This window comes from Ambystoma mexicanum, chromosome 3p, assembly GCF_040938575.1.
Source record: "Ambystoma mexicanum isolate Mex_15411 chromosome 3p, UKY_AmexF1_1, whole genome shotgun sequence".
In the NCBI taxonomy this organism is placed as follows: Eukaryota; Metazoa; Chordata; class Amphibia; order Caudata; family Ambystomatidae; genus Ambystoma; species Ambystoma mexicanum.
In genome coordinates this window covers 392,090,473-392,162,561 of record NC_090925.1, presented here as the reverse complement: position 1 = coordinate 392,162,561, position 72,089 = coordinate 392,090,473, and the positions used below count along the sequence as shown (strand labels likewise).

Here is a 72,089-nt window from a genome sequence, read left to right as displayed (position 1 = left end):
GACACTTTTTAGTGCGAAGGGCCCTCAAATCTATCCGTATTAAGGTTCCGCCACAACCGAAATATTCGGTTCTTTGGGATGTTAATGTGGTGCTGCAGCTCTTCAGGTCCTGGCCTCTTAATGAGGAACTGTCCCTGCAGCAGTTATTTGCCAAACTTGCTATGTTACTATGTCTGGTGTCTATTAAAAGGGTCTCTGATATCAGAGCTCTTGATGTGGATAATAAGATGTTCACCCCTCAAGGGGTTACTTTCTTTATCTCACGAAGGACTAAATGCATGACTTCTTCGATATCCTATCCAGCTTTTCCTGAAGATTGTAAACTATGTGTGGTCAACTGTTTGAAATGTTTTGAGATTATAACTGAAGGTTTTAGACCTCCCAATACCTCTCAGCTGCTGATTTCCTACAGGAAACCCCATAAGCCGGTCTCCCCTTCTACTTTGGCCAGATGGATCAAATGGGTTATGCGGGAGGCGGGGGTTGACACTTCCTCTTTTGGTCCCCACTCAGTCCGAGGCGCTATGGCCTCTAAAGCAGCCTTTCTGGGGGGTAGTTTGGAACAGATCCTAAAAGCAGCTGACTGGTCAAGGGAATCAACTTTGAAGACATTTTACCATAAGCGTATTGCCCATGTAGCGGTGAATGTAATGCAAGGGCTTTGAACTTGCATAATATGAGCCTCCTGTCTTGCCATAGAATGTCTAATCCCCCACACTAGCGTGAGATGGGGGTTTAGATTCTATAAAAGACAAGGAGGCGAGTATTATCCCACCCACCCACCCTTACTGGTGTCGGTTGTTGTTTCAGAGGGCAGTTGATGACTTCGATGCAGGAGGAAGTGGGAGATTGAGCTCCAGGTTGCAGAAGGTTTCAACCCCGGCGTCTCCATGGGAGTTTGTTCTTCGTTCCACGTGGAGAAGGTGTTCGGTGGTCGTGTGAGACAGATCAGCGTCAGAAAGAGGGGGAGTTACTAAAGGAATGGACCTATATTGGGACTGGCTCGCTCCCTATTGGCTACCCCCAGGGCATGACCTGCCCACCATATTGGACTGGGATGTTTCCCATTGCATTGTTATAACGTTGTGTTTTTTGAAAAAATTTCGTTTATAAAGTTTTTTATTCTTTGCTGCTGTGGTTCAGAGTAAAGATTGAAATGCATAATACTCGCCTCCTTGTCTTTTATAGAATCTAAACCCCCATCTCACGCTAGTGTGGGGGATTAGACATTGGTGCTGCATTAGATGCACGCTACTCCTTGAGCAGTTAAAATATACACAAGTTGTAATTTTATTCAGCACTCCAACAGACAGACATTGCTGGCTGACGCAAAACGTATGGACACAACAATCTACTCCCTAGGAAGGGATTGGAGCTGGAATGGAGTTAGCTTTAAGCGCAGACGTGCAGCCGCGAAGGAAGCGGGCTCGCAGGAAGACAAATGTTTTTAGAAAAGGAACATGAAATGAAATGGCAGTCGCGCAGCAATTAATCCCAGCAAGTAAAAAACACGTGCGTGGTGCGAGACTCTCAGCCAACAGCCCGTCCATTAATTGATACGCTAACAGCCTGGGAGCAGGCTGATGGATGCACTAATGCTCTGTTGACAGCTGCATATGCGCGTGCATTTGTCAAAGGGGAGTTTCTCCGACACTGCTCGTCTGCGGGGATTGCTGAGCTGTTGGTAAATGCAGCCTGAGCTGTACATAAGTAGGCATCAGACAGCGGGAGCGGCCTAGCCCGGTGTCAGACCTCTTCCCACAAATGTGCCTGGGATTCTCGACTGTAAAGCAGATGCAGCATGGATCCTAGGCCGGGTGTGCGGCGAGAGCAAGTTGTGATAATCCCAAACAGGGTTGCACCCTTGCTTGTAAATGCAGAGTAGTCAGGGCAATCTTTAAGCATGGAACAAGTCCCTGGTAAGGGCTCGTGCAGGTGTCACATATGTCTGTGAACATGTGACTAAATAGATAAAAGAGCCGAGCGGTTTTCCGCTCGTCAGTCAGATCCATCAGACTCCTGCCTCTGGTGGTTACTGCAGCGCTAAAACAGTGCCCCTGTGAGGCAACTCTTTCCCCTTGCTCCTGTGTGGAATGCAGAGCCCCTGTGAGGCAACTCTGCTCTCTATATTGATGTCTACTGCAGAGCCCCTGCGACGCAAATTAGCGCTGTGGCTTAGATCTCACCACTGACACCCGAGGGTAGTACTGACATATGGGGCTCACACCTTGGAGCACTGGATCACTCTTGAGACCAGGGGTGGCAACTTTCAAATGTACTGGTGAAGAGGTGGTAGGGCAAACATATGGAATAACCTTTGACCCAAGTGATATCACAGGAAGGGAGGAAGTGACAACACAAGGCGTCACATCACAGGAAGTGGCATCACAGGTGCCTGTGGACTCTGAAATATTTAGGCCTTTGGTATTTAATGATGCTCTGCTTCCAGCAAAGCTACAAGTGATGAATAGATGTTTTTAAACGAAGCACGTGCCTTACGCAACCTTACATACCGCGCATTGATTGCAGGACCAGTGGTCGAAGTGGGTGGGAACTAAAGGGTAGAAGATTCCTAAACTGTTCTGAGCAATCGCGTATTGTTCCCTTACTTTTTCCATGTGGAGCACCATCCTGGGAAAGGGGCCGAATGTTTGCTTTTCAACAGCCACCTGAGATTTGAACCTGTGTGCTGCAGGCAATGCACTGGTGTCACAGCTTGCTGAGCGATCGTGTGGCCAAACTTTTAAGCTAATTTCTGAGGTACACAAAACTCCACGCGTTTGTCATCTGTATTTAAACTTGATTAACGTTAGATAGCTGCTGGCACAACTGTGTGTGGGTGATGGGGGTGGCTATGGTGTTTGGGAGGTCCCCAAGAGGTGTGAAGGGTGGGAGATTAGGAAAGGGTGGTGTGCATAAAGCTTGGCGGTGGGGAATGTGTCTGTCAACCTTGATAGTAGAGTTGTAAAACACAGTGTTGGAGGGTGGAGTGGAGACAGTCAGGATGTCAGGCAGGAGCTTAATATTGACGGAGAGTGAGCAGGGGAATGGGATATGTGTGGAAAGGAAGTCCAGGCAGGAGGAGTGGTTGAAGGGGGCGGATAGTTTTGCTACTTAATTTTGTACACTTAGACCACAGGCCAGTACCAAGGCCTGGTTTCCATTTAGCAGGTTCCCTTCTACAGCTGGACAGACAGGCTCAAAAAGGTTGCTCTTGAACATTGCACGGAGAAATGTTAGCGGTTATGATTAATTCAAAGCCAGCCATCCATCAATTTTGTAGTGCCAAAAGGCTACCTACAGCAGAAGTCGTGCTATACAAAACCCATTCTCAATACATTGAATTATTACTCTTTAATTTTAACTTTCCCCCTTTTTGGTTCCACTTCCCTCCCAGAATGACATTTCTATTATACCTAACAACAAAACGCCCCAAGTCGTCCTGAGGAGTCCATATGTTCTCGTTTTGCTCTTCTGAGCTGCAATGTCTATTTCGTAATTACTGTCCCTATTGGCTTGTCCTGTCCTTATTGGCTTGTATGCATGCATTAATCCATACACATATTAGTTGTCAAGATCCACCGAGAGCGTGGTGATGTCACGCGTTGCCATTGTAAAACAGCATGGCTCAGCAGAGCTCGTGTAATGTGTTTTGTTTCAAAGTGTGAGACTTTGGTTGCAGTGAAAATGTTTATTATAAAAAGAAAGTACTTGTGATAATGGTTGTTGGTGAGTTCCATATAGTGCATCGCAATTACATATGCACATAATAATGTGTCAGTTATCTAATGGAAATAGGAAAGGGTCCCAATATCACGGACATGTGCATTCCTGGGCAATATCTATATACTTCTGCAGAATATGTACTAGTTATTAATCCTACTTCATGGCTTGAGATATTATCATTCTTGTTCACATAAGATGTTAATATGAGTTTCCAATTCACACAAAAGATAGGTAATTAATCCTTAACTGGTGGAGCCATCTCCTTGTTTTCACTGTAATGCTAAGTGCAAAGCATATATCAGCTTCTTAGATCATACCTCCTCTCCTAATATTCCTTGCAGTGCTGAATGTAAAGCATACATCATCTCCTTTCGTTACAATATATTATATACTGCTCATTTTGATGTATTTATATAAAACATAATACCATTCGCATCATAGTTAAGTTTGATACAAATAGCATTGATAGTTGATTTCCTCATTTATCCCATTTGGCGCTCAGGAGTTCAAACGTTCGATCCAAAAGGTTTCTCTCTGTTCCAATCTTAATGTTAAGTTATCATGGAGTCCTCTTTGTGTCCACTTTCAACACCTGAAAGCGGATCTGGGAAATGTCATGTCTTTGATCAATCCAGTGCCTTGTCACCGCTGAGTTCATATTGAGTGTTCGAATGCATGATCAGTGTTTGTTCCACGTCAGTTTACATGGTTTTCTGCATTGTCCCACGTAGTATATGCTGCCAGGGCATTTTATTGTGTAAATTATATTTGTAGTGTCACATGTGGCAAAACATTGTATTTAAATTTTTTCACCAGTCCTGGGATGGTGTTTCACATTTCCTTTTGTTACAAACCCGCAAACCCTATTCTTTGAGTCAGTAATGATTTTTTTAATGTTCTTGTTTTCACTAATTGGTCTTTAATATTAGTGCTTGGCTTGCAAGCGAAGACTGATAAAGTTTGTTTTCTCCAGTTTCTTTGGATTACCGATTTAATCGTTTTGCTCTGGGTGGAATATTTGGAAACAAATACTAGCCCTGTAGATCTTGTTATCCAACAGGGGTAGAGGAGACAGAGCTAGGGACTGTACGGAATGGATTAATAAAGGGTTGATTTTGGCAATGAAACAAATCCTACGGGTCTGGAAGTCAAGGAAGAAACCGGGTGTGGATGGGTGGTTATCAGACATGCAGGTCTTGTCGAACTTTGATAAAGGTCTGCTCCTTGGACAAAGTAGAGAAGGTCGTTACTCTCGACTTTGGGGACCCTTTAATGACCTATTTGGCTGAAGGTTGGGTTCCAAACCTGGGGGGATAATCCCTTACTTGGGTTGGGGATACTTTGATACTTCTGGTGATGGGGGGCTGTTTCGTTGTGTGTTTGTTGTGTGTTTTTGTTTCTTGTTGTTTTGTCTTATTGGTTGAGTGTCAGGGATTTTTGTTCAAATTGTATTTGTTTTTTACAAATATTATTGATGTCCATGTATTCAGTATTATTTTGTTTATTTCTAAGGTTCTTTTAGATTTTACAATCTGAACACGATGCGATGTACTGGAGATTGTTTTTCTTTGTTTGTTGTTAAAATTTTTAAATAAAGTGATTAAAAAAAAAAAAAAAAAAGAAAAGGTATTGGCTAGTGCAACTCTCTAGAGTCATTCCCCTAATGCTATGACATCCTTCGGTTTATAACCTCGGGACAAAAATGTGTTTTCCATTATAGAGATGTGTTCCTCTCACTATCCTTTTAACACGTAACATTTGGCTATATGGTAGATTTCTGATCAGGCTTGGTTGGTCGAAGCTCAAGCGATGAAGTAGATTGTTCCTGTCAGTCTCTTTTCTGAAAATATTAGTATGATACTGGTCTGATGCGGCTGTAATTTCTACATTTAGAAACTGTATTTTGTGTGGGACATTACACTAGTAAATTGAATTCTTTCATCTATAGTATTTAGGTATTTGAAAAATCCCTCAAGATTCTCTTTCGCACATACCCATAGTCCAAAGATATCATCAGTGTATCATTCTCAAAAGTTTAGATAATTATGCCAAATTGGATGGTCAAATACGTAATCTTTTTCGAATTTATACATAAAACAATTAGCATGGTTGCCCCCGTGGAGGTGCCAGAAATGTGGAGAACAAATTGGTACTTATATTGAAAATATGAATTTTCAGCAATAAATTGTAATCAGATCGTAATAAATTCCTTAGATGCCTTCAAATCTTCTTCATTGAGAAGAACCACTCTTTTGCCTCTGTTCCCAAATCGTGTGGGATTGATGTGTATGGGATTTTCACATCTATAGTAAACATTAGGTTATCAGGCAAGCATTCAATCCGTCTGAATCATTGTAGAAAATGCGTAGTCTCTCTGATGTAGGTATCAGTATTTATATAAGTGGTTGTAGGAAATAATCAATGTATTTGCCCAATTGTTGTAATATACTGTCCATATCGTCACTATGGGTCGACCAGGCGTACTTACTTTATATAATATACATACTCCTACGTCCTGTCCCCTTTCCTCCATACTTTTGGGACATTCCATCCTACGGGACCGGAGCACTTTGAAGCATCAAAAGAATTACTTTTATTCCTGCTTTATTTTTACGCGGGCCACCACACGTGGCTGTAGCCCCGCCTTCCTGAGCTCAGCCCAGGGCATCGCCCTTCTGTCCTTTTCTCTGCCTGGTCAGCGTTGGATGCATTGCCTCATGGAGATTTTGTTGTCTTTTTTCCACTTGTCCTTCATCTTCCTGCTCCGGTTCCACGGTCATCTTTACCTCTGTCTATGCCGCAGCATCAGGGATTAGTATTCTGTTCTTCTTGCAAACGTCGCTTCGCAGGGCGGATCCCCATTCTCTCTGTCTGGAATGTTTGGGCCCAGAACATCGGTGGGACTCTTGTCTCTACTGCGACTCACTCTCCATTTGTGCATTTCAGCGTAGGCTTGACAGGTGGGAGGAGGTGCTCCAATGGCTACCTCTTCCCCATTTTCAACAGTTCTTCGACGAGAAAAGGAAACATACAGTAAGCCCCTTCCCTTTTATGGCATCCCAGCCAGGGAACTCCTTCCTGGGGTCTTTTAGGTCTGGCAGGGGTCCAAATGGATCTTGTATCAGGGATCTCCCTGAGGTATCCTAGAAGGGATTTAACCTGGATACCAGAGTTTCTTCTGAGGTTCCCCTTCAGGGGGCTAAAACTGCCCACGTCTCCTCCGAGGTTCCCCTCAGGGGGCTAAAGTTAAGCCCAGAATTTCCAGAGTGGCTTCGACCGGGGGTATTCCCGAGGCTTCCAAGTCTGGGATTAAACATACCGAGGCTAGTCTCGAGGTTTCCCGTAAAGTGACTAGAAATACCGGGATCACGCCCGAGGACCCCCAAAAGGGGCTATAAACAAAACCAGCATGATCGAGGGGTCCCATTCTGGGAGTTGCTACAAGGTGTTAACCTGCGCTTTATCACAAGGGGTCTTGTGGTCATACCAGTCTCTGCTTTGGCCGGTGATTCTGACACCAATGTCCAAAGTCTCTGAGGTACCGTGTGTCACAGATCAACCTTCTGTTCCCGCCAAAACAGACGAGGAGCACACAGACCAGGATAGTGAAGACCTGCCCCACTCCATCAGAGCTTTTCATGACAGGGTTTTGCATATGATGGCATTGCTAGAAATACCAATCCCAGAGCCTGCGCCTCCGCAAGAGGGAGTTCTGTCAGGAGTGATAACCCTTACATCACAGGAGTGCACAGGTCTTTTGATGTGCTTGCTGAGGCCTGTATGGTCTGGTAAAAACCTCATAAAGGGCAGCATATAAATAAAAGAACAGACCCTCGCTATAAGCTCCACTCTTTGGAGTACATACCCTTAGCTACCTGCCAGCTTCCTTTATCAACGGCAGTCGGAGCGGCTACTCTTTGGGCTAAGCCTTTTTCAACCTCCTCCACAGCCGCCTCACAGGTCTTATCCAAGGAGGACAAAATTCTTGATGTTTTTGCTTTGCCAGCGCAGGTCTTCACCTGTGTCAGGCAAATACTGAAGTATTCTGGCGGCAGCCAATCTCAAGCTGTGGAGAGAGCTGTCGGAGTTCCAAGTTTGCATTCCACAGGACAGGCTAGAAGATTTTAAGGAGGGCCTATCTGCTGCCAGGGTTCTGGCTCAAGATCTGCTTCGGGTTTCATAGGTTTTGAGGAGCGCTGAGCACCGAGCAGACACAGGGCGGCAGGTTTTTCTCTCAGTCCTCAGCATCCTCTTCTGTGGTAGGAGCTCTCGCCCCGATAAATCATCAAAATTATACTTTCCATTGGTCCCATGAGACTCTGGTGGGAGGACGTATATTGTCTCATCGGGAGGCATGGAAGACCATCACCATGTCCAGTCGCTTTGATGTTGTGTCTTTCCTTGTGAATGCGTTTGTGCGCCCTGATGCGCGCGGGGTAATGGCACAATCCAAATAAACAAATAAATAAATAAACAGAAGTGTCACGATCCATGCCCCTAACCCCCTCAGGTATAACAGCCCCCTGGCAGCAGTGGGGCTAAAGCCCTTCACACTGGCCTCAAGGGCCTTAAAACTCCATCAGAAACATACATGGAGCCAGTCCTGGCGCCTTTGGCACCAGGCTCATTATCAGGAATAAAGCAATACTAGTTTTGGACCTTAATCCAACATGGAAGCCTATTACACAGCTCAGTTCTTTAGAACCAAGCCATGCGGTCTAGTGTTTTGGGTGTGGCTGAGCCTGGAACTACTTGGCCTGGAACTACTTTAGCTCGGCTATTTAAACCACACCCAAACAGCAGAACACGGTTTGTGTTATTATGCACTCCTGCAGCATAACGCTCACTGTGTCCAGCTCCTGCTCATCTGCTTCTCCGGCGGCCCGATCCTGAAGCCCTAGATCCGGATTCCATTAATAACCTGGAAGAACAAAAACAGCATTAGCGAGCAAGAACACTTACCTGTCAAGTAACCAGTCTTGAATCCATCCTGCGCTTCGCTTACCTCGCCCATCTCCGGAGTTCGCCGCAACCTGCAAAGGTAAAGAAACAAGGACAGCATTAATAACAATTCTTACCTGGGCAAGCAGTGAGTCCTGGCAGCACCCTGTGCTTCTCTTACCTCGCCCATCTCAGGGTTTCACCGCAACCTGCAAGAGAGAAGGAACAAGGTCAACATTAACAAATAACTTACCTGGGCAAGCAGCGCTTCGATCGCTCATCACTCCGGAACATCACTGCAACCTGTACAAAGAAGGGAAGAGAACACAGGTTAGCAATTAACACCAATAAACAGCACAGCGTTCCGCACGTCAGTAACTCACCATGGTCTTCGCTATCGGCGTGGCAACTCCGAGATCTCAACCATCCCTGTAAAAACAAAAAGAGACATTGTTAGGGAACAGAGTAGTGGAGCAAGACGAAGAGAAGACAGAGAAAACAGAGGGAAAGAAAGAGACAGAATAAAGACGGAAAAGACATAACTCACCTGGAAGACAGCGAGCAGAGTCAGAGTCACAGCCGGTCTGGACCCGACATAAGGGCACACGGACCAGTGAAGCAACTAGGTCCATGGAACGCCTGCAGCAACCATGAGCTCCTGCACAGAGACGCAGGACAGAGAGTTCAACGCACAAAAACCTAAGGTGAGCAATAACCCCAAGGGAGGGGATTTGGACCAGAGGGAGGTGGGAGTCCACCCATCACAGAACCAGTATCTTAACCCTCCATTCTCCTGTTGTAGGCGCTACCCAACGTCTGGCACATAACCAAGCAGAGTGGGGGGTCCGGAATCGCGCTTAGACCTCCATGCAGTATCTTGTGGCACCCCCGTGGATACCAGGTGAGCGTAACAGAATGCGAAGCCTCAATTAAAACATCCACCTGGGTGTCTTGGAAACATCAGAGACTGACCAACTAGCCCTGTTACTAGGAGAATTACAGGCAGGTGCACTCTGCCCGGCAAGAAACCAACGTCCTTAGGAGGGAGTTGATTGTCACCAAGGACTGCACCGATGAATTAGCCAGACAATTGCTCAAAACACAGGCTGGGCAGGCTCTGTTGCTAGGAAGTATTCTGTCGGTTCCAGCCACATCCGTCAATCCAGTGCAGGTGGTCCTCCATGGGGCAGTTCCTTTGGCCCCACCGGAACATTTTATGGGGGACCCAAGAAAATATGTAGTATTCATGAACCAGTGCCACCTTCATTTTCTTTGTAGACCCGGAGCCTTTCGTAACAATCAGTCGCGGGTTGCCTTTGTTCTGTCATATCTGAGTGGCAGTGCTGCAGATTGGTCCATACCGTTAGTAAGCCAGGATAACCCACTCCTGCGGGATTTCAGGGGGTTTCAACAGGAGATGGAGAAGCTGTTCGCCCGACATACCCAGGGCCAAGCTCTGGATAATGAACCCTGTCCCTCCCCCAAGGCAGCCAAGATTTGTTAACATATATCGCCACTTTTAACAGACTTGTCATCGAAACTGGGTGGCCTGAGGAGAAACGAACAACGTTATTCCATTGAGGAATACAGGGGGAATTGAAAGACATCCTAGCTCAGGTGGTAAAGCCGCCAAAAGACTTTGCAGAGTTCATCAACCTAGTGGTGCAGCTAGACCACAGGCTGCAAAATCGAAGGACAGATCGAGCCAGAACAGAGAATCGGACTGACTATGTACACTCAAAGGAGAACATTCACGTTCATCAGAAAACCCTTTGGAACCCATGCAAATTGGGGGGATACGGAGCCCATTAACCAAGGCCGAAAAAGACAAAAGGAGACAACAGCACTTATGCCTGTACTTTGTGAAATCAGGTCACTTTCTCTGAGAATGTCCCGTAAAACCCCCTAGGAGAACAGTTGGAGCTACAGAGAAAGAAGGAGGAGAACAAGAGTCGGAAAACTTCCAGGCCCGGCAAGCGTCGAGGTCCGTTTGTCGAGCAAAGGAAATGAGCCACAGACCTAACACCTTGCCCTGCCTGTGATTTTGATCAGTCACCAACAACTGTCTTGGATGCATGCTGTGGAGGCATACATAGACTGCAGAGCCGTTGGTAACTACATAGACCAAGGCCTGGCAACAAGGATGGGGCTTCCCCTCTGTCAGAAAACGACAACTGAGAAGGTCACCACTGTTGACAGCACAGAGATAGCTTCTGGTCCTGTAACTCAACGCACAGCAGAATTGACCCTTCTGTGCCAAGACGGATATCGGGAAGCCATTGCCTTCGACCTTATCAAGGCCCCTCAGTTCCGGGTGATTCTAGGGATGCCATGGTTGGTGGCTCACAATCTTAACATCGACTGGCGAGCCAAAAAATTACCCTTCTCCAATGAGTGTGCTCATGCGTGCTACCAAGTGGAAATGCCATCGTCTGACCCAGTGACACCTGTCCAAGATAAAGAGGCATTGGTACTAGGTGTAACAAGTACACTACCAAGCGAATGCCACGATTTCCAAGATGTTTTCCAAAAAGAACAGGCTAATACCTTACCCCCTCACAGGCCATATGACTGTCAGATGAACCTCGTACCTGGGGAACAAATCACGTGTAGTTGAATTTATGCACTCACTGAACCTGAAAATCTCCACTTGAAATCATATCTGGACCAAATCCCCAGCAGCCTCGCCCCTATTCTTCGTACCCAAGAAGGAGGGGGACTTGAGAACGTGCATCGACTACCGCGCACTAAAGCAGGTAACAGTTAAAAAACATTATCCTCTACACCTTATCCCAGAACTGCTGGACCAAGTCAAGGATGCCCACATTTACACCAAATTGGACCTCAGGGGGGCATACCATCTTAGTGTAAAGAGAGGAGACGAATGGAAGACCGCCTTTTGTACTAAGTATGGGCTGTACGAATATCAGGTGATGCCCTTTGGGCTTTGCAACGCTCCCGCCGCATTCCAGTACTTCATGAACAATGTACTACGGGAATTGATCGGCGTATGTGCCCTAGTTTACATCAACGGCATCTTGGTGCACTCCTCTTCTAAACAGGACCATGTCAGGCACGTTCGCTCCATCCTTGCAAAACTCTGACAGCACCAGCTATACACCAAACTTGAAAAATGCTCCTTCCATGTCACCGAAGTCGAGTTCCTTGGTTTTGTCCTCACTCCCAGAGGCGTCCGGATGGATATGCACAAAGTAGACGCCATCCTTAGCTGGCCATAACCGGCTTCAGTCAAAGGTGTCCAAAGTATGCTCGGCTTTGCAAACGTTTATCGCTGATTCATCCCGGGATTCTCCCAGATTGAGCACCTGATCACTTCTTTATTATGAAAAAACAACAAACTGTTCCAATGGACAGAAGAGACGGAAAAGGCCTTCCAGGAACTCAAGAAAAGATTTACCTCAGCCCCGGTGCTACAACAGCCCCGCCCAGATCTCCCATATGTAGTGGAAACAGGTGCCTCCAGCATGGCAATGGGGGCTGTTCTTTCCCAAAGGGATCCCGAAACAGGCAAGTTACACTTCCCGTGGCCTTTTGGTTGCGAAAGTTTACTACACCTGAACTTAACTATGTAATAACAGACAAGGAACTCCTAGCGATCAAGGCAGCCTTTAAGGCTTTGCGGCATTACCTCTAGGCGCCAGACATACCATCACAGAAATCACCGACCATCGCAACCTACAATACCTCAAGACGGCAAAGGCTCAATCATCCCGTCAACTCCGATGTGCTTTATTCTTCGCAGAATATGATTACATAATCACGTACCGACCTGGAGTCCAGAAAGGAAAAGCCAATGCCCTATCCCGCATGGGTATTGATGAGAACGCATATTCAACCCCAGACCAGGTGGCCATTATTCCAGGTGACAAACCTAGGACTTACAAAAACGTTATCTCTGGACAAACTCCAAAATGAAATTCGGCTCCTAATGAACACTGAGGCTCTACAAGACTGGACCACTCAAGGTGAACATTACACAACAAAGAACCAACTCCCATATTTCAGAGGGTGTTTATATCTACCGAATAAAGCACTACAAGAACAAGTCATTTCTGGTTATCACGACCCCCTGATAGAAGGACATCAGGAATTGCCAAGACCTTAGCCAAGGTGAAAAGAAATTATTGGTGGCCGACCTGGCGAAAGGACATTACGCAGTTTATCCTGTCATGTGGCATTTGTGCACAGAATAAATCCCAGAAACAAAGACCTGCGGGCCTTCTTCAACCCCTGGAAATTCCACCTGCACCTTGGCACACACTCTCCCTTGATTTCATCACAGATCTGCTTCCCTGTCAAGCGTTCAACACTATCCTAGAGGTTGTTGACCTATTCTCTAAAATGGCCCATTTCATTCCGCTTAAGGGTCTACCAAACGCATCCAGTCTGGCAAAGGTGTTTTTAGAGCAAATCGTACGATTACATGGTTTCCCCTCTGTCCTGATTTCTGACAGAGGGAGTCAGTTTGTATCTAACTTCTGGAGGAAGAGTTGTGCAATTGCCCAAATCGATATTCGTCTGTCCCCTAGTCACCATCCCCAAACTGATGGCCAAACGAAGTGGACGAATCAGACACTAGAGCAATACCTACGGTGCATGTTACATCAAGTGGAATTTGGCTGGAAGGATGTGCTGTGGATAGCCGAATATGCCTACAACAACTCGCTACACACCAGTACCGGACAGAGTCCATTCTATACCGTATATGGAAGGCACCCATGTACTTCCGAATTAGATACCCTCATGGCCTTGGAAATGCCTGTGGTGAAGACTTTACATACGACCATCACTCAAGCCTCCAAAAAGGTAGCAGAACACTTGATCCGAGCCAAAGAAAGACAGAAACGATTCTCTGATCAACACCGAAGAAAAGCCCCAGACTACCAAGTCGGAGATGAAGTCTGTTTGGCGTCTCGGCACGTGCCCATAAGGGGAACTCGAATATTTCGTCCCAGATATCTAGGGCCCTATACCATTAAGGCTATCATAAATCCTGTGTCAGTAAAACTAGCTTTACCACCAAATGTGCAGATCCATCCCGTATTCAACGTGTCACTCTTAAAACCTGTTCAGCCTGGAACTCAGGTCCAAACACCACCAAATCCGGTACTAGTTAACGGAGAACCCGAATTTGAAGTCAAGGACATCCTAGATTCTAAACTCACCAGGTCCAAGTTATATTACTTAGTGGACTGGAAGGGATACGGCCCTCAGGACAGGACATGGGAGCCTAGCGAGCACGTCCATGCGCCACGCCTGGTAAGACGATTTCATCAGAACCATCTGACCAAACCAGGGCCAGACGGAGGAAATACCTTGAGAGGGGCCTTAGGGGGGGGTGCTGTCACGATCCATGCCCCTGACCCCCTCAGGTATAACAGCCGCCTGGCAGCAGCGGGGCTAAAGCCCTTCACACTGGCCCCAAGGGCCTTAAAACTCCATCAGGACCATACATGGAGTCATTCCTGGTGCCTTTGGCGCCAGGCTCATTATCAGGAATAAAGCAGTACCAGTTTTGAACCTTAATCCAACATGGAGGCCTATTACACAGCTCAGTTATTTAGAGCCAAGCCATGCGGTCTAGTGTTTTGGGTGTGGCTGGGTCTGGAACTACTTGGCCTGGAACTACTTTACCTGAGCTATTTAAACCACACTCAAACAGCAGAACACGCTTTGTGTTATTCTGCACTCCTGCAGCGTAACGCTCACCGTGTCCAGCTCCTGCTCATCTGCTTCAACGGCGGCCCGATCCTGAAGCCCTAGATCCGTATTCCATTAATAACCTGGAAGAACAAGAACAGCATTAGCGAGCAAGAACACTAACCTGTGAAGTAACTGGTCTGGAATCCATCCTGCGCTTCGCTTACCTCGCCCATCTCCGGTGTTCGCCGCAACCTGCAAAGGTAAAGAAACAAGGACAGCATTAATAACAATTCTTACCTGGGCAAGCAGTGAATCCTGGCAGCACCCTGCGCTTCTCTTACCTCGCCCATCTCCAGGTTTCACCGCAACCTGCAAGGGCGAAGGAACAAGGTCAGCATTAACAAAGCAATAACCTGGGCAAGCAACGCTACGATCGCTCATCACTCCAGAACATCACTGCAACCTGTACAAAGAAGGGAAGAGAACAAAGGTTAGCAATTAACACCAATAAACAGCGCAGCACTCCACGCATCAATAACTCACTGTGGTCTTCTCTATCAGTGCAGCAACTCCGAAATCGCAACCATCCCTGTGAAAACAAAAAGAGACATTGTTAGGGAACAGCGTAGTGGAGCAAGACGCCGAGAAGACAGAGAAAATGGAGGGAAAGCAAGAGACAGACTAAAGACAGAAAAGACATTATAACTCACCTGGAAGACAGCAAGCAGAGTCGGAGTCACAGCCGGTCTCGACCCGACATAGGGGCACATGGACCAGTGAAGCAACTAGGTCCATGGAACGCCCGCACCAACCATGCGCCCCTGCACAGAGACGCAGGACGGAGAGTTCAACGCACAAAAACCTAAGGTGATCAATAACCCCAAGGGAGAGGATTTCGACCAGAGGGAGGTGGGAGTCCACCCATCACAGAACCAGTATCTTAACCCTCCATTCTCCTGTTATAGGTACTATCCAACGTCAGGCACATAACCAAGCAGAGAGGGGTCCGGGATAGTGCTTAGACCTCCATCCAGTATCGTGTGGCACCCCCGTGGATACCAGGTGAGCGCAACCGAAAGACCAATGGGTTTTGTCTGTACCCCGAATGGGCTTTCAGCTACCCCTTCCTCATACCCCACCTTCTCACCCTTCTCTTGAGCAGACTAAGTCTCCTTCCCTCAGAGCCGAGGTACAAAATCTCTTGAACCTCAGGGCAGTGGAGCGTGTTCCCTTGAGGTAGCAAGGAAGGGCTATTACTCCTGTCTATTTACAGTGCCCAAACCCAACCAGGCTGGCCTGTTCACTATCCTAGACCTCTCCAGCTTCAACCTTTTCCTTCGCCAAGTGAAATTCAAGATGATCACGCCCAGCCAGATAAGGTCCTCTCTCCGGAAGGGCGACTGGCTCAGTGTGGTATATATATCTCCAGGATGCTTATTTGGGCCGCATATTGGAAATACCTTTCGGTTTTCCATGGAAATGGAACATTTCAAATATCAAGTGCTGCCGTTTGGTCTCAGCTCAGCACTGCAAGCCTTTCCGAAGATAATGGTGGTAATTGCTGCGTTTGTCAGGCTTCAGGGAGTTCATGTCTATTCATATTTAGTTGATTGCCTTCTGCAAAGTCCTTGACCCTAGACTGCAGCAGTCACTGTTCCGTCTCTTCTCCAGCTCCTGTTCTGACAGGGACTGTCACTAAACTGGCAGAAATCGTCTTTGACAGTGGCCCAGGACCTGATATTCCTAGGTTCCCGTTAGGATACTATCAGTGCCAGGGTTTTCCTAACAGAGGACAGGATTGTGGATTTGTAAACCACGTGCCATCTTTTTCGAAGCTCCTCCCACTAGTCAGCCTGGTTGTTCCAAAGACTTCTCTGCCTCATGGCTTCATGTTTTCTAGCTATGCCTCTGGCAGTACTCAAAATGAGGCACACACAACTAGCGCTTCAGAACTGTTGGTCTCAAGTTTTACACCCGACTCCAAAATTATACCAATCCCATCTTCCATGGAGCCAACTCTTCAGTGGTGGGTAAACTCCAACAACCTGTCAGTGGGAACCTCCTTCCAGGAGCCTTCACAGCAGGTCACAAACACAACAGACTCCTCCCTTCTGGGTCGGGGGGCTATGTGTATTCATCTCAAAGTCTACGATCTGTGGACACCCCAAGACAGGATATCTCATATCAACTACCTGGAACTCTTGGCAGTTTTCCTGGCATTGAAAGCTTTCCGGCCTTCCATCTTCAACAAGGTAATGCAAATTTGCACAGACAATTTAGTGACTATGTTCTACGTGAACAAAAAGGGGGTACCAGGGCTCCTCCTCAGGTGGATCTAGCCGTCCAAATTGGAATTGGGCAGTCCAGCACAATGTCTGGCTACCAGCCGTACACATTCTGGGATGGAACAATGTTGCGGCGGATTCCCTGAGCTGCCATTCTATGACAAACCACGAGTGGGAAATGAACAGTAAGGTTCTTGCCAAACTTTGACAGCTATGGGGCATGCCAACGGTGGATCTCTTTGCGACTGTAACCAACAAGAAACTGCCATACTATGCCCCCAGAGACGGCATCGGAACATCTTCCTTGGGAGATGCGCTCGAGATTCGGAAGGGACAAAATGAAGGCTTGTGCCTTCTCTCCTCTTCCATTGATTCATCAATCACTCTGGAAGCCTTCCATTTAATCTTGTTTGAGTCAGTGGTGAATTTTACCCATGTTAGTTCCTTACTCCTTTTCTGTTTCTTTAGAGCAGAGAGCTCTGAAGTGTACCATTTATTATGATTACAGTTCTCCCTAACCAGTTTCCTTCTGATGGGCGCTACCTTGTCCCGATTGTATGCCTCAATGATGCATTCAGCTGAGTCTGTGTCTGCTGTCCTAGACATGATATCTTGAATGCAAATCTGTAAATGCAGGGGTTTGATGTTTTTAAAGTTATGGTTGTAAAGCGCCTTGGTAGGGTTTAGTGTTTTTTCCAGAAATACCTTCTAGTAGAATGGTGAAATTTAAAACACAATGGTCTGACCATATGCATGGTGAAGTGTCCTTCATTATTACACTATGGTTTATGGAAAGTATGTTGCCTGAAATTGCTGTAGGTTCATTATTTTCTATTTTAAAGTTATTTTCCTGTAATGGCTCTTCTAGAGCAACTACTAAAGTCTCCTACCAGTAACGTGGCACAATTGGGACCATTTGATAAATTGACAATCTGTATTAAGTCTTCATTGAAATTCATTAGCCATTTCCCCAGGTGGATGTTAAATAATGACCAAGTTAAGACAGGTACATTACATTGGAGCAAGCTTTATGTGAAGCACCTCGCAGTTTTCACACACGCTCTGTTTTTCAAAGAACCGAAAGCGGTCTTGATAATAGCAGCCACACCTCCTCCAAGACATGAACTCGGTTCTTGTTAATCATGAAATATCCCTCTGCTACAGCCATAGTAATCATGGGACCACTAGATTCTGAGAGCCATGTCTCTGTAAGACATACAATATCAAGATCATGTGTAAGCACGTAATTGTGGCTGTCAAGACCATGTTTATTTAGTGATCTCATGTTCAGCAGGGAAATTCTCAAAATTCAGACTCTGAATCCAATTATTGGTATGAGCTTGACTATGCGTAGTGACTAGTGGTAATTGAGAATCTATGTTAATCACAATAGATTGGTGAACCTGCATCCTGTGGGTCTGGGAGGGAGAAAAGCTGACCTCCTTGTTGATAGGATCAATTATTTTACTTAGTATGTCCGTTGCTAGCTGGTTCAAGTTTTGGGAGCGGTACTGAGGTACAGAAGCAAGCTCTGGGCCTGTATTAGGACCCAGCAGTGTTGGCGCATTCGGGGATTGCTCTGTTTTTATGGATACATATTTGTCGACTATTGCATTCAGGCTGCTTTTTTGAGCAGCTACCAGAAGTTGTTGTTCTTCAAGGTAGCCCATGGTCAAGCTTGGCGTCAGCTAGAAGCTAAACCAGAGTCTGAGCAGGTACCATCAAAGATCCCAATACAGCCATCCACAACATGCGGACCACTTGTACATGAGAGTAAATAGTACGAGGGACATAATTCATCTCCGCGATTACCTAGCCATCATCCAGACCTGGATGTTGACCACCTATCTCAAACTAAACCCATCCAAAACTCATGCAGTAAATTTACCAACTGGTCCGCAAGGAGAGGACCCGCAAACAATCCTTCTCTTGTCATGCACCCACCCTCTGGAACTCGATCCCGGTGTCTGCTTGGAATGCCCCCACAATTCACCAGTTTCACAAATCTCTCAAAACATGGCTCTTTCATCAGCACCTGGCACAGGACTAATTCTAACGCACACACCGACACACAGGCCTCACAGTACTGCGCTACTGTTAAAAGATGCCAGTCCAAATGCTGGCTACCCACACTCTGTACAGCGTTCCGCTACTCTCGAGCTAGATCTGTGCTTTAAACAAATAAAATTAAATAAAAATGTGCATAGTGCGTATTGCCAATAATTATAGCCTCATGCGCTATGGGTTAATTGGCCCTTTGAAAGGATATTGTCTAAACAAGCATGAAACCTAAAGAGCATTATATTGCAGTCAAATAACACGTAGAATGTAGGCAGCTGTTTGATTACGAGAAAGAAAACTAGTTTAGAGATATTATACTAGACATAAAATATAAAGTGTTCAACCACAGAGAGCATTACTGCGTTAATCACTAGGTGACAGCTGGACCACATTTTTCAGGTGTCCAGCGATAAAGGTGCCTGGTAAATGGCCGTCAGGGGGCGCCCTTTCCAAAAAAATGCACCCTCATTAAAATAAAACACTTTCCCCAAATATTCTACAGTGGTAGTTTATCATTTAAAATTATGCCCCTCCTAGAATATTTGGGGAAAGTATTTTAGGGGTCAGGTAAAAAAGTCACCTATCTGGCATTTTTTCCAGGTAGCATTATCACATGGAACCATTTTTCACGGGACTCTGTTGAATTCTTTGTACTGCAGCAGTAATGGTGGATCAGGCTGGTATAAATGACTCTTTCAACCCCAAGAACAATTGTCTACTGTTGAGGGCTCTGCTATACTTTGCATGCAGAACACATGCACACTGAAGAACAAGCAGACACATGCAAATTACTTCAACATTGATCAGATATGTTGAAGATACGGTCAATGCATGTCTACCTGTCTTTAACATTGATTTAATGCAGCAGAAATGTTATATATTGCATAGCGTATTGTACTGATATGATATGGTATGATATGGCATTTATAACGCACCTATACACAAGTGTTTCAAGGCGCGAAATCAACTGCATTACCTTGTTGATAAAGGTTTACATAAGCCTGTAAAGCTTCTTTGGTGAAGCTGTTAGTAAGTGTCTTTCTGGTGACTGAACATCAGATCCTATTATGTGTATCGCAATAAAAGCAGCCACAATTAACAAAAACTGCCAAAAGAAAACTGCCAACTACATGGCCAGGAGTTTCGCCTACCTGGGCTTTTTCAAGGCAAACAACATAGTCGTGCTGCCTCAAAACAATGATAACAATGCTGTCATTTGACACAATCGTGAGTAGGAGAAAGATGGGAAAGAGGCAGTACTCCAATGAAGAGAACCGGGAGAAAAAATGATAAAACTAAATCAGGACATAGTCAACGCTCATTCTGTTCACAAGTAACAGAAAGTGTAAGTAAGTGGTGTCAAGACATATTTCTTGTCCATTGACAGAGAGATTGAAAAACATAGGGCCTCATTACAAGTGAGGCGGAACGGGTTAACGGGACCCGCTAAAGGAGGCGGAGCCGTTAAACCCGTTCCGCCTCATTACAAGCTCCCCTCGCGGGACCCGGTAAGTAACGCCTGGTCAAACCAGGCGTGCTTACCGGGTCCTGCGAGGGGAAGAGGGAGCAAACAACAGGCCGCTCGTAATCGGCCCGTTGTTTGCTCCCTCCCCCATTCCCATTCAATGGGAATAGGGAAGGTCCGGGCCCGGGTTCCTGGAGGGAGGAATTACCGGGCCCTCCGAACTCAGAATGGCATGGTAATTCCCCATTCTGGGAACCCAGACCCGGACCCGATTTTGGTGGCAGCCATGCCGCCAATAGCGGCATGGCTACTGCCAAAATCGTAATGAGGCCCATACTATTTTAGAAGTCCTAGTGGTGTCAGTCTGAATGCGGCCAATGTTGTCAATGTGAGGGAAAGTCCTGCATGGGCGACAGGAAAGGTATTATGCTACTGTGGGTGCCCATAATGTCCTTGCTACTGCTATGGCATTCAATGAAAAACAGTTTCTGACTATCATTGAATCCATTGGGCGGCGGAAAGTTTCTAAAACAGATCACCATCAATTTTTCCAAACTCCCTCAAGTAGAATTTTAATACAGATACCTTGTGTCACAAGTTATAAAGCTGTTCTCTTCAATGGGTCTGGTTGCCATGAGCAATGGTATGTAATGGTTAAAGTTAGTCAAATTCATGACCTCTGAGCAAAGAGAAAAAAATTTGTACTTAGTGGTAAAAGTCTCCTGTTAATTGACTGTAGCGTCTACCTAATGCTGAGACCATTGGGCTGCGAGACATTTCCAGAAATAGTAGATCACCATCCGATACAACTTAACACTTGCCACTTGTGTCCCAAGTTATAAAGCTACTTACTTCAACAGGGCTGGTCCTCGTGGGCAATGGTATGTGGTAGTTAAAGTTGGTCCATTTCTCGACCTCTAAGTAAAGAAAAAATGATTTGTAATTGAGGATAAAGGGGCCCTGTTAGCCGAGTGTGGCATGTAAATAGTACTTGCACTGTATAAGTATAGGGTCTCTATAATACTTACAATGGGCAAGAGTTTCCTCAACCATGCAGCTGCACTCGGCTCCTGCTCGACATGAAATTCGCCATCTTTGTTTTAAGTTCGTTCATAAACGCGTGGTGACATCATCACGCACGCATGTGTGACGTCTCCGTGTTGTAATCTGCATGAAATCCAATGGCCATCTGAATGGATAGCACGCCCAGCAGGTATTGCATGTACGTTTCAGATAGAAACACTGATAGTAATGGTCAATATACTGCACTAGTGAAAGAATACAGTTATACAAGGGACCGTTCTCAAATTAGTGTATCCATCACATACTTCTACACCAGTGGTCTTCAAACTTTTTTGGCCAGGGCCCCCCTGAGCAAAATTTGGGCAGGTCGGGACCCCCCAGAAATGCCAAATGGACAGTATATATTGCGCGCCGTCACCTGCTCCCATCAAAGTCGCTGGGCTCCCTCATCCCACTCCTACCCAGTCGCTGGTCTCTCCCCACCCCATCACACACCCAGGGCTCTCCCCACTCTGCTCCCATCACTATCCCATGGTTCCCGCCCATTGTGCTCCCACCATAGTCCCTCGGTTCCCCCATCCCGTTCCCAACACAGTCTGAGGGCCAGTGGCGGCTGGTGAATCTTTTTTAAGTGGAGGGGCATTAAGGGGAGGTTCGGGGGGGTTTCCCCCTGTGAATTTTTTTTTAAATAATAGGTTAAAATGTTGCATTGTAGAGCATACTTTTAACAAAAAATGGGTAAATAGCCAAACAGTTTGCAATTGTTGCTGGGAGTCCAGGGGGCAGGCATTGATATTTTATTTCTATCGCGCTCGTACACAAGTGTTTCAGAGCGTGACAAGGCAAGGGAGGGGAACAGAGGAGAATAAAACAGCGATCTTACTAGGCCCAGTGACATTGAGAACGCGCAAGTGTGAGGGGAAAAGTGCATGGAAGGGGGGAGAAGTGGAAAGTGCGAAGCAGAGGAGAAACAGATAAATAACAATAAATAAATAATAAAGGCAACAAACAGTGGTAGTGCAGCCAGCAATTTGCAAGTGCTACGTTTAAGGCAGCAGACAGGGTAGGTCTGATAAGTGCAGGAAGAAAGATGGTTCTCCTCAAGTTTTAGAGTGGCAGGGCGCTGTTCCAGAGGGAGGCCCCAGCCGAAGACGGAGATCTACCCCCAGCTCGTTTCTTTGATAAACGACTGACCCTGAGGGAGTTGGAGGTAGAGGAGTGAAGAGCTCGAGAGGGGAGGTATTTGCGGAGGAATAGCTGAAGGTATTTTGGACCGAGGCCCCAGAAAGCCTTGTGGACAAGGCAGAGGGTTTTGAATGATAGATGTCCGGTAAAAAGATACCATCCCTGTCCCCTGGGCCCCACTGGTCCTAACACAATGAACATGATTATGTGTATATGCAAGGCGCTGCACATTCATACAGCAATCACTCTATCATTCACATGAGCATCCATCACCATACACTCACTCATAACGCATCCATACACATGTTTAAGTAAAAACAATGAACATAAACGTACCTTCTGCATTGGCCTGTGTGTGGGTGCTGCTCCAGCTGCTCTGTCCGTATGTGCGAGGAGGCGCAGGAGCTCCCCCTCGGACATACAGACATGCAGTGCCCCAGCCAGCATTTCCAATGAGCTATGCAATGCTGGCGAAGCAAAACGCCCAGCACTTGCATGGCTCAGTGAGCATGTGCGGCTGGGGAACTAAACTGAACTGTCAAAGGGAAACAGTGTTTCCCTTTGACAGTTCAGCCAGCCCAGGAGCACTCCATTAGCTGGATAAAGCAGCTGAGGGAGTGCTCACTGTTTCACTGGGCTGGCTCCTTAGCTCCTCCATAATGGGTGAGGGGCCACTATGCAGTTAGTAATGTTGACCATTGTTGCTGAATATATCACAATTTACTTACATTTTAACACAAAGCACCCCTTTGGGTACTATTGGAACAGTGGGCTTCATAACTACTCTGGCGGTAGCTGTGCCGGTAAAACCGGCACGGCTGCCACTGGAGTTGCATCCGGGTCTGGCACCCGCGAATGGGCAATTACTAGGTCATGCCGAGTTAGGCGGACATGATAATTGCCCTTTCGAAGGTGCCGGTAGATCCCCATTCCCATTTGAGCCCCATATGGCTCAAATGGGAAGGGGGAGCTCGGATGCACCGGCACCGTTAATAACGGTGCTGGTGCATCCGACGACCTGAGGTCAGACCTGGCGGGGGCTGTCAAGCAGCCACGAGCACAACTCTTACTATGGCGGAACGGTAGCAACGGTGCCGGTAGCTTACCAGCACCGTTGTTACTGGTCCGCCATAGTAGTAATGAGGCCCAGTCTGTGACTAAAGGAATGAATATCGATTTACAACTGTGGGCCACTTTTTCATTGTTGCCTGAGACAGTTTCATGCTTCAGCCCGCCCATGTGGGCCACCCCTGCCCATTTCTTCCAATCTAAAAAAAAAAAAAAAAAAAAAAATCTTTTTTCATGCTGAGCTCTCAGGGCCCCCCTGGGATGCACCCGCGGACCCCTAGGGGGTCGCGACCCACAGTTTGAATACCACTGTTCTACACTGATACTATGAAACAATAATTAAGCAATAAGCCCCAAGCTGCAGGGCCATTACCGAGTCAGGTAATGCCCCGGGGCACATAGTTACAGCAACGAAGGCACCGGGGCATTACCTGACAGTAATGCCCCAGCTGCAAGGGGCTCATTGCAATTTATTCCCTGGCCCATGAGACTAAAAGTATTTTTTTTCTGTTCCCGAAATACTCTGGCATTTCTGAACAGAAAAAAAATGTAAAAAAATTGGCCGCCGGGGCGGCCATTGAAATAAATAGAAAAAAAGTTAACAAAGAAAATGTGCGCCATGGAAATGGGAGAAGGGACTACATGGCGTCAATTTAAAAAGTAAACAAAAAAAATGGACGCCATGTAAAGGAAGAAGGGACTACGTGTCAATTGACGGAGAGATTGACTACTACTACGTGTAGTCCCTTCTTCCTTTCCATGATAGCCTGTCACAGATTGGGAGCGGACACGCTGGGGAAAGAAGTGTTCCCAGTGCATCCGCTCCCGAAATGGATTTTAACGAGGGTAAGTGGGGATGGGGGGGCGGGGAGGGAATTCTGTGGTTGGGGATAGCGGGGAGGAAGGAGGGGAGAGGTGAAGAGGAACACCACTTATCTCATTCCCTGGCAGGGGAAGATGGTGGCCACCAACATGAGGCTGCTCATAGCGGGTGGATTACCGCTGGTAAGGCCCCCATTCTGAGCCTCCTCATTGGCTGAGAGGCTGCCACGGCCTCCTACCCCCTCGTTGTGTACTAATAGTCATTGAAAAGATATGATGAGCAGGTGTACTCAGCCGGCCAAATTGTATTCCATCTTTAAAAGAAAGTGGGTAGCAAAGGCTGGTGATAGGTGTGTGAACGTTAGTGTAAAAAATGCACATCCAAAAAGGGCCACGCAAATGTCAGGCGATTGTGTTGCCATAATGTTATATCATGCAGTTTAGTTTAGTTTAGTTTGTGTATTTGAATCGTGCAGCCAAACCCTGGGGTAACTGGGCGCATTCAACTTATAGATCAACATGTTACAGAAAGTTACACAGTTACAATGTTACACAGCAGCAAGATGCAGACACCGAGAAGTACAATAAATAGCATGTGGGACCAGGTTACTGAATGGTCCGAGTCAACAGAAAGCAGTTGTTATTTTTACGATGGACCAGGTTACAGTGTAGTCCGAGTCTAGGATAGCACAGGTGATGCATGAAGACGGATTTAGGGTAAACATACCTCCAACTGCCAAATGCCAGTACATGAGAATAGTATTACTGAGTCGCAAGCAGGGTTTTCACCTTGGCTCTGAATGACCAGAACGAGGAGTCAACTCTGGTGTCCATGGTGAGTGAATTCCAACATTTTGCTGCTAGCACAGGGAAGCTTGCTCCCCCTGCTGTTTTCAGGTTGAATTTAGAATGTTTAGTTGGTACAGATAGGGGGATCTGGTTGGTCTGGCAGAGCTTTGCCTGGTAAATTTGTCTGATAGGTAGTCTGGTTCTGTCATTGCGAGGCATTTATGTGTAATGAGCGTGATTTCATTCTGTCGCGAATGGGGAGCCAGTAGACTTCCTTTCTGAAGGTGGAGCTATGTACCTTGCGAGGGATATTGAGGGCACATCTGTGAGCGTTGTTCTGGAGAATCTGTAGTCTGTTCAGATTGTTATTAGTGGTACCAAGAAAGGGTTCCATGTCATCTCATCACGGGTTGTTTTTTTGTGGTTTTTTTTACCGCAAATTATTTTTTTTAAAACCCATTGAATTTTTTTTGGGGGGTTTCTCACAACCCCCCTCGCCCTTTCAGTTTGTATCTATTACCAAAAACACACATCCCATATATCTAATTTTTTAACCCCCCTAAAACAAATGTGATGAGTTTTTTTAATAAAATATTTGCAGTAAAAAACCCATTGAAAAAACATCCCGCGATGAAAGGACATTGTACCCCAAGAAAGAGTGTGATGCAGTAATCCAATCTGGACAGAATCAGGGCCCTGGCCAAGGTGAAGCAACTATTGGAGGATAAAAATGGTTTACATGCATTGATCAATTTATTGATGTATGCCGTAGATGAGATAGTGGCGCTTATTTGTTTTTTGAGGGAGAGTGTAGAATCTAGATATACACCCAATGTTTTGACTTCTTTTGAAACTTTTATAATGTTACCGTCAATGGTGAAGGACTGGTACCTGGGCTCGAGTTTGTTCAGACGAGCCTGAGAGCCCATTATCAACAGTTCCGTCTTGTCGTCATTTAAACAAAGGCTATGGGTAACCATCCAAGCTTGGATTTCAAGGTAAACTTCATTAAGTTTTACAACATCTTTCTCATAGCTGCCGGTGAGGGTGATGAGGGTCTGGGTGTCGTCAGTATAATTTGTGTATGTGACACCCAAATCATCAAGACGGTCGAAAAGGAGCTTAGTAAAGATATTGTAAAGCGTGGGTGAGATACAGGACGCTTGAGGGACTCCGCATTGGATGGGGACAGAGATGACCGCAGCCGAGGGGGCGAAGGCCCTAGTGGTTCTGTCGGAAAGGAAGGATTGAACACAATTAGTGGCATTCTGGGATAATGCAGCAGCCGAAGAGAGATGTTTGGTCAGAAATTGATGATCAACCATTATTAATTATTACAAATATGCTGTTTACAACGGAAGTTGCTATAGATCGGTTGTATGCAAATTTGCTGATTCTTGCCATAGCACTATGGGCGCGCTTTCATACCTGAGCCGAGGAAATATTTTCTAGATGATAATAATGCATGTTATATATTAAGACCCTCTAATATCGATAGTGTCTCGAACCACAATATATGGGAAATACTAACCAGTGTGCCAGTTTTGAAAGTGCAACAGGAAAGGATGTTACCTGTTGCTGGCTTATTGAAGTGTACAATCTAAAATAAAAGATAAAAAATGAAAGGTCCTATATGTGTGGTAATCCCAATTGTGAATCGATGACTACCACTTAGTTACACTCACTGAGAGACACTGTATTGATTATCTATATTGGTTGTAAAGAATCTGCTTTTCAAATGGTCTTATTCATTGTGATCAAGGCTGCCACTTATAACGTTGCGATGCACCTGTACATGACTACATACAAGCTTATATGGTAAAGAGATCAGGCAGAGAAATTCCATTATTAAAGAAACACTTTCAGCTCGCTGTCAGTGTTAAGACCCCAGGTTGCACTTCTCAGTTGGCATATGTATCGCCCTTCCTTCCTTCTCAGTGATTTTTCTCTGTCATCTCCTCTGATAGACGCTTTCACATGTGTAGAGGAGGTCCCAGATATGGCTTGCACTGCAGCCACCCATTTTGAAATACCAGGAACATACTTGCCGAGATATGTGATGTATGTGGAGCAAATAAACCAACAGAGAGCCACACTGGGGCTCTGCGTAGTGCCCATCAGAAGAGAAATACCTGTTGAAGTGTCAATAACCAGACAACCATGGGCAGCATGGTACCCATTGAGACAACCATACCAACAGCTGACACGACATGAAGACTACTTTCAGACTGTCCCCGAAGAGACCCAAACAGTCTTAATGGAAGGCGAATGGTGACGTCACGAGAGCCTGGACAGACGTACAGATGAACGAACAACAACCAAAAGATGACACACTAAAATGAAACACTATGGATAAAGATATCACAGACATAGAAGAAGAGATGATGTTGAAATATAAAGAAACCTAACCATAAAAAAGGGTGAAAGCCTGCAACCAGTAAACGCCTGTACATAGGCCTGTAAAAGCTCAGAAAATAGTACGGCTTGCTATGCTTAGTAGAAGAATAGAGCGGCAAGCGCCAACTATATACATATATATATCGACCTCAATGAAGCACTTTATATAAGTGCAGTCCACTTCACATGAAAGCAGAATTAAGCCCAGGATGGTAGGGGCCTAAGAGGCCAGGATTCATATACCAGCAAAAAGCCAGACGAAAGAGCGGAATCGAAACTTAGCAAAAAGCAGCTCATGCCTAGGAATTCGAGGTCCACTCCAGGAAGGGAGGAGAGCGGCAACTTCGAAGAATTGAAAGTTAAGAACATAGCAGCCTGCCCCATGAAGGTCGAGATAAGGAGGCCCAGGCAGGTGGCAAGGCCGAAGGGGAATCAAATACACAAAAAGAAGGAAAATGAAGCAGATTCACGGTGAACTAACACATGACCAGCCAAGCGCGAAGAGGTAGCAACGTTTGATGTCACCCAGAACCCAAGGATGCTATAACATTTCCTGATAAGAAGCTACAGTTTTGAGGCCATTCTCAGCCAACTAATTGACACATAGCCCTAAAGTACTGATTGATGGAAGGGAGGCAGGGTGAATCTTGGGGCATGCCGCATCTGGGTAACCATTCTGCAAGCTGCTAATTAAAGTGGGAGATTTATGCCTAGGGGTGTAACCTACCCAATCACAATGGACCAAATAATCTAGGGTCCTATAGCTAGTAGAACCAATGAGACGTCGTACTTGTAGTGACGTCTATCACAAGTGATGTAGATGGATGGGCGTAGACGCCCACCCGATAAGAGTTATCCAATCCTCACACCCCGTTACCATATACAGTTATAGTACCTATACTTAAGTTACCTTTTCCAACCATTAGAATTGCATGACAAACTTTTGAATGTTACACGTCAATGATGACGAATATTGCCTATACAATTTGCTGTCTGAATGAAGATTGTGGAAGTTGAAGCGAGACGAGTGATCGCATCACTGATGATTTCCTAATGTTTCTCCATTTTTTGTACTTGTCATTAAACGGACTTCCCTTTGCCAAACCATTTGAGTTGTCCTTATTGATTGGTGTTGGAGTAAGAGAATCCTGCACCCCATCCTCCTCAAGGTGCAGTTATCTTGTATTAAAGTACTTGAGGGTGAGCTCTGATCCCATGGGCCCATCAGAGGTTGCTCCACCCTCCTGTACACATGGTCAATGGCAAGGAACCTCGCGTCTTCCTTGTTGGATGTATGATGGTGCTCATTCCAGTGTTGGACCAATGGGAATCTCATGTCTGTGCTGCTCAAGGTATGGAGATGCTCTCTAATGCATGTTCTCAGCTCTCATTTCAGACATGCTAAGCAAATATGCACAGAAAGATATACAATTCATATATTGGTTATGTGTGGACTACAAAGTGAGGCTGATCGTTTCATGGTCTTGTCCAGAACACTCCTATGTGAACAAAAAAAGAAACACATAAAAATCAGCAGCGTGTACCGATACACAGCTGCATGTACATACATCTATTTCCTTTAGACAAATACTTTACACAGTCACAAATACAAACAACACAGCACATGCTGAAGCAGACGCACACACACCACCTCCCTCTGTGAACACAAAGAAATATAATAGTCCACCCTTACTCCCTCTCTATCAGTGGCTCCCAGGTGGACTCCCTGCGCAGTCTCCTCTGCCTCCATGAATTGAAGAAAGGGCAACTTGGGAGCACAATAAAAGCCAAGTCCCCTAAGCATCTTTAGATCTGCATTGTCCAACCTCAGACCCCAGTGAAAAAATGACCAGCAAGACCCTGACTCCAGCTCCTTGCCATGTCTTCCAGAGAGTGATTGGCAAACCAAGTTTATCTACCATCTACATGTGAGCCAGGGCAATGAAAGGTGGTGAATGACAAGGAGTGGGCATGGTGTGATGGACAATTAGAGGGAGTGAGTGGCAAGGAATTGGTGACTGAGCAGCATGGACATGGTAATGTGCTCTAGCACCTTGAAGCATCTTTTGTGCTTGATGGAATTACAATAATAGATTTTAGACCAAATAATCGCACTGACTCAAAGAGTATGTCAAAGTACTACTTTATTCTCAGTTTAATAAAGCAACAAGACCTGACAAACATTGGACTGATGCTTGCACACTCACACAGTGGCTTTATTACATGAAGGTCTTATACCTCAATATGTGTCATCTATGATGTCATTCTACGTGTCAAAATACAAAAATTATCATGGGAAGGGATTGGTGAGGGGAACATATCTACTTCTAAAATATAAGAGAATCAGTGCTTCATTGGCTACCCCTTGAACTACTTCTAAACACATATAGTACTGTTTATAGCGAACAAAACATCAGTGGATTGGCTCCTGCAACTTTATATGTTAGGTTGTGCCCCAACCCCACTGATTGGTTGGCATTCTATCCCTACTTTGGACTTTTAGCTCCTTAGCAGCATGTACCTGAAACAAAACCAAGGTGTTTCAATCCCATCAGACTATTCCAGATTTTCCCAATTAGTTGATCATCTGTCATCGGTAGGCCATCAGCCAAAATCTTTTGTTTGTAGTTCGCCTTGTTGCTGCTCACTGTTCTGGAACATAAAAGGGAGTGTGAGCACACCACTATCTTAGCTTAAGGCTCCAATGAATAGCCTTTGTTTTTGACTTCCGATTCATGTTTGAAAAGACCATGAATTTGTCAATTTCAGCCTTCTATTCACTGCTATTTGATTTAAGTATGCAATGTGCTGTTGCTCCTCTTGGCCTCTAAAGACTTGCTCACATATGAACTTTATCCACTTTTAATTGACCAGTAATTTGGCTCTCCCATATGTTTTCGTCTTCTTCCATCGATAAAGAATATCCCACCTTCAGAGCTTAACCATGTACTCCCTTTGTGCTTTCCAATCCCTCAAAATAGCATCTTTGCTCTGGACCAACCTTGACTTGTCATCGGGTCTGTTCACAGGGCTGTAATTCTGCGTCTCCTGATTACTCCAGCCATGGCCTGTCTCTGAGGTAGTTTGGTTAAATTCAACGTGAGCTGTCATCCACTTTCCTATTATGGCTGTCCTTGCTACGTTATATATTACTCTATAGCAAGCATTGATACGTTGTCTTTCTACCTTGAAATACTGCATATTTACAGTTATTGGTCAGTAAGTTACTTCATCTTCCTTAGATCCATGTTTACTTTAGCTTTAGGTTCCTGTTACTCGTAATGCTTCATTTACAATGTTACTTAATATTTTCACTTTTCAACATAGCTTCATATATCTTCTTCATGACATCACTTCATCCACGTCAGATTTTATTGAACGTCTATCAATGATATTCACTGATGCATTCTGACATCTTGGCAGGCAGCGTCCTTCCATGTAGCTTTCTTCCATGCAACATCCTTCCACAATCTCAGTGCAAGGGTACATTCTGTATGGCTGTCTGAGTGCATAACGTCTCTCATACACTCAATGCAGTATAGGAACGATATAGGGGGTCCCATCTATGGTTTTTCTTTGACTGTTCCAATATGATGGTTGCAAGGGGGTGGGAACTGGCAAGAAAATGTTTACCTGCTCCTCTACAGTAAGGTGGTGTGTGCGGAGTAAGGGTGTGGGGTTGAGTAAGGGATGAAGCAAATGGAGAATGAAGGCCTGAAAGCTAATTGTAAACGAATTGGGTTGAAGGGCATTGAGGAGGAGATGCAAGGGAAGGACACTAGAGGGTGAAGGGAAAATAAAAGAGGATACATGAGACAGAGGTACAAATCTGGAAAGGTAGAGCAGCAGATGGAGTAACTATTGATGAGATCTTTGAATGTGTGGTTTATTTAGATTTCTCTTATATGTGATCAGGTTGCTTTATCATGTGAATTGGTGCTTTGAAAGCTAGATTTATTGAACAATCTACTAGTTTAGCCCTTGAATACAAAATGGTCAATTTTAGAACCAGGAAATCATGGCCTAAATCCCACCTTCTGCACTTCACACAATATGTGATCCTGAGCAAATCACATTATCCCACTGTGTTCTTATTTTCCTTCATTATCAAAATTAGGATCACACACGAGCAATTTTGTTCAGTGTGGTGTAGGGAAAGTCTTACTCATATGGGCTTATAATCTATAATGTTACCCCATGAATAATTATAATATTAGCCATTTATGTAATGTGTACTGGTAAGGGGCAGGATGCCAGGCATGGGTCTTGTGTTGTGAGTGCTGGGTGCCGGATGCCGAGCAGTCTTTTAGTGTGGTGGGTGGGTAGACAGGGTGTGGGTTTTGTCTTTTGTGGTGGGGAAGCAGGAGGCAAGGTATGCTGTGCTAGCTCGTGTTTTACTCCTAGAGGGAAGCCAGACACCCTGCCCTGGCTCTGGCTCTACTAATGAATTCTCTCGCATCCCACCCTCTCAACAAAGCCGGCTGTCAAATTACAACCTGTAGAAATCTGACCTCAAATCAGCTTTCCCACTTCACCAAATTATATGATCGCAATCAACTCATTTTACTACATCTGCTATGTGGGAGAGGTTGCTTGCAGGCCAGCTCTGTAAAAAAAAACACAAAAGTCACTGAAAGGTATGCTGCAAAAAAGGAAAGTAATATCAATAAATATGTACCTCTCCCATGCACGCACAATCTCAAATAAATACAAATATAATAAATATATTATTTAATAAATATATATATATAGATATAGATATATACACATATAATATTTTTATTTATTTGAAAATGGGGGGGGTGGCAGAGAGGAAGTTGGTGCTGCTTTATTATGGGGTTGTGCCACTCCACCACAGGCCACTAAATTGTACTTACCCCCCCCCCCACCCCCAAGCTGAAGGTTTCCAGTCCTCCTCAGTGCAGGTCACAAGTACATATCTTGGATGAACCAGAATGTAATCCTTCTGAGGATGATAAAATACGTAACTTTGACATGGCTCATCCCTTATTCTCCGGGGAGAGATGGGGAAGCAGAAAGCAGGCCCGCGGGCTCTTACGCCCTAATGGAGCTTTCCTCAGTCCCCCAGAAGACGCGAGGAGGAGGAGGAGCAGCAGGCTGCAGCTATGTGTCCTTGAATGTGGGGAGCTACACTAAAGCCACGTGTAGTAGGTAGCGAGCCTCAAGATTAAGCAAGACCAGTGTGAACCCCCCCCTCCGCCGTCTCCCCCCACTTCCACTGTCACATTTACAAGCCAGGTACTAGGTTGAGACACGATGGCCATAGCCATTGTAGTTTATTAGACAATGTATTCAATGATTTTATGTAGGGCTTTAGTTAGGTTCTATGCGATCTTGTCGAATCATTTTCGTTGAAGTAGATTTTGTGGATTTTTTTTTTTACTGGAATATTTTGCAGGATATGTGCGGGGGAGACTGCCTGCAGTCCCCCCTTAACCCCTCTACATTAATTGTTCTCCGAAAACCACCCCCCATATCACATATATTTGCAGAAAAATCCGATTAAAAATATTCTACAAAATCTACTTTAACAAATTTTACTCTAGCAAAAACTCCCTATGCCCTTTAGTTATCATGGGCGTAGGGTTGAGATGTTTGGCAGCTTCTGGCTTTTAAGCTTACTTCGTTCTGTTTTCATGTACGATATTTGTCGTTTTAGTTGGCCAGTATAAAACACTCTATTAATAGTACTCGAATGAATGTGACACAGTCTAACACTCTGGACTTGCTAAGTATCTCACAGTTATCAACTTGAGATGTTGTCAATATGCATGTGATGAAACCAACCACTCTTAGTCATTGTTTGAAACTGCCATCAGTCTTATTTAAGGGCATGTTGTAAGAACAAGTTGCATCCCCGCAAAAAAAGTTATTTCAACTGGTGGTTTTCAGTTTCACAAAATAGATTGACCTGACAAGCACAGCCGGGCTGCGCCTTTGCACTCCGCAGTCGCGCTAAAGTTAAGCCCATCAGTGCCCGTTATGTTGGCGGTGCCTTGGACAGGACCATCTCGTACCAATCCGATGTTATTTGTGCCACAAAGTACTTTATCACGCTGGCTCCAGTGAATACAGTCCTCCCTAATGGTGCCAAGGCTCTCTTGAAGGTAAGTTCTGGCCTCGGGGCCTGGCCTGTCGACATTTTAAAATGTTTCTTGGTTAATGCCCATTCCTTTGCATCTCATACCGCTGAGTGCTACAACCTTTTGGCTGAACATCTACTGGATTTGGCATGCGCCACTGAAACTTGGTTACAGTCTCGTCCGCCCCTCAGTGGTGCAAGCTCTACCAGTTCATAATATCATTCTCCGCCTTGACAGAGTATCTGCCCATCCTGGAGGTGCCCTGGCACTTATTTTTGAACCTCTATTGTTTGCACAATGGTACTGCTTGTCCACAATATTACAATGGAAGCTTTATTGGTATAATGATCTATCGCCCTCCTACTGCAAACTGCGCACTTGATGCAGCTTTTCTGGAATTGACAGCCAATTTACAGGTTTGCTTTGTCTATTTGGTGATAATCAGTGATTTTAATGTTAGGCCAAATGACCCCTTGGATTGCCATGCTGCCCGTTTAATTTCAGCCATGGGCGATCTAGACCTTCAACAACTGGTTATTGGACCTACTTATCTGCTGGGCAATACGCTTGACTTCGTTTTTCCCTCTGCCGGGCTGGTAAAAACGTATCCTGCTATACAAGTGCTTTGGACAGACCATTTTAACATTCCATTCTCTATTGGGGTTTTGCCATCTACTAATGTGCCCCGTTACTCGAGGCCCTCCACAGCAAAGATGGTGCTCTGTGGAGACTACTAAGGTCTCGGCTCATATCATCAAGTGTTGTGCTGCTGCGCAAGCTCCTGATCTGACCACTCTTACGCAAGCTTTTACTACCACGGCTAATCTTTTTTCTCCGCCTTTACCTTCTTGGTCACACGCATGCCCTTGAGAGCCTTGGTTTAACGGAAAATGGAGGTTTCATCGCAGGAGATTTGGTTGAAGCCAAATCCATCTAATTTATCCAACCGAATTTGGCTACAAATATATGGCGGGGTGGGTAAGGGTAATAATTATGGTGGGGGTAAGGGGGATGCAGGGGTATCTCCCCAGCATATATTTGTGGCCAAATGGCTTAAAAGAAAAAACAATTTGATGGATTTGGATTCAACCAAATCATCTCGATGAAATCACATAGAACCGGTTTAACACGCATCTTGGTGAGTTTGCATGTGATGAAAGTCATTTTCGAGGCTAAGTGTGTTTTTTATACCAATCGCTTCAAATATGCCCTCAAACAACCCAAGGAGTTATTCAGTCTGGTGCAATCGCTTTCTGGTACTGCTGCCGCAACTGGCGTAGTCTCTCCTTCATAGGCTCTTTGTTATTTAATGTCGACGTATTTCACTGAGAAAATCTCTATTATTCGTGAGAAAATGTCATCCTCTAGTCGTAGGACTGCCGATCTTGAGTCTGTCTCTGGATGCTGACTCTGTACATTCATGGTCTAGCTTCCCTTCATTTGCCCCAGATGACATTGTTGCTGGCACTAATCGCATGAAATCTTCTTCCCCGTTGGATTCTATTCCACTTGTTATTTTGAAAGAAATTATGCCTTCTATTGCATCCCTGATTACCCAGGTACTTAACCATTCTTTCGCCTCTGGATGCATTGGTGACCCCACTCTTAAAAAACCCTCTTTGGATCTGAGTCTTCTGGCACATTTTTAACCTATTTCCCTGCATCCATTTTGATGAAAATGTTGGAATCCTTGGACACTTAGTGCCTTTCTCGAGAAATCCTCCTTTTTTGATCCTTTTCAATCTGGTTTCCACCCAGGTCGCTGCACAGAAACCATGCTTTTCTTGGTAGTTGACGATCTTGCATGTCTTTGTGATCAGGGTAGTGTTGGGGCGCTGATTTTACTTGTTCTGTCAGCTGCTTTTAACACCATTGAGCATTCTACCTTGCTTGATCAGAATAGGACAAAATGACTGAGGGCAAAAAGTCTGAGGCCCAAAAGTCCGACCCCTATTTCTTCGCAGATATATATGTGGGGGGGTAAAGTTAATAAAAATGTATAGGGGTAAGGTGGGGAGGGTGTGGGGGGTCTCCCCCACATATATATTTGCGAACCAATGGGAAAAAAAGCCAGACTTTTGGTAGTCAGACTTTTGCATTCGGTCATTTCACACAGATCCGCTTGATCGCCTGGCAGTGGAAGGCATTTCTGGCCCTGTGCTGTCCTGGTTTATATCATTTTTTTAGCAGTCAGGGCTCATTCGCTTTCTCTTTCTCCTTATCGATCTGCAGCGGCCCCTCTGGCTTTTGGGGTCCCTCAGGGTTCAGCTCTTTCCCCTATTCTGTTCAATGTCCATATCAAGCCTCTTGTGAAACTCATTCAGTCTAACGGCTTCCTTTGTTATTTGTATGCGGGCGATACTCAGGTTGTCATTCGGTTAGATCTCACGCAGCCTCACACTACCTTACGACTTAGACCCTGTCTACAATCCATGGGGAACTGGATGAGTGGCAATTGGATGAAGTTGAATGGAGATAAGACTGAGGTACTGGTCATTGGTTCCCGCACATGGCCACTTCTTTCTGCCCCTCTTTGCTTGGGCTTTTCCTGACTCCTGTTTCCGTGGTTAAAGATTTTGGCTATAAGATCTCAGCCTCCCGGTCCGTCGAACCTCTGGATCAGTGCTGTATGCCAATCGGGCTACTAAAAATTCAATATCCTTCAGCAGGTTCTCTCGCATTTGCCAGCTCTGATACGGGCTCCTGTAGTAGCTTCCTTGCTCTTTTGAACTATGGACTACTGCAACTCTCTCTTCTTAGCACAGCCAGCATATCTAATTCAGCGCTTGAAAGTTTTGCAAAACTTGGATGCTGGAGTTGGCACCCAATCTCCCTAGCGGGTTCATGCTTCTCCTGCTTTGTGCTCGCTTCACTGGCTCCCGATTCAGAGTCACATTCATTTAAAGTCTTCATGTATTGTTCATCGCGCCTTTAATGGCACAGGCGTCCTTATACTCCTTCCCGTGCTCTTCACTATCAAGATGCTCTTCTTGTGCAGGTTCCCTGTTTCAGTCGATCCGGAATGTGAGGACGTGCTTTTTCAGTTTCTGCAGCCACTTTATGGAATCAGCTTCGGGGCCCGCTCCGGGCTATTGAAGATCATTTTTGGTTAGCTGTCTCTGCTGGGTTTATTTAGCTCCAAGGTGCCTTTTTGGTGTAAATTGAGATTTAGAAGAAAATCTAACATAACAAGATGGCTTTGCTTTGTTACTTAATCTATTTTAGATCATTTGGAGTATTGTGTTATCAAGCCGAACAGGACAGAGTTACAAAAATCAACGCAGGGATTTTAATGATTTCTCTAAACACTTGTAAGAAGTCTACTTAACCTCTTAAGTGCCAGGCTATTATTGAAGTCTATGTAAAAAGGACGAGCATACTCCTGCATGTTAATGGCCTCATCACACAGTTGATGACCCTGTTTTGTCTGCTGTGGTCATAGTTTATCACTGACGGCTGCGACCAGAGAAGACAAAGGAAATATGTAGGGATATTTCCGGCTGCTCCTCAACCTGCGGCCTCTGCACTGCATGGCTGGTAGGTTGCCATCCGGTGGGGAAGGGGACTCAGCCCCGCTGCCCAGATTTACTCAGGTAGGGCTGAAAACCTCCCGGCCACGTACCCCGGTAGTCAGTGCTAGTGCTCTTTTCCAGACACTGTGGTACAATAGTTTGAATTGAGTCTTACTCCTGGAATTCTCATTATTCGATCAAAATGTCTTCTTTTCATTCCAAGCTTTCAACTATGATACTCATAGGCACCGTTATGTTTGTCACTCTACTACAGCATCTCCAAGTTGGCTTCGCAAGAAACAAAACCACTCCATGTTTTGGGGATACCCCACAAGTTGCAGCAGAATATGCTAAATCTAAATGGCAGTCATGGATTATCTTGAAAACCTGGTGTGGTTGGGGCTCTCGAGACGAGGCTTGGACTTGGAGACCCTGTTCTGCCACCTGTGATAAAAGGGGACACCTGTCGTGGATGACCTGCGTTGCCAGAATTAGAATGATTGTTTCTCCGTCCCAACGTCCTTCTCATGCCTGATGGCCAGCTTATCCATTTGCTGTCTCTCTCTTGTGTGCTTGCATGTGTGTCAACTCCAAATGCCTGTCGGACATCTGAGGACACAGGAAGTCTAGTTTGCCACAATGGCCATGTGGTTGCTCCTGGCGGGAGGAGGAAAGGGCTTGTCTCACAGTTTGGCCGGGGAGACTTGCAATCATAAAGTGGGGTGTTGCATGTCGGGGGCCGACTCAAGCATACAAATCATGGAGCATGGACAAGTGACTGTGTGAGACATGTTGGCGAGACCATCATTTTCTGTCCTGACCTGATCCAAATGTTTGTTAACTTATATTTATTACAGGAAAACATTTTGCCAGTGGAAGTCTCCAACCCATCCTAAGTGACGGGTAGCCAAGAGAGACAACAGGCCAGAAGAATCTAGACCAAGGACGTCTTGTCCTGCTCTGCCTCTTGTGAAGGCATTCAACCCTGGTGTCTTCTGGTTGGTTGGACATGTTAAGGCAAGACCAGCAGTGGACAGGCGACTGCCCTGTACCTTGACACATAGCTCTGCCCACAGAGGAACGGGCCACCTGAGGCTGAGGTCCTGATGACCTGGTAGAGAGAAGGTTGTACTGTTTTGAGTTTGTTTTCTCCTGCATATTTAGGTTCTTTAGAACTGGTACTATAGCTCACGTGATAAGCTCTCAACTCTGACATGAGGCATGCCTACAGTTTACAAGTTCGAATCCTGTTCGGACCAACTCAGCCTTCCATTCTTCCTAGGATGATAATTGAGTTGCAAATAGTGCTATATGAGCAAAAGAGAGACCACATTTTTGTTAGGGGCTTGTGGGATGTGGTCTGTAATATATGAGCAATACAGGAGTGTCCCAAAACAAGCTACCTATTAATGTCACAAGTATAGGCTGGAAATTTAGACTAACATGAGGCACTACGTAAGGTAGTTGTTTGATATGGATGTCATATATCACTGTTCCATGTTGGGTGTGACACTAACACATATGTCAACCACACAATATATGGGCCGATTTGGCCAACGACCAGTCGCACTAATGAACCTTGCGGCTTGACGTATATAAGGCTGGAAACAGAGTCACTTCTGTCGACACTTTCCCCATGGGGGCTTTTTGCGAAATTATAAACAAATGCCTGCTATTGGGAGTCACTTTGCTTTGCTTTACTAACATCACTTGAAATTAGCAATGGGCGTGATTTAACAATTGCTAATATTTGAATGTTTTTTTAATACAGTGTTCAACTTACTGTCGTTGTATGTTGTGATATATTGTCTTTTTAAATAACTGGACTCTTTGGTGGTCCTTGCTTTTTAGCATACATCAAAATAATAAAACTAAATATATCTTTGCAAATACCTGCCCTTGCGCATATCTTGTTATATTTGTTGCCACCCAAGATTTTGACTTACAGGTGCCTCATGTTAGTCTAAATTTTCAGCCTGTACTTGTGACATTAATAGGTAGCTGGTTTAGGGACACTCCTGTATTGCTGATAATTGAGTTGGCATACTTAGAAGAGGGTGGAATTCAGCATAAAGTGCTTTTTAAAACCTAATATAACAGGGAGACAAAGGGTGTCCCCCCAGCCCCATTAAACTGGTCTTCTGTCAGCTGGAAACCGGTCTTGAAATGCAGTTCGATCCAGCCCTGTGTGCGTCTTACGGATCCCTGATTGTATTTGTTGTTGTCACGTCCTTGGTAGCCTAAAAATCACATTTTGCAATATATACCATTGGTATTGCCTGTTGTTTTAAGCTTTAGGTTGAATATCCTGAGTGTTAAATGCTAGGTATATTTCTCTGCAAAGCCTGCCGCTATGTTTCTTATTTGGTGAGTCATATAAGTTCTGTTTTTAAGGAACTCCCTTTGAGGTCTGCATGAAGGGTGGTTGACTAGCACAGATCCATTGCTCATCGTTTTACATAAGCTTGGGGAATGTGTAAGTGTGTTTTAAGCCTCACATTTATGAAAACGTTGTCAATATAAGCGGCCAGCTCCCAGAGTCAGCATAATAATGATAATAACAATCTCTCACTGCCTGTGCTTTAGTGTGAGTGCCTCGCGGTGTTTTAGTAATTGTTTCTGGTGTAGGGTGCGAGTTAAGAAGCCTTGCTGACTTTTGGATAGGAGGAGCTCAGAGAGTGAACCGGATCTGCATATGCTGGATCAGCAGAATTCAAAATCAAAAACTGGAACAAACCACCGACAGAAAAGAAGGACTACAAATTGACAATGCCTGTCAAACACAAAAGTAGGACTAGGCTTCAGTAGCATAGAGGGACGAGTTGGACATGGGATGTTCTCAATGTATAAGGTCGGAACGTTGGCAGAGAATGCATAACTTGCAATGTTTAATGCGGTCACCTGAATTTGAAAAAAGATTCAATCCAATGGCAATTTTTGCCATTGAAGTGTTATTGCATTGAGATGCATTCAAGTGAGCAGGGCACATTGCCCTGTCATACAGGGAGACATGTAGGCAGAGTGAAACTCTGACCAGTAATTCCAAGTGATATGCATACATGCCAACCCTCCCGATTTTTCTGTGAAAAATGTTGCTATTTTTCACGTTCTGCCGCCTAAAATAATCCCAGCACCAATTCATTCCAATGGGAAACTTTATGCCTCCCGATTTTGCGGACGAAATATCCCTCCCAGGTGCCTCGGGATGTTGGCATGTATGGATATGATGTATGATATGATTCGGCATTTATAACGCATCTGTACACAAGTGCTTCTAGTGGCAGCTCTTCTCAGGGTTCCATGTGTGGGATGTGTGTTTTCTCCAGGCCCCCTGTAACTCGTCCTCCCCATTACCTGCCCCTAAAATATTTCTTGCTTCCCACTTGCTAGAACTACCGCATCCGTGTCTAGAGGAAAGATATTTTGAAGACGGGCTGCTGTGCTTATTTATGGGATAAAGGAATAAAGGAATATTGGGTACCAACTTGGTATTTGGAGACATATATTGACATCTTGTGTGTCCTGAAGGACTTTCGCCATTACACTGATGGTACATTGCCAGAATGGAGGTGAAAGTTGGCATGGATAGGCTCTGTGGACGAAATGGTGTTCTGAAATACCATAAAGTGGCTGCAAGATCTGCACATGAGTTTGTTATCTTCTATTTTTGTTCATTACTATTATTTGTGCATATGGCATCACATGTGTCGGTCGAGCAGCACTACCAACTAATCAGTGGCCAGCACAGAAAATTAAACATTGGCTTGTTGGTCACAGAAGAAATGGAGCATTGGTTTCGATTTGAGCGCACCCTAAGATGGAAGGACATTTTGAGAGGCAAAATAGGGTCTACCCAGCCACAGCTCCATGATGACTCCCAGGAAGGCAGAACCACATGTCTGGGATTGCTGGTGGTACTCTCTTTCAGGGAAGCATTGCCTAGCATTTCTTTGTGGTCTTTCAGATTAATGCAGAGGTGGGCTCCTGCCTCTCTGTACCTAGAGGGATAAAGCACCAAAGCCACGCCTCACTGATGATGCCCAGCAAGACAGAAATAAATCTGGGTTGCTGGTGGTACTCTTGTGCAGAGGAGATTTGCCTACGATTTTGATGATGCCAGACAGTCCTTGTCAGCCGGACGAGACTAGTATGCAAATGGTTATTTCATGTCTGTGAAAAGTACAGTGAAAGGTACAGTGACCTAAAAAGTTGGTTCAGACTCTCCTCAGTGAACTATCTCAAAGAGCAGGTCATTTGGCTGTGTTCGTTGTCCGTAGAGTTGCTCCCAAATTTGTGCCATAATAAGAACGTTACCTCTGTTTTAGTGATCAAAGCACCTAATAAAAACCTAGAATAACCATTTACATTATTTCAAACTCCTATGAGAAAGGGGAAGGGGAGAAATAGCTCCACCAAGGGGTGCTGGTTGCTTCACATGAAATCAAAGTTCATTTTGGGAAACAAAGAATGACCACTTGTTTAATTCTCCCTTCCCAATTGTGATCTTGTAACTACATTTAAATGTCTCGGTTGTTAAGGTAGTTTTGCTAATTCATCACTTTCATTTCTTATGTATTTATTCACCCCCTTCTTTTAATTTTTTGAGACATGATTCCAGTTCTGTTATGCTACCTGGTTAGATCATATTATGACAGGTTATAATATATGGTCATGTTTCACAATACTATCTATTGTTAAGGGCTTTGAAGCAGCCACACACCCACATAAATAGATGTGCTGAGGTGGAACTCTGTTTATGAAGAGGGCCATAATGGGTAAATGAGACCTGCAAAAATAATGCTACAGTCTTGTGTGGTCCTAAACATTCAGTATGCTGCTCTCTCTTAACAGGACAAGGTAACAGCAGTCCAGGTATAGAAGGACAAACAAGGATACATTATGTTATTGTTAAAGGATATTTATACCACACACTGTCACCCCCGGAGTGGTCCCCTGGCGCTCCGGCAGCTCTGAAAGGAAAGAGGGTAGGGTAAGTTAGTAGGACAGAGCAGGAGAAAGAGCAAGGGAGCTGTGATGTGCTGTTGGCATGGTGATTAACTCCCAGCAAAGCCCAGCCTCATTCCAAGAGGAGTCCCGCCTCACATACTGCTATAACTATCCCTACATAATCATTATTATTATTATTATTATTATTTGTATTAGTAGCAGTAGAAGTAGGAGTAGTAGTAGGGTATTTATTGAGCGCAGACCTAGAAGCAACAGAGCGCTTTACAATCATATGGGGAAAAACATGCTGAGGCGAGTAGGTAAACAAGGGAGGAAACAGCGGGGATCAGATCACCCGGTCTCAGGTAGGGTCTCCGGTAGGGTGGGAAGTGGAGGGTGTGTGAACATGGATGTTAGGGAGGAGCCACTCCCTGAGAAGGAAGGTTTTGAGCTCCTTCCTGAGCTATAGAAGCGAGGGGGCGAGTCTGCTGTTGATGGGGAGGAGCTTCCAAAGTCATGGGGTCTAGACAGAGAAGGCCTGTCTTCTGGTTCTTTCCTTCCTGCACTGGCAGAGTTGAAGTCGGCACATGTCCTTACTTCTGGGGATCGTAGGCCTCCAGAGATGCTGAGTTTCTCAGTGAGGTAGCTTGGGGACTTCAGGGTGGCAGCTTTGTAGACGATGCAGCAGGACTTGAAGATGATATAGGTTTGCCCTGGGCACCAGTGAGTGTCTCGGTGATGTGGTCACATTTGTGGAGCTCTTTGATGAGTCGTGCTGCAGCATGCAAGACACATCTCAGGGGTGCCACAGTAGTCACCCCCTATAAAGTACCAGGAGACTGCACAAACTTCCAGGAGGCCCCGTCCAGGGTCCTGCTCCCAGAAGAGCCACAGTTCAAAACTGATCCACATTTTCCTCCCAGTTTCTCTGCCTTTAGAGCCTGGCTATTTCTGACCGTGGATAGAGACAGAGAGGGTTTGCTCGCTCGCCTATTTTCTTGTGCATGGTTTCAACATGCCCGGGCTCACAATGGCACCCTGACCCTGTGTAAGGCTTACAAGTGTAACCACCACTGACCCAAAGGCATGCTTATATCTATAAAAAGAATTCACAAAAGGACAAGGCTAGACATTCTAAGACTACTATGTTAGAAATTTGGCACAGTATAAAATCCTTGTAACATAAATTACATTTTATTTTAAACTGAACATTTTGACAAAATGAACATTGGAAAATGTGCTAATGCTTTAGCGAGTTGAAGCAATGTGAAGCTCGGATTTCTGACATACAACCACTCCCGACTCTGGTTATTGAAAGGGTTCCCAAGTGTACACGTTGCACAGGTGATCACCATTACTCTTTCTCCTGTGAGTTGGTTCTGTTTCATGCTCATTCTCTCCACTCTGGCTGCCGGAGGGGGCCTTCACTTCTGGTCTTTGGACACACTGGTGTTCACATTGTTGGATTACAGCCCGAAAGATTCCCTCCCTGCTTCACCGTCCTGTGAGGTGGCTTTACTGTGTCATAAAGCGTTGTTCTAACAACGAAGCATGTCATAGCTGTGTGGTAACAGTCAAAGCATAGTAACGTAACATAGCATAACAGAAGCATGACTGACTGTCACTACACACAGAGGGAGTGACATCTAGCCCTTCTCCCTGCCGACCCTGTTTGTTGCGCTTCCACATCCGTCTTTCTCTCAGTTTAATGAACAGGGCCTGCCTGGGAAGCCCAGAGCACATTCATTCTATCACTAGAGATGGCTACCTATGATTGTACTTTGCTAGCCTACTCCAAAGTAAGGCATCACCCTGTCTCACCATGAATTCAAATAAAAACTAGCCTGACATGACAAAGAAATAACTCTTTATAATAGTCCTTTGAACATCGTAGTTTGACCACTCAAGTCCCTCACCTTCTGCTGTTGTCAATAACAGTTAACTATACCACAAGATCTATTCTTGACAACCTCACTTTTGGCTCAGGTTTGGCAGTTGCAGTATTGCCATTCTGGAAGTTGACCTGGAGTAGAACCTATAGCGATGCCCGGGCAAAGAAGCCACCAAACTGCCAGGATTGCTGGGTTTGGATTTGAGAGTAAGCTGGCTGCGAAACCTTACTGAATTTTAGAAGAGCTTGGGTGGGGAGGGGAAGCAGGGGCTTGGGACTGGGCCTGCCCAACCCCCAATGCACGTGCACCCTTAACGGATACAAGGAGCATACACAGTGAGAAAACATGGCGCAGGGGAAGACGTGTTTAAAGCATGTGACAAGCAAAAGCCAGTACTGATTGACAGCCTGTGTTGTTTGCCACGCGCCCTCCTTCTTTTGTCGTAAACAGATCATCAGGGTTGCAGCTGGAAGCAGCGTCCACGCGCTGCCTCCTTTGAAACTCTTCAGTGGTTCTCAGCAGAACGATGCTGGCAAGTCCCGGCCGGCTCCGACTTTAATATAAGTGCTTGCGACACTTCAAAGACACCTCTGGTGTCTAGACAGTGCCGCACACTCTGGCATTTCAAAGGGTTTCCAAACGATCTCGGTCTATTTTCACCCTTGTTTCCATAAGCCTGGTTTCTCGCGGGACTTTGGCGGCCCTTACTCAGCTCAGCACATCATCAGGCCGGCGTTCCCAAGTGCTGGAGGCAGAGGAGGCTGGGCGTGCGGGGGTGGGGGACAATAAAGGACATTTTAAAGGCTATTTCTAGTCAAACATGTCACAGTAGGTTTCAAAACCGGATCACGCATCATCAGACAAAGGGCCATTCTAGAATTCTCTTTGTTGGTGAGTGTTGCTGAAGAAGGTAGGGTTATAGGGTCCAGTAAAAAAAAGAGCATTCGGGAATCTTCATTGTTGATGAGGGTTGCTGACGGAGGTAGGGGTAAGCGCTATATAGTAAGTGAGGTCACAACACCCAACCAGACGTCAGCAAAAAAAAAGCCAGCATTCTGGAATCCTCACCGCTAGTGAGTGTTGCTGATGGAGGTATGGGGAAAAGGGTTAACTAATAATTGATGTCGCAACACCCAAAAAGACATCAGCCAAAAAGGGACTTTCTGTAATCCTCATTGTTGGTGAGCGCTTTCGGTTCTATGTCTAAATACCACCTGTTGCTTCAAACCAAAAATGCTGCATTTATTAAGCTGATTTGGGGCAGTCTTCAACGGGCGGGAAAGTGGCAATTTCATGTGGTTTTATCCCACCCCATAGTCTGAGATGGAAGCATAATATAAATCATTGGCACGCCATACCACTAGTTCGTTGTTTTTTTACAGAGCGTACCGTTAGTTCAAAGGTTCAAGAAAAGCGTCCTGACTCCCTCCTGAGCGAAATGGACATTCAGGCTCAGATAATTTGGCATGTTACGGCCGGGCATAGACAGACACACAGAGTCCTTGCTTTGCAGCCTGAGCACCTTAACGCCTGCAAACACATTTCTTTCATCAGTGACAGAGCCTTGATATGTGTAATGGCACATTTCCAACTGAAAGACCTGATCTTGTCCAAGCTGGACTATTGTAATGATCTCTACGTAGGCAGCAACAAATACATTACGAACAAGATTCAAATCTTGCAAAATAATGCCTTAAGAGCAGCCTTAAGTCTCCCGAAGAAAGTCCACATCTCAGATACCAGAAGATCTGTCAACTGGCTCTCTACGAAAGACAAGATCTTCCTTAAATCTGTCTCCCTGACCCACAAATGTCTCCACCAATCTGCCCCTCAATACCTCATAGCGAGATTCACTAGACAAGCTTCTTGCCGCCCTCCCAGAAAGGCCAATTCCAACCTTCTATTGGTGCCCATATTCAAACGCACTATGACTGGGGGAAGCAGCTTTCCCATCAAAGCAGCACAACACTGCAACTCCCTCCTTCCTTCCCTAAGGGAAGACCTTCCCTACCTACAATTTAGATCCAACCTCATCCTCTGGATTAAGGATCACGACAACTAACTTATACATCGCTGATCTCCCTGTATACATTCTGCTATAGTATGAAACTTGTAAATCTTAAATATTGTATGTAAATATGACTTATTGTATTTTGTTTAATGTTGATGATGTGTCCAGCATTGTAACCATAACTGTACTCTATCTGCTGTGCCTTATGTAACCTAAGCTCTACAATCTTCTTGATGCCTTTGCGCCCTGTTACCTCTGTGTTAGGCGCGCATTACAAATAATAAAACAAACAAAAAAACACAAAGCACCAGTTACCCACTAATCTATGATAGCTAAAATATCCAACACAAAGCACCCTTTTAAAGATTTGTTGATTTCCATGATGTCCACTAGCCCGACATACAAAAAAGAAAGTTTCTTGATGTCACTAATAAAATGTTCTCAACATCATTTTTTGCTCCAGTTTGCCAAGGAAGTTGCGCCCACCTGAGTGACCCCATTTCCATTAAAAATCTGTAAAATCTACCGTAGTGGCCCCTGGTTGCTTCCCCTCTCTCCCCGCTTCCTGGTCCTCGCAAAGCCTGCCTCCCATGCCCGCCCCGCGCCCTGATTGGTCCCCCTGCCCCCAGTGTTTAGCCTTAAAGGGATGGTCTAGTAAAAATGTTTATTTAAAAAATAGATAGGCGACATAAAAAAAAAATACTAGCATCCTCCGTTTTAAAACTTCCTATGTAAAATTTTGAGCTATTCAAGCTCAAAATTCGAAAAAGCAAGCACAGGGGCGCAGCCATTTTGTGAAATGGAGGCCCTCCTGTGCTGGCTTTTGCTTTTGCGGCACTAATGAAGGAAAAGCCAGCCAGCTGTAGTAAACAAAGTCTACCGCTGGGTGGCTTTCCCTTCATTAGTGCCGGGACTCGGAGGACGCGGACCGGAGACCAGAGCAGGAAAGCTGCAGCTGAATCTCGGTAAGTGCTATTTATTTTTTTTACAAAAAATAAGCACTAGCTGCGTTTTTTTTTCTAAGTTTTCCGGGCTGGAGGAGCCCGGAAAACTTAGAAATAAAACCGCAGCTTTAAAAACGTTGTATTTATGTTTGTGGTCGCTTTGGAAGCGACCGCAAACATAAATACAACGTTATTGTGTTGGAAAACGCTGTGGTTTTTCTTTCTAAGTTTCTTAGGCTCCTCCGACTCGGAGGAGCCTGAGAAACTCGGAAAGAAAAACTGCAGCGTTTTCCAACACAACCGCGTTGTGTCTGCCTGAATCTGCTTTACCATTTGGGGCTCTCGGGCTCCCCACGGGGAGCCCGAGAGCCCCAAATGGTAAAGCAAATTCAGGCAGACACAACGCGGCATTGCGGAAAACAACCGCGTTGTGTCTGCCTGAATCTGCTTTTCCATTTGGGGCTCTCTGGCTCCCCACAGGGAGCACGAGAGCCCGAGAAACACTAGGCGGCATGTAAACATAACCGCGTGTGTTTCTGCCTGCTGTGGCTTTCACTTTGGGTCTCCGGTGCTCCCCTGGGAGCACCGGAGACCCAAAGTGATAGCCACAACAGGCAGAAACACGCACGGTTGTGTTGGAAAACGCTGCGGTTTTTCTTTCCAAGTTTCTCAGGCTCCTCCGAGCCGGAGGAGCCTGAGAAACTTGGAAAGAAAAGCCGCAGCGTTTTCCGACACAATAACGTTGTATTTATGTTTGTGGTCGCTTCAAAAGCGACCGCAAACATAAATACAATGTTTTTAAAGCTGCGGTTTTATTTCTAAGTTTTCCGGGCTCCTCCAGCCCGGAAAACCTAGAAAAAAAACCGCAGCTAGTGCTTATTTTTTGTAAAAAAAATAAATAGCACTGACCGAGATTCAGCTGCAGCTTTCCTGCTCTGGTCTCCGGTCTGCGTCCTCCGAGTCCCGGCACTAATGAAGGGAAAGCCACCCAGCGGTAGACTTCGTTTACTACAGCTGGCTGGCTTATCCTTCATTAGTGCCGCAAAAGCAAAAGCCAGCACAGGAGGGCCTCCATTTCACAAAATGGCTGCGCCCCTGTGCTTGCTTTTTCGAATTTTGAGCTTGAATAGCTCAAAATTTTACATAGGAAGTTTTAAAACGGAGGATGCTAGTATTTTTTTTTTATGTGGCCTATCTATTTTTTAAATAAACATTTTTACTAGACCATCCCTTTAAAGCATCGCGTTGTGTCTGCAAGCCCCCTTTTGCTCCAGTTTGCCAAGTAAGTTGCGCCCACCTCAGCGACCCCATTTCCATGAAACATCTGTAAAATCCACCATAGCGGCCCCTGGTTGCTTCCCCTCTCTCCCCGCTTCCTGGTCCTCGCAAAGCCTGCCTCCCGTGCCCGCCTTGCTCCCTGATTGGTCCCCCTGCCCCCAGTGTTTAGCCTTAAAGCATCACGTTGTGTCTGCAAGCACCCTTTTGCTCCAGTTTGCCAAGTAAGTTGCGCCCACCTCAGCGACCCCATTTCCATTAAAAATCTATAAAATCCGCCGTAGCAGCCCCTGGTTGTTTCCCCTCTCTCCCCGCTTCCTGGTCCTCGCAAAGCCCGCCTCCCGTGCCCGCCCCGCAGCCTGATTGGTCCCCCTGCCCCCAGTGTTTAGCCTTAAAGCATCACATTGTGTCTGCAAGCCCCCTTTTGCTCCAGTTTGCCAAGTAAGTTGCGCCCACCTCAGCGACCCCATTTCCATAAAAAATCTGTAAAAACCGCCGTAGCGGCTCCTGGTTGCTTCCCCTCTCTCCCCGCTTCCTGGTCCTCGCAAAGCCCGCCTCCCGCGCCCGCCCCGCCCCATGATTGGTCCAAACGAGAAGGCTCCCCTTCATTACCAGTTCTCCTAGGGCAGCCCACTGCCCGGCAGCCCGTTCGGCTAAGGACCCGAGGCAAAGGACGGCTCCCACTGAGACAGCGCCAGGTCGTATCTGCAGGTACCCGCAGGAGAAGCAAGAAGACAACAACAAGTAAGTGTGGCAAGGGCGGGGTCTGAAGCAACTACTTCAAGCCATACTACCCTACCACTGAACTTAGAAGTGTCCCTGATAACCTCACTGTGCAAAGTTTAACTTAGAAGTGTCCTAGTTGAAATTAGAAGTGTCCCTGATAGCCTCTCTGCGTTAAGTTGATTTGTGAAAATTGAATTTAGAAGTGCATTAGAAGTAGAATTTTTAAAAGTGTGCCCAATAGCCCCTCCGTGAAAGTTGAATGTAGAAATGTGCTCAGTAGCCTCTCTGTGAATTTAGAATTGGTGCCCTGTAACACCTCTGTGCAAAGTTGAATTTAGAAGTGTGCCCAATAGCATCCCTGTGAAAGTTGAATCTAAAAGTGCACCCAATAGACTCTATGTGAAAGTTGAATTTAGAAGTGCATTTAGAAGTTGAATTTTTAAAAGTGTGCCCAATAGCCCATCTGTGAAAGTTGAACTTAGAAATGTGCCCAATAGCCCCTTTGTAAAAGTTGACCTTAGAAGTGTGCCCAATAGCCCTTCTGTGAATGTTGAATTTAGAAGTGCATTAGAAGCTGAATTTAAAAGTGTGCCCTGTAACACCTCTGTGCAAAGTTGAATTTAGAAGTATGCTCAATAGACTCTCAGTGAAAGTTGATTTTAAAGTGTGCCCAATAGACTCTCTGTGAAAGTTGAATTTAGAGGTGCACTTGAAGTTGAATTTAGAAGTGTGCTCAATAGCTTTTAGGTGAAAGATGGATTTAGAAGTGCATTTAGAAGTTGAATTGAGAAGTGTGCCCAATAACCTCTCTGGGAATTTAGAAGTGTCCCAACTGCTCCTCTGTGAGAGTTGAACTTAGAAGTGGCCCAATAGCCCCTCTGTGAATTTAGAAGTGTGCCCTGTAACACCTCTGTGGAAAGTTGAACTTAGAAGTGTGGCCAATTGCCGCTCTTTGAAAGTTGTATTAGAAGTGTGCCCAATAGCCCCTCTGTGAATTTAGAAGTGTGCCCTATAACACCCCTGTGCAAAGCTGAATCTAGAAGTGTGCTCAATAGACTCTATGTGAAAGTTGAATGTAGAAGTGTGCTCAATAGACTCTCAGAGAAAGCTGAATTTAGAAGTGTGCTCAATAGACTCTATGTGAACGTTGAATGTAGAAGTGTGCTCAATAGACTATGTGAAAGTTGAATTTAGAAGTGCATTTAGAAGTTGAATTTTTAAAAGTGTGCCCAATAGACTCTCTGTGAAAGTTGAATTTGAAGTGCATAAGAAGTTGAATTTAGAAGTGCGCCCAATAACCTCTCTGTGAATTTAAAAGTGTCTCAATTACTCCTCTGTGAAAGTTGAACTTAGAAGTGTGCCCAATAGCCACTCATTGAAAGTTGTATTTAGAAGTGTCTCAATTACGCCACTGTGAAAGTTAAACTTAGAAGTGTGCCCAATAGCCGCTCATTGAAAGTTGTATCTAGAAGGGAGCCCTATAGCCCCTTGTGAACTTAGAATGTGTGCCCTGTAACACCTCTGTGCAAAGTTGAATTTAGAAGCGTGCCCTGTAACACCTCTGTGCAAAGTTGAATTTAGAAGTGTGACCAATAGCCTCTCTGTGAAAGCCGAATTTAGAATCTAGAAGTGTGCCCAATAGCCTCTCTGTGAAAGCCGAATTTAGAAATGTGACCAATAGCCTCTCTGTCGAAAGTTGAATTTAGAAGTGTGCTCAATAGACTCTATGTGAAAGTCAAATTCAGAAGTGCATTTAGAGGTTGAATTTAGAAGTGCCCCAATAGCCTCTCTGTGAAAGTTGAATTTAAAAGTGCACCCAATAGACTCTCTGTGAAAGTTGAATTTAGAAGTGCACTAGAAGTTGAACTTAGAAGTGTGCCCAATAACCTCTTGAAAGTTGAATTTAGAAGTGCATTAGAAGTTGAACTTAGAAGTGTGCCCAATAACCTCTGTGAATCTAGAAGTGTCCCACTTGCCCCTCTGTGAAAGTTGAATTGGAAGTGGGGCCAATATCCTACTAGTCTAATACCATGCCTGGTTGAATCGACTAATCTCCCTAATAACCTCTCTGTACAAAGTTGATTTTAGAATCATGCCTAGTACCCGCCCTGTATAAAGTCAAATTGAGAGAAGTGTGCCTAATAGTCTAATATCCCCTAGATTAAAAAATTTAATCTAGAGATAGACCCAATAACATCACTATACAAAATTAAATCTAGAGGTAGACCTATTATCCTCTCAGTGTACAGTTGAATTTAGAACTGCGCCTAATAGTCTACTATCCCCTCTATACAAAATTGAATCTAGAGGTAGACCTAATACCATCTCTGTGTGCTGATGAATTTTGAAGTGTGCCTCATAGTACCTAATAGCCCAATAGCACATCTGTGTACAGACGAACCTAGAAGTGCACCTAATAGTCTAATATCATCCCTGTGCAAATTGAACTTAGAAATGTGCCTAAAAGCGTGCCCCCCACTGAATTTAAAACTACAATTAGAAAGCCTAAAAGCGTGCCCCCACTGAATTTAGAACTACAATTAGAAACCCTCCTAAAATCCACCTAAAGCGTGTACCAAGCCTGAGTACACCCACCCCACCAGAGTTTGTCGGAAACGACCGCCGTGGACCACCCCCACCCCCCGATCTGCCTTCCCTCCCCTCCCCCTTGCCCAAATCATCCCAACCCCCTTTGCATTCCCTACCATTCCCCTCTCCAAACACCAAGCCAGAGGGGCACGATGGCGAGCCAATCACCCTAAGACCACTCCCCCCCGAATCCCACCACCGACCAGCCAATGTTATCCAGGCCCGCTCCCCTCAATATCATAACAGGCACACCCCGCCCTGCAATTATCAACACCCTGCCTTGCCCACAAACCCCTGCCACGTTCCCCCCGACCGCACCCTTTCCCCTCCCTAAAAACTGCACGCCTAGCCCTAGCAAGAACCGAAGCTGCATCCCTCTCTCTCTCTGAACCCCCTACCCTCTCTCACACTCCAATCGCTACAAAGAAACTAAAGAGGAAACGTACCTGGTCCCCCTTAATCTCTCAGCACTCTTCACCTCCCCTGTCTCGACACACCACCTAATTCCCGCAATCACCTCCTTCCCCATGGCTTCACCCTTCCTAAAACCCCTCTCCCTCGATTTCGCATCATGTGCAACTGAAACTCCTAACCGCCCACACCCCACCTTCAAATCCCCCGAACCAAACCCGATCATCCTAACACACGCAGCTACCCAATCCCGCCCGAAGCCCGCCAATTTTTCTGCTCGCCCACTATTCCCATCGAGCAACACCCCCTCCACTCATCTCCCTCCCCAGTCTCCACTCTCTCCGCCACCACCCCCTTCCGCTCCGAGACCAACCTCGCCTGCCGATGTGACCTGCATCCTATTTAATGCCTGATCCGTAGCAAAAAACAGACACTGCATCTTTGACCTCCTCGCCTCTGACAAACCCCCTTGCAAACCATCAACCCGCCGTGGCCTCTTCCCCAGATGGTTCACTCCTGAGTTGAAGATCACTAAACAACTATATAAATACCTAGAACGCAAATCGCAGAAAGACAAAACCCAGGAGAGCAGGGCCACCTTGGCCCGACAACTTTATCAGTACAAGGCCGAAATCCGGAAAGCAAAAAAAGCCAACTACAACACCCGAATACTAAATTGCAAAAACCCAAGCAAAGAACTCCACAAAATCATCTCCAAATTCACCAATCCGGCTTGCAGCACGACCTCCCTCACAATCACTGTGCGACTCACTCTCCCTCCACTTTTACACCACGGCTCTCGAAAGAACAAATACTCTAGCCACCAAACTGGCTCTATTACATCCACCAAGCAATTCTCCCCCCATACCGGCTGGCCCATCAGCTGCCACCACTACGCAACCAATGTTCGAATCCTTTAGTCCAATATCACCAGAGCAATTTCTCAAACTTCTATCTGCCCGCAACCCATCTGGCTCGCCGCTGGACCCTTGCCCAGCCACAACCCTCAAAGAAATTTTCGCTTCCACCTGCGCAGGAGAACACGCAAGATCCATCATAAATGCCTCCCTTTCCTCTGGTATCTTTCCCGACGCATTCAAAGCAGTTCATGTCAAACCTCTAATTAAAAAACCTTTGCTCGATCTGCTCGAGCCCAAAAACTACTGCCCCATCTCAAACACCAGATTCCTTGCCAAACTCATTGACTGAACCGCCTACTCCCAACTAAATGCCTTTGTCAAAGCCAACAATCTCCTAGACCCCGCTCAATCAGGTTTCAGAGCCTGTCACGGAATGGAAACCACCCTAACCTCAATTTGGGATGACCTTAAAATGACGGCAGACTCTGCGGGATGCGCAGCACTAATGCTTCTTGACCTATCAGCCGCCTTTGACACACTCAATCACTCAATCCTCCTAGACCGCCTCCACTCCCTAGGAATTTGTGGAACCGCTCTTAAATGGATAGCTTAATTCCTCAAAGATCGGTACCAAATAACGATACTCTCCACCTATACCTCCCAAGCCCGACCAGTCGACACGGGAGTCCCACAAGGAGCATGCCTATCTGCCCTCCTGTTCAATCTCTACTTGATCACCCTCCCACCTATAATTTGTTCGCACAACATCCTGTGCTACAACTATGCCGACGACACTCAACTAATTCTAAAACTCCTGAACTCAAAACCCAACTCCCGACCAGACCTGGCCTCCTGCCTCCTTGACATAGAACTTTGGATGACCCAAAGCCACCTCTTGTTAAACCCCTCCAAAACAGAAATCGTGGTATGTGGCAACTCCTAACTTCTTCCGCACCCACTACCCTGGCCATCCGCCATGGGCAACTCACCAACCCCCTCCAACTCAGTGAAAAATCTTGGATGCACCCTTGACTCTGACCTAACACTCTCGCACCAAGTCAACAACGTCTCAAAGTCCTGCCACTACCACCTTAAAACCCTTAGGCGCATCTTTCCATATCTCTACTTTCCCAACAGACTCTCTGCGGTCCAATCAATCATTATATCAAGACTGGACTACGCAAACCCCCTATACCCTCGGAGTCCACACGTATCAACTGAATAAACTCCAAAGGGCACAAAACGCTGCAGCCAAATTGCTACTTGCGCTCGGCCCAAGAGACCACATCTCCCCAGCACTTAAGACGCTGCACTGACTTCCAGTAGCCCGAAGGGTGACTTTCAAAACCTTGTGCATCCGCCATCGAGCACTGCACAAAACCGGAACTCAATATCTTCAAGACAAGCTAAAACCCTACCACCCCCCACGCACCCTAAAATCAAGCTCAGCCGGCCTCCTAGTCATACCGAAGACAAACTCAAGCAAGTTAGGTGGAGCATCATTCTAAGCCTTGGCCACCACGCTATGAAACTCACTCCCACCCCACATCCGCCAAACTGAGGATCTAACGTCCTTCCGCAAACTGCTGAAAACCTGGCTCTTCCCCTAAAACCAACCCGTACCAAACTATCAGAAACAGACCAACAGCAACTCAATGACACCAAACCATCAAACCACCTGATGCGAGAAACTGATAGCTAATAACCCCTAATCTAAACTAGAAGGACAAACAGAATTAAACGAATAAAGTAGATCAAAGCAGTGAAATCGCTAATAAGAGTAAATCATATGGAAACAGTAAAGAGATTTAAATTCCTGAAATCGACAGAATGCATGCGGACCGAACGAAGTAAATGGCGTGGATGAATTAGCTAGAATGGATGAAACAGGTGGAACGAATGAATGCGCTGAGTGGAAGAATTAGTTAGAATGGATGAAACAGGTGGAACAAATGAATGTGCTGAGTGGAAGAATGCATGAGTGGAAGAACAGATACCTATATAGTTCAAATGAGTGTGGAAATCGAATGAATTTGTAGATCGGATGAGTGTATGAAATGAATGAACATGCTGAGTGGATGAGTGTATAGAGCGACTGGATGTGTAGAATGGACGAGCATGTAGCGCAGATGAGTGCGCAAATACAGAGAAGCGAGTAGAACGCAAGAGTACGTAAAACAGATAAATGTCCAGAACGGGGGAGCGTAAACCGGATAAATGTATATAACAGATGAGTATGTGGAGCGGATGAGTATGTAGAGCACATGAGGGTGGATAATGGATGAATATGGAAGTGCCGAGAGTGTGTAGATCCCTGGAGCAGATGGATGTACAGACCTGGCGAATGTACAGAGCGGATAAGTGTATAGAATGGATGACTGTATAGAACGGATGAGTGGATAGAGTGGATGAGTGGATAGAGCGGATGAGTGGATTGAGCGGATGAGTGTATAGAGCGGATGAGTGTATAGAGCGGATGAGTGGATGAGTGGATGAGTGGATAGAGCGGATGAGTGGATAGAGCGGATGAGTGGATAAAGTGTACAGAGTGGATGAGTAGATAGAGCGGATGAGTAGATAGAGTGGGCGAGTGGACGAGTGGATGAGTGGATGAGTGGATGAGTGGATGAGCGGATGAGTGGATGAGCAGATGGAGCGGAGGAGTGGATAAGTGTATAGAACGGATGGAAGTATAGAACAGATGAGTGCAGAGATGAATATATAGAACAGGATATTGCTGCTGAATGCGCGAAAAGCATGAGTGCGGATGAGTAGATAGAGTGGGCGAGTGGACGAGTGGATGAGTGGATGAGCAGATGAGTGGAGGAGCGGAGGAGTGGATAGATGTATAGAACGGATGAAAGTATAGAACAGATGAGTGAAGAGATGAATATATAGAACAGGATTATGCTGCTGAATGCGTGAAAAGCACGAGTGCTTAAAGATGATGAGTGCAGTTAGCAGATGAGTGCAGGTAGCAGATGAGTGCATAGAGGAGGTGAGTCCGTAGAGGGTGTGAGTGCATAGAGGGGGTGAGTGCGTAGAGGAGGTGAGTGCGTAGAGGGGGTGAGTGCGTCGAGGGGGTGAGTGCGTAGAGGGGGTGAGTGCGTAGAGGGGATCAGAGGAAACAGTAAAGAGATTTAAACTCCTGAAATCGACACAATGCATGCGGACTGAACAAAGTAAATGGTGTGGATGAATTAGCTAGAATGGATGAAACAGGTGGAACAAATGAATGCGCTGAGTGGAAGAATTAGTTAGAATGGATGAAACAGGTGGAACAAATGGATGCGCTGAGTGGAAGAATGCATGAGTGGAAGAACAGATACCTATATAGTTCGAATGAGTCTGGAAATCGAACGATTATGTAGATCGGATGAGTGTATGGAATGGATGAACATGCTGAGTGGATGAGTGTGTAGAGCGGCTGGATGTGTAGAACGGACGAGTGTGTAGTGCGGATGAGTGCGCAAATACAGAGAAGCGAGTAGAACGCAAGAGTACGTAAAATAGATGAATGTCCAGAACGGATGAAGGTAAACCTGATAAATGTGTAGAACAGATGAGTATGTGGAGCGGATGAGTATGTAGAGCACATGAGGGTGGATAATGGATGAATATGGAAGTGCGGAGAGTGTGTAGAGCCCTGGAGCAGATGAATGTACAGACCTGGGGAATGTACAGAGAGGATGAGTGTATAGAACGGGTGACTGTATAGAACGGATGAGTGTATAGAACGGATGAGTGTATAAACCGGATGAGTGGATAGAGCGGATGAGTGTATAGAGCGGATGAGTGGATAGAACGGATGAGTGGATGAGTGGATAGAGCGGATGAGTGGATAGAGCGGATGAGTGGATAGAGCGGATGAGTGGATAAAGTGTACAGAGAGGATGAGTGGATAGAGCGGATGAGTGTATAGAGCGGATGAGTGGATAGAACGGATGAGTGGATAGAACAGATGAGTGGATGAGTGGATGAGTGGATAGAGCAGATGAGTGCATAGAGAGGATGAGTGGATAGAGCGGATGAGTGGATAGAGCGGATGAGTGGATAAAGTGTACAGAACAGAGAGGATGAGTAGAGGGGGTGAGTGCATAGAGGGGGTGAGTGCATAGAGGGGGTGAGTGCGTAGAGAGGGTGAGTGCGTAGAGGGGATGAGTGCGTAAAACAGGTGAATGCATAGTGCATGTGAGGGCATAAAGCGGATGAATGCCTGGAACGAACGCGTGCCTGGAACGAACGAGTGCCAGAGTGAACGGACGTGTTGCGTAGAGGGGACGAGTACGTAGAACGAACGAACACAAATTGCATCCAATACTGATGAGTGCGTAGAATCGATGAATACGTAGAGATGCAGAATGCGTAGAGCATGGAGCAGACAGGAGTGCATGCATGGGGCAGGCAAGAGTGCATGCGTGGGGCAGGCAGGAGTGCATGCGTGAGGCAGACAAGAGTGCATGCGTGGGGCAGACAAGAGTGCATGTGTAGGGCTGACTGCAGTATGCATGGCGGACTGGAGCACGCAGAGCGGACTAGAGCGCGCAGGTTGAGCAGGAATGCATGAATGCATGGAGTGGATAGGAGTGCACGGAAGAACTGGAGCGCATAGACTCACGTGACGTATATAGTATGGTCTGGAATGCAGCTCCTTTACATCACCACTCAACTAGAACACAGAGATACTATGACACCATTCGGTATAACTGTTCTCATACCAACATCCGCCGCTCACTCCACATCATTCTAAGTAAACACTGCTGGTTACACACCCCGCAGCCAGGCGTTCCCCTCAGGCCTAACACAGCCACACCCGGTCTGGATAAATCCTGCCAGAACAAACACATACTCCTGATCTCTCAACCACCACACCTACCGCTAAGAAGCAGCTCTTACACGGATACCGCACAAGCTGCACATATACCCGGTGCTCACACGCACCTTTTGACTCTCTACTCTCTCTACTGATCTGAACTTCGGTTCCAAAGGGCGTTCAACCTACCAGCGCCTTCAGACCATACAAATGGTATATAAGGCGCTATATAAATGCAAAATAACAATAACAATAAATAAAAAAGGAGCTGAAGGTTTGTGACATAGACTCTGCATATCTAACAGTTTATTACACAATATATTTTATTGCTTGTTAAATCACAGATCAAGCTGTGACCTGCCCCACCCTCCCCTAACCGCCCATCCTCCTCCCCTCCCATCTGTCCTACCATCCCACTCTTTCCCTTTTGGCTACTGCCAGAGTACCGCTAGATCCTTTTTTCCGCTTCCACCACTGCCTGTACCCCCCCACCACCCATCTCCTCCCACAAGATTTACTTTTTAATCAGGGCGTTTCACCCCCAAACCCACCACCATTCACTTTGCACATACACACACACACATATACATACATACATACATACACGATACGCATAAACACACAAACACCTTCCTCTCTGTGTTGGTGTCTTCTGTCTGCCGGGGAGCTCCGAGGTCGGGTATGTCAGCGCCTCCACGCACCCGTGTGCGGTGTCGAGCAGGTCTTGACCTTGAAGCTCCCCTGTTTTCCTTTCACAGACTTCTGTGCCCATGATCTTTAGATTGTGGGCACTAGGCCGTGAACGGCGCTATCTAGTAAGTCATGTCATAACACCCAACCAGACATGGGCAAAAAAGGGACATTCTGGAATCCTCATTGTTGATGAGTGTTGCTGATGGAGGTAGAGGTAAGCGTTATATAGTAAGTGAGGTCACAACACCCATCCAGAAATCAGCAAAAGAGGAACATTCTGCAATACCCATTTTTGGTGAGTTTTTCTGATGAAGTTAGAGGTATGCCCTCTCTGGAAAGTGATGTCACAACACCCAACCACAGATCAGCAAGAAATTAACTTTCTCGAATGTTCAATGTCGGTGTTGGTCGATGATGGGTTAAGCAAAGTGGAATTCAGTGGAAAACAGCCTTTGCTAAAAGAAGTTGGACATTGGAAGCTCCAACTTTGCAAATTCACCAGAGTGATATGTTAAAGGGTCAGTGGCAGAATGTTAAGGGTGGTAGATTTGATAATGTTCGTTTTTTAGAGTACAATAGTCTTGGAAGATGGTTGTATAAGGCTATTGAGATGATACTCTTGCCCGGGCACACAGTTCAGGTTGGTATAGGGGGAAGATTTAGCAGATGTGATATGAGTTGGCTCCTGGGTATTTCTGTTTATGATACTGGGGGCTTGGAACGAGTTAACATAGCTGCTGTTTGAGGCAGTTTCACTGTGAGGTCCTGACTTGTCCGGATCTGCAGAAGCTGCTGAACCCCACAGACCCACTCAGGCGTCTTCGTTACAGCATCTATTCTTACAGTGGAACCCACCACACCACAGGGGGAAAGGGAAGTGGATTAAAAAAAAACAGATGTCCTTGCTTCAGAGATCTGCAGGGGAAAGAATAAACAGCATAGGTGTGCCGATGCACTGCTTCTGATTCCTAAAACCTCCCCTGTTGCTATGCTCCTCAACTGAGTGTTGGAAGGAGATACTTAAACTAATATGCCCACTGCGCCAAGAAGAGACACTACTCCTACTCTAGTAAGGGCCTCAACTGAGCTTGCGCCACCTCACCAGCATTCGTAGTATAGCCGACTGGTAATTTCGGTACATGTTAGCACATTTCACTGCTGCTTTCTAAACTCTTTAATACACCGTTTTCATTCATTACATTATGAGCCCCAACTCAGAGGTATGCCCCTTGAGCTTGGCTGTTATACTTCAAATAATTTAATTGAACTCTGTCATGATGTGCTGTGCTCATCTCTTCTGATCTCCCTCTAAGACCTTTCAAACCTCACTCCTTCACCTTCCAGTTGTGCAATCCTCTTTTGTTTGCTTGATAAGCCTGACAAATAAGCTTTCTCAAACAGGACCTTACTAGATGACATCTTAGATGAAATGCAGTTTAGAATGTTGACTGCCTTTCCTGTGATTGGATTCTCAGCCAATTAACACTGAGACCTACCTCCGCCATGTTGGATTTGTGTAAGTAAGAATGGTTAAGGCCATTAGCCAAGGTAAAACATAGTCTCCCCTATTTCTACCTCAGTAACCACAGATTTAAAACCTCCTACACTTGAAGTATCGCCCAACCCTGTGAACCAGCTCTCCCCTTTTACGTGACCTGACATTCGCGAGGGTCACCCTAAAACAGAGTGGCTTTTTAGTCAACAGAATGCTGCATGCTGAACTGCAGTGGCCCGCCACTTTAGCGAAAAAGAAAAACTAGAAGTTCCAGCAAAGTAAGTGCCGCTGGCTGAAAAGCCGGAAGTGGATATAGAGGACTCTCATGACATTGGCCCTCATTACGACCCTGGCGGAATCCGCGGTGCTAAATGCACCGCGGAGCATGGCGGAAAGCCGCCGATAGCGCCATGGGGGTTGGCGGATTTACCACCCCATGCCGACCTTGGCGGAGCGGTAAATCCCCAATCCCCATTTTACCCTTCCCCATTCCCATTCTTGCCCCATAGGGTATAATGGGAGTGGGGAAGGAGTTAATTACGCCGCCGTAAAGTACGGCGGCGTAATTAACAACGAGGTCCCTTAGCGCCATGGTTTTCTCCGCCCGGTAAAACCAGGCGGAGAAAACCTCCATGGCGCTGAGGGAACTCGTAGTACGGCGGACGGGTCCGCCGCGATTAGCGCTGGCGGAAACCCACTCCGCCAGGGTCCTAATGAGGGCCATTGAGCCAGCTGAGGTATTATCTGATAGAGGGCCATGCATGACATGTTGTCCAGCGAAGAGTTAAAAAATGGCGACCTCTCTTCCATTTGGCTGTCTAGGAAGCTTAACTGTATTGGCAATATCTTTGAATAAAATAATTGCTGGGTAATAAAATCGTTCCACCGTTGACATGTCGTTTTGCTTGTGAATACAGTGCTTACGACGAGCATTGCTTTAAAAGTATTACAAACTGAATCCCCGCCATTGGAAAGATCTATCAATGATCAACCTCCATGCCTGCATTGCCATGGAGTGGAAATTCTAAGACGAGTGAACAGCTGCCTTCCATAATGAAGACCACCGACCAAGGTCACAAAGACCACCAAACACACCACCAGACACTGAGGAGTTTACGTCACTACCACCCTGAACTTTCATGTGAAGAGGAGGCCTAGCGGGAAATTGAATCAATGGCCCATCTATCTGGGTGATATACAATCCATTTACATAGATAAACTACAAAGACACTACAATGTCGACCTACACGCCACTTCAGAATCAGTGGTGAGGGAATGAATAGTTGTCCTGTAGACTGATTTGTTCGCTTTTTATTAATTGGAGTTTTGCATTGAGCCACATGTGCCAAAACTGACCGCATCTGAGCAGTGTTTATTAAGCAAGGGTAAACCGTGCAGTGATGAGTGTGAGTTCAAATGTGTCCTCATATATGAACCCTGTTACAGCTCGAGGGATCAGTGAAGGGCTAGTACAATTGAAATGTCTTTACAGCGGCTTCTATCCTGCACAACACTGGGGAGGGTGTACACGATTCCAAGAGCAACACAAGCAGGTAAAGGGAAGTTCAAGTCTTTGTCTATCAAAGGACCTGACCCTATGTTCCAAAATTCCAATTTTTAACTGTTTGCAGTCAGGATCGACCTTTACTGAAGAGATTACAGAACATCACTCACGGTTCCCTGGGTTTGTGGCTCCTGGAACCCCCCTTTAACCATTGTAAGTGAGTGCCGGCCCTCTTTGGCATTAGTCTCTCTGCTTTTCAATGACAGTTGGCTTCTTTCCTGTCTGGATGGATTTTCAAGCTGGAGTCACTGTGCCCCCAGCCAAGGGTGTTGCTGCTCGGTGTTCAATAGGCTCTCTCGAATCTTGGCTTTCCTGGAAGCCCTTAGATTGAAACATGGCTAGCCATCTCTTCTCTCACTCCCGGATTTCAGCTTATTTGGGTGTTTAGGTTTTACTTCTACCAGTCTCCACAAGGTTCCAATTTGCACTAGCCCTGGTGTGCTAGCTGTACCCCACTTCTGACATGACTGGTCTTGATTTCCATCTCTTCGCACCCCTTTGACTGTTGCCATTTCTGGCTTGGCCAGTGCTGACTTATAATTCTTGATTGACTTGCCCATTCCCACCACCCACCTTCTCTCTGTATTGTCCTTTGCTTCTGATCATCTCCACCTTCCTTTGTCTTTGTGGCCAGGGCTGGTGCAAGCACCAGGCACACTAGGCAGCTCCCTAGGGTGCCGGACATTGGATTTTCGGACTGATTGCATCTTTTCTGGAAGACCAACCACAAATAATCTCTGTGCCTCCATATCTCTCATCAATGTTAAAGAGGAGGTGCTGAGTCTGTAGGGATCCACCCTCTCCCCAATACTCAGAGGTATTGCTAGGGGGAAAGCTGGGGGGAGGGGTGGGTGATATAGCCCTCAGTCTTTTGTTTGCAGCCCCGGATAGAAGCTCAGAGGCTACAACAAAAAGGCTATAGCTAGCCCCGAATCCCGACAGTCCCGACATTAGCATAGCCCTGGATCTTTTCCAGACCTAGCAACACCCCTGTTTACTTACTTGCCTTACATTGACTTATCCACCACATGGGGTAAGACATGGCCAAATAGGCAGATAACACCCAGCCGTGTAGTGCTATTTGCATTTGATCGACATCGTTTCTCCTCTATCCATCTTCTCAGGAAATGCATGTTGACAACTGACCAGTGGACGTGCTCAAATAGCCTAAAACGAAACCCCTCCAAAATGGAAATTTCGATGACAGGCTGTCCAAATACCTTTTGCCCATGGCATTGCTGCCAGCAGTGGAGGCTGGTGCGCATGTTGGGTAGAACTGGTACTGCCGATTCTGTTCTCAGCACCCTCCATGCCCTGCACGACGGCCTCATTACGACCCAGGCGGTAAGTTACCGCCTGGGCCGTGACTTTACCACCATGGCGTAAACTACGTTTACGCCATGGTGGTTGGCGGACTTACCGCCCCATTCCGAGGTCGGCGGGGCGGTAAGTCCCCAATCCCCATTTACCCTTCCCCATTCCCATTTTTGCCCCATAGGGCATAATGGGAGTGGGGAAGGCGTTAATTACGCCACCGTAAATTACGGTGGCGTAATTAACTCCATGGTCCCTTAGCGCCATGGATTTTAACACCTGCTAAAAGCAGGTGTTAAAAGCGCCATGGCGCTAAGGGACCTCGTAGTTGGCGGTAAGGGGTCGGCGCAGCTAACGCTGGCGTTAACCCCTTACCGCCAGGGTCGTAATGAGGCCCCATGTGTGTTATGAAGCAAGCGTTATGCAGCCAAACTCGAAGCTTCTGAAAAGAATCGACAATACTTAGACACTTTGGAAATTCAAAGACGGGTGCCCCCTGTTATGCTGCAACCTACAGCGCATGGGTCATTGCAAGAGTCCCAAACCATCTCAGGTGCATAGTTTTAAGATTGGTATTTTATAAGGCGCTTAATACCAAAGAGGTTTCTAAGCGCGGACCCGTGATTCGAACCTCCGTTGCTCGGTGTCCTCTTGCGAGCGTGTTGCCACTGAGCTGTACTACCCGTGCGTAAAGTGATTACCAGATGTGCTAAGGGCTACATAAGCACTATACTTTTTAAACACCGTATATTTTCATTTCGGGAGCTGTTTGCCTTCATTTGTAGGCACAACTGCGCACATTATTTTCGACACCACTTCCCAGGACGCTATAGCTTATTCTACTCAGTTTTTGCTGGGTCTCTTTCCCTGCAGGCAATGGGGTATTGCTGAATGTCAGGACTTTCTAGGAAACCAGGCACGGCATTTCTATGCACCCTATGACTTACCCTGTCCTTTAGAGAAGGTGGTAAAGGGGACAGAGCTGAGCTTGTAACCATTTCTGCACCATTTACACACAATAGCTTTGGCAGTTAGAGATCCTACAGCATTTAGTGGGCTTTTCCAAACCTTCTCCTACTCAGTCTATGTGCACTTGGCTGCACACCAGCCACTGCCACCATTGCAGATAATCCTACCAAGATCCAACACACTCAGGAACAGGTGCACATCCCATAGGAACCGAAAATACTGTACAACGTCGTTTCATCGACAGTCGTTTTTTCGGCAGGTGTCTTTATGAAAACATTTTGCAGAAAAATGTCATTGACATTTTGGCAGGGGGTGGGAAAGGGCAGGTAAGGGCTGGGGGGGTGGACACCTCCCCCCCCCAAGATAAAACAAAAGATTCAACGCCTTTTTTCAGCAAAATACTTTTGCAAAAACACCCATCGTAAAAATGACTGTCGATGACATGACATGGAACCACAAATACAATGACACAGACCAGTCAGAGACCCTACCAACCTCCCTCTAACATGTGATCCTGGCTTGGGAAATTATCATATGTGGATTATGAGAGAACTTGCAGCACAGGGACGTCATTTCACCAAAATGCTAAGGGTAGCAGAAGTGACATCACACGACCCTTGACCCCCTGATGACATCACAGGAAGTGATGTCATTTGACCCCACTCCCAAGTGACATCACAGGAAGTAACGGCCAACGACCTTCAGATTTTTTTAGATGCATCTAGCACCCATGTTTCCAGGTGCTTTCCTTTCAGCCAGATATAAGAACCAAGGCACAAGGGGAGGCATGATTTGTTCACGATTACACATTTGGGGAATGCCATTTTTCAGATTCTACGTGGGGTCTATATGTAAAACATACATGATGCAGTATTTCTAACAGGGTAACCGAAATTTGTAACGCAGGCTACAGCTAGTGTATGAAACATCTACAGATCAATGGACACAGAGTACGTGTTATCTGTGTCGTTGCTGTTAAACAAGCCAAAAAAAGCACTGACCTGAGGAGGCGTGCGCTGCTGTTTTACCATGAGAAAAATGCTGCACGATCAAGGCCTGAAAATTAAATCATTGACCAGAATTCAGTATCAACAAAATTCCCTGGTTATAAATGTATATATGATTCAGCTACCACTACGATAGAAGAAGCCTATTAGATTGGTCTGCGTGCACAGAGGGTAGTGCACCTGATAATGTTATCTTTGCTGCAGTATATTACCTGGGAAGGTTTCTTTCAATATGCTTTTATTATCCAAGCATAATACTGGGTGCCAGAGGACTTTAAAAAACACCATTTAATTTAATATCATTGCTGCACACATAAATGCATAGCACCACACAGTTATTTAAAATTGAAAACACCCACGAGTTGCTTCTCACCAAGGGACTCACTGGCAGACTTCAAGGTGCGCACTGCACACTATCCCTTTGTCAGACCCAGTGGTGCCCAGTGGCGTAGCACAGAATTTGGCAGCTCCCCTGCGAGCCATGCTGTGGGACCTCCCCAAACTCCTTAACACAGCACAGTGCATGCCACACCCCTGGCCGGACCGGACCACCACGTGTGCCATGGAGATTATGCGGCTGCAGGGGCATGCACTACTGCAAGTGAAAGAAGTAAATATGCTTTTCAATCGAAGCTTAAATCTTTAACGTAACATAGAGAGAAGTGGGTGGTGCCTGGTCCACAAATATACCAGCCACCAGTGGTGGCTGGTGAGTTCTTTTTTGGAGTGTGTAAATATTAGCCACAAGTATGTGATAATGAAAATGGGTTAAGCGGGTACAGGGGGATTCTTCTCCCTCCCCAGAGTAAATGTTTTGAATAATGGGTTATCATTACCGGTACTCCTATGTAAGTACATACTCCCGTTGGTTTGGCCATTAAAAGTGACATGTCACAATAGGAAAACCTGTCCAATCTCGTTCCAATGTAAGCCAGCCTAGACCCATAAGAACACTAATCTTGCTTGATTCATCATAGATGCTCAGTTAATAAAAAGTCATGCTACAGTGAAGAATATATAGGCCGCTACACCAATATATGAATCTAGCGAGATAACACTACTTATCATGCTTGCTTTTGTAAAGATGCAGAGTAATAAATGTCATGCCACGGTAAGCAATGGCTAGACTGACTGCACCAAAATGCCACTGTAGTCAGGGAATGGCACACATGAACTTGCCGTTGCCCAAAAATACCAGTAAAACATGCAAAGTCAAAGGATGTGGCAAAAATGCTCCAGTGATCCCCAATCTCCCAGGGCCTTACACACACACATGCATCCCCTTTCACCCACCGGTCACTCACCCATACATCTCCTCTTGCACTCGCTCACACTGGATTCACCACACAGGCACACACCGAACCCCATCCAGAACATTCAAACACACACTACCACATGTATGCTCACTAACACCTTCTCTTACATGCACTCATTGCATTCTCTACACAGGCACACACCCACCCACCCAGAGCATTCAAAAACATGCCATTAAATTCATATTCGTTCACCCACCAGTCACTCAATCATACACCTTTTCTTACCTCCATCCATTGCATTTTCTACACAGGCGCCGCCCACACCCACCCACCCAGAACATTCAAAAACACACCATCAGATTCACTCATTCACCCACCCCTCACTCACACAATCTCTTACATCCACTCATTGCATTCTCTACAAAGGCACGCACCCACCCACCCAGAACATTCAAAAACACACATCACATTACTTCTCATTCACCCACCATTCACATACATACATCTGACACGCACTTCACACATGCAAAACACACTCCATATCTTTGTGCTGCTCACAAACAGGAACCAGGAAACTGCAAGAGCTCCCTGGTTCATGTTTGTGAGCTGCAAGGAAGCTGAGGGAGAAGGGGTTGGAGCTGAACATGGCATGTGACATGTGCCACATGTCACGGCCAGCTCCAACCCATATTGAGTGCCTCCCTGGCTCAGCCTTCACCTTTATGGGTGAGGACTGGGCCGGGGATCCACCAGACCTGCTGTGGCGGGTCCCCCCAGGCCACTAGGAGCACCTGTTTTGGTGGCAAAAAAATAAAACGTTATTTAAAAAATATTTTTTTTTCTTAAATTGGGGTCGCAAGGGAGTCACAGGGGCTGCCACTGTGGCTCCCAGGGGTCGCAGTTGTGACCCCTGGCAAACCCCCAAATGACATGAAATGTGTTTTACAGTGGCATGTTGGCATATATTTGACACAGGCTCCATGAAATGTGTTTTTTCAGTGATATGATAGCGCATATTGGACACAGAAAATGCATTTGTATGGTGGCATGCTTGCACATATCTGGCACAGGAAGCATGGCGTTGTGTTCTAACAGCAAGATGGTGGAATATGTCGGCAAAGCCAGAATGAAAATGTTTTCTATCGGTGGCATGCTAGCATATATCGAGTATGACTGGATAGCTCTACCTACAAGTAGTGCATCCGCCCCTGATGAGGCAGAGCTACCAAATGGACAAGGGTTGAAATATTCACTGGGCCGACTCATGCCTACATCCTTCCAAGGTCTCGAATTTTGTACCATAAATATGGATAATGGAAATTGCAACACCTGTTCTCAAGCACTCCCACAATGGATGAACTGAGGTCTGCAGTGCTTTACAAAATACCACTTATTATTATTGTAATATATTAGGTACAGCCGGCATTAAAAAGGTCTTACAGTTGTGTGCTTAGATATATTGTGCACAGCCAGCATGATAGATCCAGTTCTGATTACTGTTTTATTCAGCTGGCTATCACAGTGTAATATTCCACTTATTGTGTTATCTCACACTTTCAATCGAACGTACATTTGAATGAGTTGATGCAACACATGTATTCATAAACCTATCAACATTTTTAATTTACAACTTTACAGACAGTGCTCAATCTCCTCTGTTTTTGACACACACATTAACATCTTGATGCTGTGTTCTTAATCTAAAACAGTTCCCCAAACATCTTCCATCCCGAAACAGAGTTGTAGGGTATTGCTCGGGAGGTTTTTGTTGTTGTAAGGGTGATCTCCATATTCCTGTGTGCATGCGAGACACGGTGATAGTGGAGCAGGTGAGCGTGTGATAGGACAATGGTATAATACTTCTCTCCTAAGGCATAATGAATATATGTAGGGCTAAGCCCTGTGCCAATGCATTCTCACTAGTGTGTATTCTTGTAGGTTGCCTTGGCTTTCTGAGTGGGGGCTGACCTGTTGGCAACAAAGAGCAACACACATTCTCAGTGAGATCCAGGTTTCTGAGTGTGCACTGCATGGCTTAACTCACACTGCTAGGAGGCACATGCCTCGAATAAGAATGCTGATGTCCACTCTGAGGGTTTTCTGAATAATCTGATCCAGGGGTTTCTTCCGGGGTAAGGAGCAGAAAAGTTGTGGTGGGCAGTCTCCTGTGCTGTGCTCCTTTGCAGCAAATTAAATTGGCGGCTAACAATCGGCCCTTGGAGTATGGGGTGAAATGTGTGTCTTCCACTAGTTATCATAAATGGTTACCTAATATCATCAGGTGTCCCCTTGATACTGACGTGGTTTAGTCTGTAGCATGGCAGCTTTTCTCTTAGTGCAAAAAATGGTGCATCCCTGTAGAGTAAGCCAAGGAAATTAAGAGATCTGGACTGAAAGAAATAGAAAAGGGACACTTGGTTTCATATAGGGCGAGATCAGGCTCCCGTGCAGCCACACATTCAAAATGGGCACCTCCCACCATATCTTCACATTGTACTAGTAATCCGGTCATCCAGGAGAGCTCTGATATTCTGCCAAGTCTGAGAGTCTACAACAAGGCTGAAACAGATATTCTTTTGGATCCTATATTTCCAGCAAGGCATGTGACAGCATTTCCCCCTACTTGACGTCATGCCCCATAATGGTCTTAGCAACCGCGTGTAAATTCTCTGATAGGACTAAATGTGCCAGAATGCGCTTTGTCTTACCCAGACGAAAGCGCCCACAGTGGACTACATGACTGTGTATGTACACTATCTTACTCACTACTGATACTTCCACAGGACTAAAAGACATATTATAAGCTGTGCTTTACTCAGTGCAAAATCCTCTATAGGAACATGTGTTCCCAGAATTAATTCTGTCACACTCACCACGTACCCGCCTGCAGAATCTACTCAGATACCTCCAACACAGAGGCTCTCGCTGGTCTACATTCCTCCTAATAGAAATCTCCAGAGGGCTAAATGCCCCAAAATGCACATGTATATTTTAGGACATGACAGACTCAATTTCCCAGAAGGCTTACTGCATCATTCAGTGCAGATGTTCCCAGGACAACGGGTTTCCCTCAAACATTGCAGAGAGCCACCATGGCACATGCCCCAGATTGCCATCTGAATTTTGAGTTGAATTTGAATTTTGAATATTTGTAACGCGCTCAGCATGGACCTATATAAAGGCGCAGCCGGAACAACACATATATAGCACAAGAATAGAAGAGGATGAGAAGTCACCAGGTAAACTGTTCTGTTACCACTTAAACAAGATGGTTTTTAGGGCCTTACGAAACTGAGTAAGTGTCTGACAGTCCCTAGTCTCCTGCTGTAAACTGTTCCAGAGCCTAGGACTGAAGACTGCAAATCTTCTGTCTCCTCTAGTAACAAATACCGAACGGCAGCTGCTCAACAGCAGCTGGTCCGTTGACCTCAGTGACCTGGGGGGGGGGAGGTTGTGAGGACACGTTGTATTGCTTAGGTACTCGAGGGCCAGTCCCTTTAAACACTTAAAAAACAGGCACGCTACCTTGAATTTAATGCGGTCCTCGACTGCCAGCCATTGCAGTGTTCTGCGGAGAGGGGAAACATGGTCCGCTCTCCCCAGGCTTTCAATCAGTCTGACTTCTGCATTATGGGTATTCTGGGGCCTGTACAATTGCTTTGCAGGGATACCCATCAAAAGGCTATTGCAATAGTCCAAATGGGTGTTTGTCATAGCCCCACAAACCCACCTCTGACTCATAGCTCGCTGCCTTCTCTTCCCTTTCCAACCTGCCACATGGATTGGTTCAGGGAGGGAAACAAAATGAACAACCAATAAAACAGCAGATCACACTGAACCACCAGTGAACGCTGCCATGCTTTACACCTGCCATCGGGTGAGAGAGAGAGAGAGAGAGAGAGAGAGAGTGTGTCACATTGGTAGTCAGAGAGACAGACACAGCCCTCTTCAAATAGACCTAAAAATTAATTATAAACATAAGTGTGGCTCCTGTCATGTTCATGAGTAAATTATGTGCGTCCCCAGAGATGACTTTTAAACTCTACTTGCTCAGAGATGCATATACTTCCTCAAAGGTTATCTGACTGGTACTTGTGATTTTGTTTGATGACAGCCTATTTTAACTACGATGCATTTACTTTTGAGTGAAGTAATTTGCACTGTACATCTAGAGTCAGCAGTATTCTTCATACCTATCTTTTAAACATAAGCAACAGTGTATGGATACATTACATATGCTGGTAAGATTATTTCAGAGTAAAGCACTCAGCTCAGACATCTGCGTTCAGCGGTGTAGGAAGAATTAAGATATAGGCAGACTGGCTCACACGTAAAGATGAAGAGACGCAGGATAATGCATTTCTTCATTCATGATTTGTGCTTCTCACCACCTACCACGAAACGGACACACCTATGGGACGCTTTACCCCGAGAGACAGCACCCGACAAATGACACGAGTTATCACGCACCAGGAACATTCCTTTAAACTGGCCGAGGGACTGGGTTTTAACTAACTCATCCTTAAATTGACAAAAGGAAATGCTGAAAGCCCCAGTTCAAAATGGAACTCTGTATTCTATTCTAGTACTGCACTGGAGCAATGCACACTACGTAAATCTACAAACAAGAAATGCCAGTGAAGTGCTTAGCAGCACTGAATTTCATCAATGATAACATATTTCTCTATAAATCATGGAACTGCATATCCAAAATGCTAGAATGACCAAGTATTGTAAATGTAAAAAAGAATCTTCTAAATGTTCACATATGGTTAAGCAAAAGGATTTATTAGTTTGCTTGCAAGACAAACTGACAGCCTCTTAGCCGTTAACCCACTCCTGGCCAACTACCCTGCCCCACCCACCAGATCCATCATTTTTATATTCTCCAGAGCACCTGTCGCTCGAAGATTCAAGAAGCACTTACTAGGCCTTCTGGCACACTATTAATGCCTCGCAACAACACATGACGTTTCGCTTCTGGGTAAATATGGCCACTCAGGGCAACTTCTGGCCTCATGCATTTCGGGCGAGGGCCATAGAGACTCCACCCCAGATGATTTCCTTCACTGATGAGGGGCTCATTGTTACGACTGGCTTAAACTGGCCCGATCCATTGGACTCAGCTCATGGGCCTTGCTCCACTGCCCTCAAGCAGGAGGAAAGTTCAGAGTCAGCGTAAGAGGTGTACATGTGCAGTCCAGTTTAGGGTGGTTAGGCATTGCTGGGAGTCGATGGGCGCAAAGGGGACATTCTAACAAAAGTCTGCTAGCAATGAAAAAGTAAAATAGTAAACACTGGGGTGATGAAGCAGGATGATGTCATGATGGGGGGTAGATTTGTGACCTAAAAGAAAAAATCCTCAATCCCCCACCTCCTTGTAATTGTTTGTTCTGCTCCTGGTCCGTTGTGTGTTTGTTTACTTTATTGACGACGATCTGTGTTCATCCACAATGTGTCTGAAATGTTCCAGTGTAAACAGTGCATTTCGTTTTCCGACAGCAATTGCAACATTGGTTTATTCTCATTTCAAGAATTTCTGTTTGAAATACAAAAGGATGTAGAAGCCCATGAGGAGGAGTGTTAGAGAGAAAAGCTGTTGCAAGTGGGAGTACCCAGGTGAATACAACCACCCTGCCTGCGGAGGAGTGTTAGAGAGAAAAGCTGTTGCAAGTGGGAGTGCATTGGTGAATACAAACCCCCTAGCTGGAGAAAGTGCTACAAGGAGAAAAAAAGCTGTTGCACGTGGGAGTGCTCTGGTGAATGCAAAAACCCTTCCTGCGCAGGAGTGTTAGAGAGAAAAGCTGTTGCAAGTGGGAGTGCCCTGGGGAATACAAACACCCTTGCTGGAGAAGAGGGCTACAAGGAGAAAAAAGCAGTTGCAAGTGGGAGTGCCCTGGTGAATACAGAAACCCTTGCTGGAGAGGAGGGCTACAAGAAGTAAAAAGCTGTTTCAAGTGGGAGTGTCGTGGTAAATACAAAAACCCTTGCTGGAGAGGAGAGCTACAAGGAGAAAAAAGCTGCTGCAAGTGGGAGTGTCGTGGTGAATACAAAAACCCTTGCTGGAGAGGAGAGCTACAAGGAGAAAAAAGCTGCTGCAAGTGGGAGTGTCGTGGTGAATACAAAAACCCTTGCTGGAGAGGAGAGCTACAAGGAGAAAAAAGCTGTTGCAAGTGGGAGTGCTCTGGTGAATGCAAAAACACTTCCTGGAGAGGAGGGCTACAAGGAGAAAAAAAGCAGTTTCAAGTGGGAGTGCCCTGGTGAATACAAACACCTTGCTG

General features: G+C 45.7%; 1 long non-coding RNA gene across 1 annotated transcript in view; it reads left to right on the top strand.

The window, feature by feature from the left end:
- The window catches only part of LOC138580484 (uncharacterized), a 3,514-nt gene extending 2,350 nt beyond the window's left edge, over positions 1–1,164 (top strand). The window contains exon 2 of the long non-coding RNA XR_011304273.1: positions 811–1,164. This is a non-coding gene — a long non-coding RNA (uncharacterized lncRNA). The remainder of the gene's footprint in view (positions 1–810) is intronic.
- Positions 1,165–72,089: the final 70,925 nt, after the last annotated feature.